This window comes from Macaca mulatta, chromosome 13 (genome assembly GCF_049350105.2).
Source record: "Macaca mulatta isolate MMU2019108-1 chromosome 13, T2T-MMU8v2.0, whole genome shotgun sequence".
Taxonomy (NCBI): domain Eukaryota; kingdom Metazoa; phylum Chordata; class Mammalia; order Primates; family Cercopithecidae; genus Macaca; species Macaca mulatta.
This window is the reverse complement of record NC_133418.1, coordinates 23,846,431-23,918,519: the sequence shown is the minus strand read 5'-3', so window position 1 is coordinate 23,918,519 and position 72,089 is coordinate 23,846,431. Positions and strand designations below refer to the sequence as shown.

General features: G+C 42.2%; 3 pseudogenes and 1 gene segment (V, D, J or C); all 4 read right to left on the bottom strand.

The window, feature by feature from the left end:
- Positions 1–27,606: 27,606 nt before the first annotated feature.
- On the bottom strand, positions 27,607–28,201 carry LOC701600 (immunoglobulin kappa variable 1-39-like). The segment is given in 2 exon segments: positions 27,607–27,968; positions 28,093–28,201. Coding segments are annotated over 2 exon segments (402 nt in total).
- Positions 28,202–31,279: 3,078 nt separating this feature from the next.
- Positions 31,280–33,497, bottom strand: LOC114669794 (general transcription factor IIF subunit 1-like; annotated as a pseudogene).
- Positions 33,498–45,741: 12,244 nt separating this feature from the next.
- LOC720949 (immunoglobulin kappa variable 1-39-like) lies at positions 45,742–46,404 on the bottom strand (annotated as a pseudogene).
- Positions 46,405–65,117: 18,713 nt separating this feature from the next.
- Positions 65,118–70,221, bottom strand: LOC144333644 (uncharacterized; annotated as a pseudogene).
- Positions 70,222–72,089: the final 1,868 nt, after the last annotated feature.

The window sequence follows — 72,089 nt, the reverse complement described above, 5'->3', positions numbered from 1 at the left end:
AATATACTTTATCCTTTTGATACAAATATTACTTTAATTATATCACCTCATGAAAGTAACTGACATGCCTATGAATAATTCATAAATATTTTTGGAACATTATTTTAAGTGAATATATGCAAATCACACATTTTTCTATACCATTACTGCTAGAATACGGAAATCAGATTTATTTTTAGGTAATGACCACATTGTGTAAAAATAATATGTTTACTTATTTCAAAACATTTTATTGTTTTTTATGATAATTTAATATCAAAATTGTCATTTATAAAAACTTACAGGTTAACAACTTGCTTGGCCTTCTGCTCAGCATGTCAGTGGTTGTGACATCTCCCAGACCCAACCAGTGGTCTCTGCTAAACCTCCTCCAGGGGCAGAATGAGTTTCAGAAGCTCTGCTTGGCTGTTGTGATTTGACTCGGACTGAGTGACATGACCTCAGGTCTCCTTGCACAGGGACTTGAATAAACCTTTGGTGATTAGAGACCTAAAGCCCTACTCACGACATTACTTTCCTGTGTGACTCCCAGTGTCACAGGCCCCACCCAGGAAGCCAGGCAGCAGTGCATTCAACTCTGTGGTTCTTCACAAGTAATATATTTGGCCCCTTTTTGGATCCACATCATCAACTGCCATGGTCACCACCAGCCACATCCCACCCACCATAATCAAGGGCAGTTTAATTGAACAGTAGCTGACCTTTTCTGTGTTCTCTTCATGCTCCCATTCCTGCAGTCTGCCCAATCTCAAATTCTGAACTTTGGAAAATAAAAAAGTTTACAGAAATACAGGATGCTGTATTTCCTCAGTGATCCATGGAAAATACTACATCCTTAGTATACTGCATCTTCCAGTGTATGCAGTTTTTTTTTTTACTTAAGGTTGTGTATGACAGCAAAAATTTGCAAACAAACTAGTCATCAATAAAGGAAATAAATTATACTATAAGTTTTAATAAGATCATATCACAGTTAAAAAAGATACACTGTTGTGTCATATATCATTATGTAACTGTTCCTACATGTATTGGATAGTTCTTAAAGCGTAATGTAGAGTCATACAAGCAAATTACACAACAATATTGTTATATTCTATAATATAAAAACACTTGCAGTATATTAACATATTTTAAATTATATCTATGAAATGGAAAACTATACACCAAAATGGATAAATGGAATAAAAGACTATACACCTATGTTATACTTACTTTTGGAGTGTGGGAAGAGAAAATGGCCTGGGGGGAAGATAGGATAATGATTAAAGTCTTTATTAGCAAGATCTGTAATATTATTTCTTTTCTCACAGTATCTACACTCAGCCTTTTTGAATTTTGTGGGGAATAACTATAGAAAGTTCCTACTTATTTCATTTAATAATTCATCAACTGAAGAGGCATTATTTTTTAAACAGACTTTGTGATTGTACCTACTTATGGGGTATAATTTGATATTTTGATGTATGATATTCAAAAACCTCTCTTCTAGCTATTTTGCAATACCTGAATGTTAACCATAGTCACCTACTGTTTAATAGAACACCAGAACTTATTCCTCCTACCCTGATTGTAACTTTGTAACTGTTGATGAACCTCCTCCTTTCTTCCTCTCCAAAATGTCTGGTAATCACTGTTTTATTCTCTACTTTTATAAGATTAACTATTTTTTTAAATTCCACATGGGTGAGATCATGTGGTATTTTTCTGCATCTGATTTATTTTACTTCACGTAACGTCCTATAGGCTCATCCACGTTACAAATGACAGGATTTTACTCATTTTTATGAAACAATAGTATTCAATTGTGTATATATGCCAAATGTTCTTTCTTCATTCATCCATTGTTACACACTTAGTTTGATTCCGTATCTTTTGAATAATGCTGCAAGAAACATGGGAGTGCGGGTATTTCTGACATATCGATTTCATTTCTGTTAGATATATCCCCAGTAGTGGGATTGCTGAATCAGATAGTAGTTTTATTTTTAATTTTTAAAAAAATTATTATACTTTAAGTTCTAGGGTACATGTGCACAACGTGCAGGTTTGTTATGTATGTATACATGTGCCATGTTGGTTTGCTGTACCCATTAACTCATCATTTACAGTAGGTATTTCTCCTAATGCTATCCTTTCCCCATCCCCCCACCCCATGACAGGCCCCAGTGTGTAAGGTTCCCCACCCTTTGTCCAAGTGTTCTCATTGTTCAATTCCCGCCTATGAATGAGTGAGAACATACAGTGTTTGGTTTTCTGTGCTTGCAATAGTTGGCTCAGAATGTTGGTTTCCAGCTTCATCCATGTCCCTATAAAGGACATGAACTCATCCTTTTTTATGGCTGCATAGTATTCCATGGGGTATATTTGCCACATTTTCTTAATCCATTCTATCATTGATGGACATTTGGATTGGTTCCAAGTCTTTGCTATTGTGAATAGTGCTGCAGTAAACATACATGTACATGTGTCTTTATAGCAGTGTGATTTGTAATCCTTTGGATATATATCCAGTAATGGGATCACTGGGTCAAATGGTATTTTTAGTTCTAGATCCTTGAGGAATTGCCACACTGTCTTCCACAATAGTTGAACTAGTTTACACTCCCACCAATAGTGTAAAAACATTCCTGTTTTTCCACATCCTCTCCAGCACCTGTTGTTTCCTGACTTTTTAATGATCACTATTCTAACTGGTGTGAGATGGTGTCTCATTGTGGTTTCGATTTGCATTTCTCTGATGACCAGTGATAATGAGCATTTTTTCATGTGTCTGATGGCTGCATAAATGTCTTCTTTTGAGAAGTGTCTGTTCGTATCATTCACCCACTTTTTGATGGAGTTGTTTGATTTTTTCTTGTAAATTTGTTTGAGTTCTTTGTAGATTCTGGATATCAGCCCTTTGTCAGATGGGTAGATTGCAAACATTTTCTCCCATTCTGTAGGTTGTCTGTTCACTCTGATGGTAGTTTATTTTGCTGTGAATAAGCTCTTTAGTTTAATTAGATCCCATTTGTCTATTTTGGCTTTTGTTGCCATTGCTTTTGGTGTTTTACTCATGAAGTGCTTGCCCATGCCTATGTCCTGAATGGTATTGCCTAGGTTTTCTTCTAGGATTTTTATGGTTTTAGGTCTAACATTTAAGTCTCTAATCCATCTTGAATTAATTTTTGTATAAGGTGTAAGGAAGGGATCCATTTTCAGCTTTCCACATATGGCTAGCCAGTTTTCCCAGCACCATTTATGAAACAGGGAATCCTTTCTCCATTTCTTATTTTTGTCAGGTTTGTCCAAGATCAGATGGTTGTAGATGTGTGGTGTTATTTCTGAGGCCTCTGTTCTATTCCATTGGTCTGTATCTCTGTTTTGATACCAGTACCATGCTGTTTTGGTTACTGTAGCCTTGTAGTATAGTTTGAAGTCAGGTAGCGTGATGCCTCCAGCTTTGTTCTTTTTGTTTGGGATTGATTTGGCAATGCAGGCCCCTTTTTGTCTGCATATGAATTTTAAAGTAGTTTTTTCCAGTTCTTTGAAGAAAGTCATTGTTAGCTTGACAGGGATGGTGTTGAATCTATAAATTACATTGAGCAGTGTGACCATTTTCATGATATTGATTCTTCTTATCCATGAGCATGGAACGTTGTTCCATTTGTTTGTGTCCTCTTTTATTTCATTGAGCAGTGGTTTGTAGTTCTCCTTGAAGAGGTCCTTTACATCCCTTGCAGGTTGGATTCCTAGGTATTTTATTCTCTTTGTAGCAATTGTGAATGGCAGTTCACTCATGATTTGGATCTCTGCTTGTCTGTTATTGGTGTATAGGAATGCTTGTGATTTTTGCACATTGATTTTGTATCCTGAGACTTTGCTGAATTTGCTTATCAGCTTAAGGAGAATTGGTGCTGAGATGATGTTTTCTAAATATACAATCATGTCATCTGCAAACAGGGACAATTTGGCTTCCTCTTTTCCTAATCGAATACCCTTTAGTTCTTTCTCCTGCCTAATTGCCTTGGCCAGCACTTCCACCACTATGTTGAATAGGAGTGGTGAGAGAGGGCATCCCTGTCTTGTGCTAGTTTTCAAGGGGAATACTTCCAGTTTTTGCCCATGCAGTATGATATTGACTGTGGGTCTGTCATAAAGAGCTCTTATTATTTTGTGATACGTTCCATCAATACCGAATTTATTGAGAGTTTTTAGCATGAAGGGCTGTTGAATTTTGTCAAAGGCCTTTTCTGCATCTGTTGAGATCATCATGTGGTTTTTGTCTTTGGTTCTGTTTATGTGATGGATTACATTTATTGATTTACCTATGTCGAAACAGCCTTGCATCCCAGAGATGAAGCTGACTTGATCATGGTGTATTCAGTTTGCCAGTATTTTATTGAAGATTTTTGCATTGATGTTCATCAAGGATATTGGTCTAATATTCTCTTTTTTTATTATGTCTCTACCAGGCTTTGGTATCAGAATGATGCTGGCCTCATAAAATGGGTTAGGGAGGATTCACTCTTTTTCTATTGGTTGGAATAGTTTCAGAAGGAATGGTACCAGCTCCTCTTTGTACCTCTGGTAGAATTCGACTGTAAATCCGTCTGGTCCTGGACTTTTTTTGGTTGATAGGCTATTAATTATTGCCTCAATTTCGGAACCTGATATTGGTCTAATCAGAGATTCAGCTTCTTCCTGGTTTAGTCTTGGGAGAGTGTACGTGGCCAGGAATTTATCCATTTCTTCTAAATTTTCTAGTTTATTTGCACAGAGGTATTTATAGTATTCTCTGATGGTAGTTTGTATTTCTGTGAGATCGGTGGTGATATCCCCTTTACCATTTTTTATTGAACCTATTTGATTCTTCTCTCTTTTCTTCTTTATTAGTCTTGCTAGCGGTCTATCAATTTTGTTGATTGTTTCGAAAAAACAACTCCTGGATTCATTGATTTTGGAAGGGTTTTTTGTGTTTCTATCTCCTTCAGTTCTGCTCTGATTTTAGTTATTTCTTGTCTTTAGTTATTGCTAGCTTTTGAATTTGTTTGCTCTTGCTTCTCTAGTTCTTCTAATTGTGATGCTAGGGTGTCAATTCTAGATCTTTGCTGCTTTCTCTTGTGGGCATTTAGTGCTATAAATTTCCCTCTACACACTGGTTTAAATGTGTCCCAGAGATCTGGCATGTTGTGTCTTTGTTCTCATTGGTTTCAAAAAACATATTTATTTCTGCCTTCATTTCATTATTTACCCAGTAGTCATTCAGGAGCAGGTTGTTCAGTTTCCACGTAGTTGAGTGGTTTTGAGTGAGTTTCTTAATCCTGAGTTCTAATTTCATCACATTGTGGTCTGAAAGACAGTTTGTTATAATTTCTATTCTTTTACATTTGCTAAGGAGTGCTTTATGTCAAACTATGTAGTCAATTTTTGAATACAAAAAATGTGGTATTTGTATTCAGTGATGTGGTGCTGAGAAGAATGTATATTCTGTTGATTTGGGGTCGAGAGTTCTGTAGATGTCTGTTAGTTCCACTTGGTGCAAAGCTGAGTTCATGTCCTGGATATCAATGTTAACCTTCTGTCTCATTGCTCTGTTTAATATTGACAGTGGGGTGTTGAAGTCTCCTATTATTATTATGTGGGAGTCTAAGTCTCTTTGTAGTTCTCTAAGCACTTGCTTTATTAATCTGGGTGTTCCTGTATTGGGTGCATATATATTTACGATAGCTAGCTCTTCTTGTGGAATTGATCCCTTTACCATTATGTAAATGGCCTTCTTTGTCTCTTGATCTTTGTTGATTTAAAGTCTGTTTTATCAGAGACTAGGATTACAATCCCTGCTTTTTTTTGCTTTCCACTTGCTTGGTAGATCTCCCTCCATCCCTTTATTTTGAGCCTGTGTGTGTCTCTGCACATCAGATACATCTCCTGAATACAGCAGACTGATGGGTCTTGAATCTTTATCCAATTTGCCAGTATGTGTCTTTTAATAGGGGCATTTAGCCCATTTACATTTAAGGTTAATATTGTTATGTGTGAATTTGATCCTGTCATTATGATGTTAGCTGGTTATTTTGCCTGTTAGTTAATGCAGTTTCTTCCTAGCATTGACGGTCTTTACAATTTGGCATGTTTTTACAGTGGCTAGTACCAGTTGTTCCTTTCCATGTTTAGTGCTTCCTTCGGGAGCTCTTGTAAGGCAGGCCTGGTGGTGACAAAGTCTCTCAGCTTTTCCTTGTCTGTAAAGGATTTTATTTCTACTTCATTTATGAAGGTTAGTTTGTCTGGATATGAAATTCTGGGTTGAAAATTCTTTTCTTTAAGAATGTTGCATATTGGCCCCCTCTCTTTTCTGACTTGTAGAGTTTCAAGTGAGAGATCTGCTGTTAGTCTGATGGACTTTGTGGGTAACCCGACCTTTCTCTCTGGCTGCCCTTAACATTTTTTCCTTCATTTCAACCTTGTTGAATCTGACAATTATGTGTCTTGGGGTTGCTCTTCTCAAGAAGTATCTTTGTGGTGTTCTCTGTGTTTCCTGAATTTGAATGTTGGCCTGCCTTACTAGGTTGGGGAAGTTTTCCTGGATAATATTCTGAAGAGTGCTTTCCAACTTGATTCCTTTCTCCCTGTCACTTTCAGGTACACCAATCAAATGTAGATTTGGTCTTTTCACATAGTCGCATATTTCTTGGAGACTTTATTCATTTCTTTTTACTCTTTTTTCTCTAAACTTCTCTTCTAGCTTCATTTCATTAATTTGATCTTTAATCACTGATACCCTTTCTTCCACTTGATTGAATCGGTTATTGAAGCTTGTGTATGCACCACATAGATCTCGTGCTATAGTTTTCAGCTCCATCAGGTCATTTAAGGTCTTCTCTACACTGTTTATTCTAGTTAGCCATTCATCTAATCTTTTTTCAAAGTTTTTAGATTCCTTGGAATGGGTTCGAACATCCCCCTTTAGCTCAGAGAAGTTTGACCTTCTGAAGCCTTCTTCTGCCAGCTCATCAAAGTCATTCTCCATCCAGCTTTGGTTAATTGCTGGTGAGGAGCTACAATCCTTTGGAGGAGAAGGGGCACTCTGCTTTTTAGAATTTTCAGCTTTTCTGCTCTGGTTTCTCCCCATCTTTGTGGCTTTATCTACCTTTGGTCTTTGATGATGGTGACCTACTGATGGGGTTTTGGTGTGGATGTCCTTTCCATTGATGTAGATGCCATTGCTTTCTGTTTGTTAGTTTTCCTCCTAACAGTCAGGTCCCTCAGCTGCAGGTCTATTGGAGTTTGCTGGAGATCCACTCCAGACACTGTTTGCCTGGGTATCACCAGCAGAGGCTGCAGAACAGAAAATATTGCAGAACAGGAAATATTCATTCTGGTCCTTCCCCTGGAAGCTTTGTCCCAGAGGGGCACCCAGCTATATGAGGTGTCAGTTGGCGTCTACTGGGAGGTGTCTCCTGGTTAGGCTACATGGGGGTCAGGGACCCACTTCACGAGGCAGTCTGTCTGTTCTCAGATCTCAAACATTGTGCTGGGAGAACCACTGCTCTCTTCAGAGCTCTCAGACAGGGATATTTAAGTCTGCAAAGGTTTCCATTGCCTTTTGTTCAGCTATGCCCTGTCCCCCATGGTGGAGTCTACAGAGGCAGGCAAGCCTTGTTGAGCTGCGGTGGGTTCCAACCAGCTTGAGTTTCCTGGCCATGTTGTTTACCTACTCAAGCCTCAGTAATGGTGGATGCCCCTCCCCCAGCCAGGCTGCTGCCTTGCAGCTTGATCTTGGACTGCTGCACTAGCAGTGAGCAAGGCTCCGTGGGCATGGGACCCACTGAACCAGGCGTGGGATATACTCTCCTGGTGGCCGTTTGCTAAGACCATTAGAAAAGCCCAGTATTTGGGCGGCAGTATCCTGATTTTCCAAGTACAGTCTGTCATGGCTTCCCTTGGCTAGGAAAGGGAAATCCCATGACCTCTTGCACTTCCTGGGTGAGGCAATGCCCCGCCCAGCTTCAGCTTGCCCTCTGTGGGCTGCACTCACTGTCCAACCAGTCCCAGTGAGATGAACCAGGTACCTCAGTTGGAATTGCAGAAATCACCCATCTTCTGCATTGATCACGCTGGGAGCTGTAGACAGGAGCTGTTGATATTCGGCCATCTTGGAATGCCTGCAGTTTATTTTTAATACCGACTTTCCAAATTTCAAGAACTCCCTTTTTCTATCAGCAAGATTTAATTGTAATCAAAGAGTTTTAGTATTAGTATCTTGTGCCTGCTATGAAATTATAAAATCTATTTGACACTCACAACCAAGATGTTGCTGATTGTCCTCAGCCAGCTCCCCGTGAGGAGAACTAGTGGAGAATCCTGTCTCTACTGTCTCATGGAGTGGAGAAGAATGGTAAATAGAAGAAGCAGGAATTTAAAAAGTGGGAAAATATCAATTTTACATATAACCAAATATTTTCTTTAAAATTTACCAAAAATTGTTAAACCCTAAGATGTATTCAACATGTTTTGCCAGAAATAATCAATTGTCTGGCTGTTTTGCTCAATAAATTTCAACAAATGTAGGCAAGGAAGGAGGATTCAGATGAGATTCCATTCTCCTTTTCCTTTTGTCCCAATTTGTTACTCACAGCGTCCTTGAACCTCCTCATTCTCCTGTTGCTTATGAGGGTGAAGGCTGTGTGAGGTGACAGGAACATAAACCAGGGCACTGACCTGACACAATATTTCACACCTATACACCCAGAAGGTTGGGAGGCCACATCAGGTGAGTGGCTTGAGTCCATGGGCTTGACAACAGGCTGGGCAACATGGTGAAGTACTGATGCTATGAAAAATATAAAAATTAACCATGCTTAGTGGCATTCACCTGTCGTCCCAGAGTCCTCAGAAGCAAACTCTGACCTGATTCCTCCAACAGCCTCCTCTTCTGCAGTCTCAGAGACCCTGCTGAGCTGCTCCCAAGACAAGCAGTGCATGTGAGCAGCTGGGACACCCCAGCAGAGAGGTTTCTGTTTGGGGATGTACCACTGTGGGAGGAAGCTGTGTACCTTGCATGCAATAATAAACCCCAATATCCTCAGCCTCCACCCTGCTGATTTCTAGTGTGAAATCAGTGCCTGACCCACTGCCACTGAACCTGTCTGGGACTCCAGAGGCCCGGTATGAAGCAAAATACATCGGGAACTGTGGAGACTGGCCCGGCTTCTGCAGGTACCAATACAAATAGGTGTATCCATTACTATGCAGGAGGCTCTGACTAGACCTGCAGGAGATGGAGGCCGGCTCTCCAGGGGTGACGGGCAGGGAGAGTGGAGTCTGTGTCATCACAATGTCCCCACTGGATCCTGAAATAATAACAGAGAAGTGCAAGGTTATATAGACCATTATGAGCAACTTTCATGATTTCCCTTAAGATTTTGATTTATGTTTACGTATTTTTAAAGTTTTGATTTATATCATAAAAAATAGACTTTCTAAAATGAATCCAGTATTTATTAGCCAGCAGGGAACCCTCCATTTTCAAAATCTTAACCAGAGCACTGATCATTGTTCCTGGGAGATGATTCATGCTTATTCCTGAGAGAAAAACATGAATTATCTTTGCTGGAGCATAGACCATGTGCCTGTACACATGGTTGAAATAAATATAGAAAGCTGTGGAGCCCACAGAACTCACCCTCCCACTCTGTTTTCCCACCTCATTTTAATCCTATCCTTACCAGGGAGCCAGAGCACTAACAGCCCCAGGAGCTGAGCAGGGAGCCTCATTGTGAGAAGGTGACCTGAGGAGTCCTGATCAGTCAAGGCAAGGTTAGAGCTGAGCTTTTATCTCAGACTCACAAGGGAAGGTCCTCCCTAGGGGACAGTATGCAAATCCCCTGGTGGGTGCAGTGGTGTGGAAAACGTTGATGGGGCAGGGGGAATGTCTCTTCTGTGAACAATGTGACATAAAATGTTTGTTGGAGCAAAACAAAGATAGTTCAAGTCAAGTTTGCATGTGGTCAAGGGAAGAAGGCTCTGACTGTGCTAGTTGGGACCTCGGGCAGGGACACATTGTACAGAGCATGCCACACTGAGAAAGCACAAGGACCCTGACAATGTGGAAATGTGTTTCCAGGCTGCATCTCTGGGAGGTGAATGCCATCCTGCATGACTCCCTCCAGTCAGTCTAGAGAAGAAAACAGCCCCATTCCCACAAGCACAGATGGGCAGAGGGCCTGCAAATGAAAAGTGCTCCTGAGCCAGTTCAAGTGTTGCCTAGTGTCTGCTGTTTCCAGTAAAACTGTTGAAGATCTTTCAATGCAAGTGTTAGAATCTCCCTTTCCCTGGGACCTGGTAAGTAGGTCCCAAAAGAGTGTTCTGTCTGAGGGCCTCAAAGGGCGAATGATGTGGGTCTTTACGTTTAGAACCAAGAGCCCAGCATAAGTAAGAGGAAAAGGTACAAGAATATTGTGCCTCAGGCAGTGAATGTAAAATTCGTGGTGACAAACTGTTCAATCTGGGGTAATCCCATCATAATCATCTCACATATACAAGATTAACCAGCAGGATCTCATAGGTAAGAATGTCCTCGGTTAATGATACAGACCAATAAGAAATCACATTGCATGATGTTTTCCCGAGTGGTGCTTAGGAAAACTCTCTTCACACAATCTCCCTGGTCATGTGGGATCAGGTCTTATCAGGGCTTCCAGGTTGTTGCCAACACTGAGTGACACCTGAATCACCCCCAGCCTAGATGTGGTGCAGTCACAGCCATGAGTCTGCAGTTCAGAAGGAAATTGTCTACATGAGAAGCACAAGGACTGCATCTACAGTCTGATGTCTCAGGGTAATCTGTACCTGAAACTGACATTTTCATGGTTTCATGTAAAGATGCGCACAGCTCAGGGATGTGAATCTGCCCCATAGCTGATCGTTACAAAGGGAAACAATCTCATGTTTATTCATTTGTTAGTGATGTACTTAATATTTAATTGAACAACTCCTGAACAATGGTGCCGACATCAAACACCATCACAAGGACAGTGACATTTCTGGAAAAAAAAAAAAATCCGGTAACAACTGAAAGACTAGCTTGTAGTGCTATGTAATCTTGAGTAATTTAGCAGAAATTTACATTTAATTGCCCAAGAATGCAAACAAATTTAGTTCTAGGTAAGATTCCAGAGGAAGGCTTGGTTTAAATATCTTCCGGGATATCTACCAAAATAACATCTTTTCCAAGACTGGAAAAAATAATTGAATAGCAATGATATTAATCTTTAAATATTGAACTCCATTGCAATAATGTGGGTTAAGGAGATCGAATTGTACTTAAGAGGTTGGATTAGAATAAAGGCTTATATTATACTATTTCAATTTTATTTACTCTTTTCTCATTAAATTGAATAACTTTCATGTACCTGACTTTTTCTTTTCTTATGTTATTAACCAAGTCTAATCTGCTTCTAAGTCTTTAAAAAGTCAGACTCCTAATTAATGAAAATAGTGGAAAAAAGAAACATCAGAGGCAGTAGAAAAAGAAAAAGAAAACACAAAACAAAATCAGCCAAACTAACATAGAGCGAGATGGTGCATCTCATTGCAAGTTCTAAATAATTATTCTGAAAGGGTGTTAAGTGAAGAATCAGTTCTATCCATTATCCAATATGGAAACTTGAATTGTAGGAAAGTGAGTAACAGCAAAAAAATTGTCATGATTTCTTTTACTAAAAGTCAATTATTGAAAAGGCTATTTTTGCAAAATATTCTTTAAGGTGTATGAATTTAAGACAGCCTTGCTATTTCCTATGAAACTTATGCCAAGACTTTGACAACAGCAGGAGAAGCTAGTCACTCCACAGTGGACAAAGATCAGAAGATGTCAAAACCACCTCCATTCGGATCTAGGTGTACAACAGGCCTCTGTGTCTCTAACATGAACCATGGTCACCCGAATGAGGGAGGACTTATACAGGTGGGGTTTATTGTGGCTGTGTCTCCTTTTCCTGGTGCAGTTAGTTTGGGGTCCATAGAATTGGGAGCAACTGCATTATTAATAGGACTTGGGAAGAGAGTCTTAGAAGTGGAATTGTTTGTGTTCATGACCCTGGAGTCAGTGTTTGGGGTGGACACTGTGATCTGATTTGTAGGGGATTGGAAGGACTTGCGGGCTGAGCAAGGAGAAGAGATGACCACAGGGGGCAGTCGCACACACGACTTTATTGAGTGAGGCTTTGACAGGTTTGCAGAGACAAGTTTCTCCCAGCAGGAATCTGTACAGAGAATAAGATGCCAGGGTTGCTTCTCAAAACAGATGGGTCACTGGACAAGGGGCTGTGTGTCTGGGGGACGCTGAACAGCAGCACGGTGGGGAGTTTCTGGTTTAAGGTTTGCATAACTGGGGTTTATCTTATTGCTAGCAGAAGTGGTTGAAATTTTCTCGACATGCAAAGTAAGTATATTCTAGAAGATTAAAAACATTCTTCCTTGGAGTGTTTTTAAAATAATTGCATTTAAAATTTGAGTTTGAAACAGGCCATTAAGAAGTAAACACAGTTTTGAAATAAACGACATAGGGGCCGGGACACATGGGTCACCTTTAACTCATTTATATATCACTGTTTCCAACTCTGTAGACTTTGTTCTACAGACGGTATTAGTCCAAAGTGTCCAAATCAACACTACCATGGATGAGGTTGAGAAACACAGAGGCCTGTTCCCCGCCTGGGCCACAATGAAGATTAAAGGGGAGAGTTTTTTTCACAATGAAGATTAAAGGGGAGAGATTTTTGATTAAAGGGGAGAGTTTCTCTTTGGTTGAGAATTAAGACAAGCTCACCCACGGAGTGTCCTTCTGTGAAGCTGCAGGTCCTGTTACTGGATTCCTGGCTGCAAGGAACCTGGGGTGGAAGCTGTCTGCATTCTCTCACTAACTGTAAATTGTCACTCACTGGAGCATCGATTCACAGGTAAATACTCTGGAACACAGAGAGCTCAGGGAATGAAGGCTCCGTGAATGTGTATCTTCTGCTTCTGAGAATCCCTCTCTCTGGCACTGGAAGAAACAGGGTTGTTCATATGTTGCACCTTCAGACTCTGTTGTAGACCTGTCTAAGCTGAACCTGTTTCCAAATGGTTGAAGTATTGTTTTTTACTTTTTCTTGGAAAAAAATGTCTAGAAATCCTGTAAAACTGTACTCACAGCTGTGGGATTAAGTGGTGCCCTTTTCCTCTGTGCTTGTTAATGTTTCTGCAGAGCCCACCTCACCTACAAACAAACTGCACAAAGTGAAGCAATGATTCTGTTTCCTTCCTGAGAATTCTGTGTCCAAGTCACTTCAATCTCTGTGTCTGTCTTCAAATTGGCTTCTCTTCTGCAGGCTTTGTTAAAATGTGTATCTCTATCTTATAAGGAAAATCTTGATGTCCTTATAGGATGGAGATAGACAGACATTTAACAAAGACTTTTTATTGACCACCTGAACCAGGGCCCATCTGGTCAATACATGATAATCTGCCCATTTCATAATCCTTAATTTACATGTTTGATTAAATTCTGATGAGAAAGCAAAATGGGATAAAAATTTCATCCTCAAGGAAACATTCATGTTTAATGCACAGAAACTGAAGACAAAGCCTGAGTCCTCCTTCCTCACCAGAGAGTTGGAAAAGCAGGAGGAAGAGGAGCAAAGCTGGGTCCTGACATCCCCGAGGGCCTCTTGAGGCTGCTTCTGCTCACAGAGTGGAGAAGGTGGATGAGTCAGCTTGTGCTGCCACATGAAAAACACGGGACTGGATGGCGTAAACCACAGCATTTAATTTCCACATTTCTGGTGCCCCCAGATGGATGTCCAGCAGGGTTTGTTTTCTGGTAAAAACCTTCATCCTGGTTTGCAGATACCACCTTCTCACCATGTCTTCCCACAGCCTTTCCATGGAGCGGAAGGTAGTTAGAGAGAGAGAAGAAAAAGGAGAGCTCTCTGGACCTTGTAAAAGCATGAATCCTGCTGGATCAGAGACCCCCCCATTATGACCTCAATTACATCTTTAGAGGTCCGAATTTCAACAGTCACATTGAAAATTAGGGTTTCAACATGAATCTGAGGGCTAAATTCAGTCCATAGCAGGTGGGACAAAGCCAAGGCCATGCTTCCAGTCTCAGGGCACGGGGCAGGTTCCCACAACTCAGCACATGGTGGTTGCTTCTAGGTGCCCAGGTCACAAGAAAGACCTGACTCTAACTCTAGGGCTCCCTGTTGATAATAGGACACCAGCACTCCTACTTTCCCAGTGTTCCTGAGACCATGGCGTTGTGTTTTGTTTATTGTGGAGTGTGTTTGCCATCTTCAGGCAGGTCTTTGACATAGCAACTTACAGGACATTTGATTCTGTGATTGTGAAAATTAATTATTGATTAATTAATCACAAATAACAAATTAAACAACACATTGAATCAGAAAAAAAAGAGGGTCAAATGAGGAGCGTAAAAGAAGACAGTGTCTTAAAAAGACATATTTCTTTCAAACAAGAACAGTTAGAGTCACAGATTATTTTAACAATGACTTTTTAGCAGCAATTATGAAATAGTAAGTGATAACTTCAAATAGGCTACCACATGTTTAAGTTTATAGTCAAAAGTATTTTCAAGAATCATACAAACACATTTTCAGATTAAAACAAACAACGAATGTGGGTTTATCAGCAGATCCAGATCCACTCAATGGAAAATGTCTCAAATGTGTGATTGAGTCAAAAGTACATTTGTCGCTGATGGAAAGCTCGAGGTTTAATTTGTTTCTGTTTTTGTTTTTGGTCCTTAGAAGAAAGCAGCTTTCTCTCCACTCAGTTCCACCTCATGCTGCTGAGGATGAACATGGGGGAAGTCACTGTGAGGAAGGAGGAAGGCTGTGTTCTGAGGGTGGTTGTGCCTCCTGCCCACCTGAGTGACCTTATAGAGAAGAGCCACCCACAACACCAAGGCCACCTGCCTGCCTCTGTACTGCCATGGCACAGATACAGAAATCTTGTCACATAAAGTCCACCATATTTTGAGGCTTCTTTGTAATAAATTTTATTATGCTCTGATTCTCCTTGTATCTCTCCCCTTTCAGATTTAGAATCATGTATTTTTCACCATTTTGACTTGAGAATATAGACCTTTGGGATATCAGCATTATGTAGGTTGTACATTTGTTGGCTTTTCCTAAAAAAAAATACCTAACCACCTTGAATGGGTTTTGATTTTATCTCCTGTCTCACAGAAAAGCAGAAACTCAAGGTGACTAGGTGTTGTCAATCACAGGAGTGCTAAAGGTGACAATGGCATTGCTTAGCTCCTGTTCTTGCTACTTATATTTTATTTTCTTTCACTGTATTCTATAATAACATTTAGGTTCAATGATGCATTAATTAGTATTTTTGAATAACATATTAAGTGTCTTATGTTTCTTAATTTGAGGGCTACAGTCTGATAAATATCTATATACATTTTGCCATGGAACTTTTAAACCTAACAGAAATGACACATTGGAATTCTAATTGCACTTCCTATGGAATCTATTGTCTTGAAATAAATCATCTCAAGTATTATTTAAGCCCTTAGCTTGCATCAGAATCTTGTTCTATTAATTCAGGCAGTCTTTAGTGTCTCTATACCATATCATCACATGTAGCAGACATCACTCATTACTCGGATTCATATAAATTTATTTGGCAGAACAATCAGATCATGAATGCAGATTAGTGGTAACACAAGTGAAATGCATGTTAGAAACGACTGGTTTGGGAATAGTTTTCTACATGATAACACTTGGTCGTATTGGGAAATTGTTATCTTCCCACTTTCCAAACATTATCTCTCCTTTACCACTCACACGAAACTGCCCTCTCTAGTATTATGGTGGAGAAAGCACTATTGCTTTTTTAACAGAAAGCATGTCTGTTAGGTTTAAAAGTTGCATGACAAAATGTGTGTAGATATTTATCAGACTGTAGCCCTCATATTAAAAAAGTATATAAATTTAGTGCACTATTGTCAATGGAATCTATTAAGAGTGTAACTTTTCTATACATGTACAACTAAAAGAGAAGATTCAGATTCATCTTCAGGAATAAAATAGTGTCATATAAAATAATGCATTTTTTCATATTTTAAATCATTTTCTTATGACCACATAGTACTAAATATTGATCAGGAGAACCAGCCCCCAATATTTCAATGTAGCTTCTTTTCTATTTTCCATCAGTGTCAGCTGTCTGAGAAATAAAGAGAAAGAGTACAAAGAGAGAAATTTTATAGTTGGGCCTCCAGAGGTGATATCACATATTGGTAGGACCATGAAGGCGACCTTGAGCCACAAAACCAGCAAATTTTTATTAAGGATTTTAAAAGGGGAGTGTGTGTACGAACAGGGAGTAGGTCACAAGGATCACATGCTTCAAAGGGCAATAAAGATCACAAGGCAAGACAAAATTAGAATTACCGATGAGGGTGTATGTCCTGCTCTGCACGTATTGTCTTGGTAAACATCTTAACAGGAAATAGGATTCGAGAGCAGAGAATCAGTCTGACTAGAATTTACCAGGCTGGAATTTCCCAATCCTAGTAAGCCTGAGGGTACTACAGGAAACCAGGGGGTATTTCAGGTGTTATCTCAACCACATAAGACAGACACTCCCAGAGCAGCCGTCTACAGACTGCCCCCCAGGAATGCATTCCTTCCCAGGGTTATTCCTTACTGGGAAAAGAATTCAGCAATATCTCTCCTACTTGCACATCCGTTTATAGGCTTTCTGCAAGAAGAAAAATATGGCTCTATTCTGCCCCACCCCACAGGCAGTCAGACTTTATGGTTATCTTCCCTTATTCCCTGAAAATAGCTGTTATTCTGTTCTTTTTTAAGGTGCACTGATTTCATATTGTTCAAACACACATGTTTTACAATCAATTTGTGCAATAGTGGTCCTGAGGTGACGTACATTCTCAGCTTATGAAGATAATGTGATTAAGAGATTAAAGACAGGCATAAGAAATTATTAAAGTATTAATTTTGGGAATTGATGAATGTCCATGAAATCTTCACAATTTATGTTCTTCTGCCATGGTTCCAACCAGTCCCTCTGTTTGGGGTCCTTGACTTCCCGCAACAATATTTCTTCTCTAAAATACTATGTCCATAAAATACTTTTAAAATTCTAAGATTTTGAGAAGAAAGTAAAAATCTCATGCAATTCTACATTTTTCCTGTGGTACATTATATAAACTTTATGTTTTCAATCTGAATTATTTCATTTATTTTCAAAGCCCACTTTTGGAATTGCAAGAACTCCATTTTCAATCAGCAAAAGGTAACTGAGGGATGCCAAACTATTTTGGTATTATCATCTTATATTTAACATGGATATTTAAAATCTGTAAGTGGAAAAAAATCAAATATTTTATCTAATTATTCTTAGCCATATTCCCCTGAGGACAGCTGATGTACAACACTTTCTCCATCATAATACTAGGGAGGGCAGGTTCCCGTGAGTGGTAAAGGAGAAGGAAAGTTTGAAAAGTGGGAAGACAGCAATTTCCCAACATGACCAAGTGTACTATATATAAAACTATTCCCAAACCAGTCATTTCTAACATGTGCTTCAATTGAGTTACCACTAACCTGCATCCATGATCTGATTGTTCTGCCAAGTATATGGGCTCAAAAAATGTGGGCAAGAGAGGGAGGGTGAAGAGAGCTTTCATTCACTCTTCCTTCATCAGAGCTGGTTGTTCCCAGAGCACGTGGCCACCAGTGACAGCTGATGGGGCCTTAACATATGGGACTGAGGTGCAGCTGAGGCTCTCATGGGCCAGAGTCTCAGCAACAAACTGCCCGGAATTCTCCAAGAACCTCCTCTTCTGCAGACCCAGAGACCCTACTGACCTGCTCCTGAGACAAGCAGTGCATGTGAGCAGCTGGGACACCCCAGGATGGAGATTTTTGTTCAGGGTTGTACCATTGTGGGAGGAAACTGCACAACTTGCATACATTAATAAACCCCAACATCCTCAGCCTCCATCCAGCTAATTTTCAGTGTGAAATCAGTGCCTGTCTCACTGCCACTGAACCTGTCGGGAACTCCAGAGACCTGGTTGGAAACCAAATAGATCAGGAGCTGTGGAGACTGGCCTGACTTCTGCAGGTACCAAAAAATAGGTTTTTCCATCACTGTATACAAGGCTCTGACTAGACCTTCAGGAGATGGAGGCTGGCTCTCCAGGGGTGACAAGCAGGGAGAGTAGAGTTTGGGTCATCATAATATCCCCACTGGACCCTGAAATAATATGAAATAAGTGCAAGGTGATATAGACACATCATGATCAGACTTCATGATTTCCCTTATGATTTTTATTTTCAGTTACGTATTTTTTTCCAGTTTTCATTTATATCATGAAAAGTAGACTTTCTAAAATGAATGCACTATTTACTAGTCAGTATGAAACTCTTTATTTTCAACATCTTAACCAGATCACTGGTCATTGTTCCTTGGAGGAGAATCCTGATTATTCACAAGGCAAGAATATGATTTCTCATTCCTGGAGCATAGACCATGTCCCTCTAACACATGGTTGAAATAAATGTGGGAAGCTGTGGAGCCCCCAGATCTCAGCTTCCTACCCCATTTTCCCACCTTATTTTAATCATATCCTTGCCAGGGATCCAGAGCATTAGCAGCCCCAGGACCTGAGCAGGAAACCTCATTGTGAGAAGGTGACCTGAGGAGTCCTGTCCAGGTAAGGCTAGAGCTGAGTTTTTATCTCAGACTCACAAGGGAAGGTACTCCCTAGGGGACAATATGCAAAATCCTTGGTGGGTGCAGTGAGGTGGAAAGAGCCAAGGGAAGGGTGAAAGGGCCTCTCTGGTGAGAAAAGTTCCTTAAATGCCTTCTGTGTTTGGAAGGAAACCAACAGAGATGAAATCTATGCTGCATGAGTAGGATAAATTCCCTGTCCCTTTTGTCTTCTCTCTTAGATTTCTTGTTTCTTAGCACTTCCCACGGCATTTTTCACTTCTGAGTAAGGTTGAGATTCCATAAGTAATTGATAATTCTTCTTTCTTTGTTCGTATGTATTTGAATCCAGAATTAAATTTTTCAATTTTTCTTCTTGAGGTAATACACATACCGAGTAAAGGGCTGAAATGTTAAATATGCAACTAAGTTTTATGTATGTTCTCCATTCTAATGACTCTCTAGAATATTTCAAATTCTCCATATTTGTCCCTCGTGCACCTTCCCAGGCAACAGCTGCTTCCCCATCTCAATCAAGGTAACTGGAATTCAGATATTTATCACAATTGGTTGGTTTTTCCTGTACTGGAGTTTCATATACATAGAAGGCAACACCTTTTTTGTCTTTTCCCTCCTTCTTGCTCTTTTCTTTGCTGTTTATGAAATCTTCATTTATTTCTGTGCATTCAACCTACTATCTGCTCTCATTTCCAATGATTCTGAAAAATTACCTCTTTAATATATAAAGAGCATATCTACAAGAATTCATTTCTCTTAATTTTGTTCATAAAGAAGTGTTTGTACTTTACCCTTATCTTTGAAGCATATTTTCACTGGATAATGAATCCTTGGTTGAGTCCCCTCCACCTAGCATTTAAATATGCAATCTCACTGTCTTCTTGCCTCTGTTGGTCCCACGAAGAGTTAACCAAGGTTTTATTACTGTTTCCCTGGTATAATCAACCAGTTTTTTTGTTTTTTGGGTTTTTTTTTTTTTTTTTTTGACACATTTGAGATTTTCGCTTTGTATGTGATTCAGCATTTTAACTATAATCTGTATAGTGATGCATGTCTTGATGTTTATCCTGGATAAGTTCAAATTTTTTTGATCTTATAGACTAATGTGCTTCATTACTCTTGACACATTTGCCAATAGTTCTCAGGTCTCTCAGGTGTGCCACCTCCCAGAGACGCTTTCTGTGTGGTTATTCTCTGCATTTCACTCTACTGTGTTGCTGTATGTTCTCTGCTTATGTTATGTCTTCGGCAATTTCCAGAACAGCCTCAGGCCAGGCTCTGGAGCGTGGGTGCACTCGTAGTCACAGCAGCTCTGGGCCTGGGCCTGGGCTGGTCCACATGGAAGTGGCTCAGGGTCTGAGTTGCCAATACAGGTCGAGGTCCTGCAGCTTGGATCTGGGATGATGCAGAGTTGGAGCTGGGAGGCAGCCCCATCCCAGGCAGCACAACAGTGGCTGCTTCTTGGGAGGATGTGGAGGGAAGTTATTGCAGCATCTTTCTCTCTGTGGTGATTTACATGCCCATGGCTGCAGGTTTTTTTAGGGCCAAAAACCACCAGTGTCCACTTTGGAGCAGGCTGCTGTGATCCTCATCTATGAACACTAAGGGAACTTCATCAGGAAAGTTGTGAAGTGGAGGCTGCCTGAGGGATACTGAGATCCTCAGCTGCAAAGGCTACAGGATCCTCCACAAAACAGGCCATGGGGACTGCAGTAGCCTTGCCTCCTGGCTGATAACAATTGCCTCCTGCTTCTTTGCTCCTAGATGTCTCAAAACTCTCAAGTTTGCCATCTCCCAGCAATTCTTTCTGTATGGTTATTCTGGGCTTTTTTGCCCACTGTGTTTCTGCACTTCTTTAATTGGACCCTTGAGCTCTCCAAGGGCTATTTTCCTTTTTGGAGAGTTGTCTAATTGTAGATTTTGCTTTTGTTTTTTTGTGTTTGTGTTTTTTTGGGGGTGGGCATGTGAAGGCTGGTATCTCCTATTCTGTCATCTTGCTAATATCACGCCCCCAGGACATCATTTTGAGGGTACCCTAACACTGTCATGGAATAATACTTGAGCATGTGGAGCTGAGAATAAGAGTATTTAGCATGTATGAGGAATGTGAATCGCTTTGGTCACAGGGTGCACTGATGCCTATTGTATCCGCCATGATACCTGTGAGAAGAGCTCCCGTCCTACAGTTCCTTCTAACAGCGTGATTTTGATGCTCCTCCCATTAAACCTACTGCCTTACACTTCATTTCCGTTGACTCTTGGTGGGGTTCAGACAGTGGTAGAAGTAACACTATTTGCCTTCTGAGGCTGTAAGAGGCTATTTAGTGTACATAACTTCTGTCTACTCCTTTTAGGAAAGTGTTGAGGAAACCAAGTCCTGGTATGAATAGGCAAAGAGCCCCAGCTGAGAACCCTATATCCAGTATCAATCACCTTTGTGATGACACCTCCCCACCTACCCTCTGACTGCATTCTTTGAAAAGCCTGGAAGAAAACTTGGTGAGCCCAGGCAACATCCAGAACCACAGAGATGGTAGAAAGATGATTGCAGTTTACATGTGTGATTACATTTCAGAATAGTTTGTATTGTTTCCATCAATAGTACCCAGAATATCAACTTATAGAAAGAATATGGAAGTAGAAAGTCAACTATTGATAGTCAAATGAATGTGGGTCCATTTTATATTTCTTACAGTTTTTTTGCAACTTGTCTCTGACATAATGGTAAAATAAAAAGTTACAAAGAGGATGTGCAAATTACAAAAGGTTACGGAGAAACAATCAAGGAGACACAATAAATGGAAAGTTACTTCATGTATATGTATTAGAAACCTCAATGTTATAAACATAAATCTCCCCAAATTAATTCAATACAGTGACAATCAAAATCACTGGGAATTTTTTTGAAATTTAAAAGATTTTTCTAATTAGATGGACAAGCAAAGAGGCAAAAAATAGTGATGGTAACCTTACACGAGGAAAACAAGATGGAAGGGTGAACACTTCTCACTATGAAATCCTACATTGAATAACCACATTGTGGTTGGGTGCAGTGATTCACACCTGTAGCTGCTGCAGTTTGGGAGGCTGAGGTGGGTGGGTAGCTGGAGCTCAGGAGTTTGAGATCAGCCTGGGAAACATGATGAAACCCCACTGCTACAAAATGCATTAAAAAATTAGCAGGGCATGGTCGTGCATGCCTTTGGTCTCAGCTACTTGAGAGGGTGAGGTAAAAGGATCTCTTGAGCCTGGGTAACAGAGGTTCCAGTGGGCTGAGATCTCAGCACTGTACTCCAGTTTGGGCAACAAAGAAAGACTTTGTCTCAAAAAGTCATGAATTTAAAAATTTAAAAATTGTTGTTTTAGTGAGACAGATAACCCAGTGCAATGAACTAGAGACTCTGAAACTAACTCTGCATATGTACAGTCACCCAATTCACAATGAACTAGAGACTCTGAAATCAACTCTGCATATGTACAGTCACCCAATTCACAATGAACTAGAGACTCTGAAACCAACTCTGCGTATGTGCAGTCACCCAATTCACAATGAACTGGAGACTCTGAAACCAACTCTGCGTATGTGCAGTCACCCAATTCACAATGAACTAGAGACTCTGAAACCAACTCTGCATATGTACAGTCACCCAATTCACAATGAACTGGAGACTCTGAAACCAACTCTGCGTATGTACAGTCACCCAATTCACAATGAACTGGAGACTCTGAAACCAACTCTGCGTATGTACAGTCACCCAATTCACAATGAACTGGAGACTCTGAAACCAACTCTGCGTATATACAGTCACTAAGTTCACAATGAAGGTCCTACAGCAATTTTCTCAAGGTGCTTGTACTGAAAAAAATATTAGATGGGGTAATTAATTAATTGTTCTAGTGAAGGATGAGGCAAGTAAACCAGTTCAATGAGTTAGTGAATCTGAAACCAATTCTGGATATATATAGTCACTCAATTTACAATGAAAGTCCTACAGCAATTGTCTCAAGGCACTTGTACTGAAAAAAAAATTACACTGGGTAATTAATTGACAACACAAATTTATTTTCTCACAGTTATGGACACTGAGAAATCCAGGGTCAAGGCACTGGCAATCTCGGTGTCTGGTGAGAGATACTTCTGCTCCCAAGATGGCACCTTGTGGCTGAATCATCACATAATGAAGGTGGGAGGGCCAAAGGGGTAACTCTATGTGAAGCCACTTTTATTAGACATTAATTTTATTCTTGAATTCAGAGCCCTCACAACCTAATCACCCAAAAGGTCCAACTTCTAATACTGTTGCCCTGAAAACGCACTTTGAATGGGAACTTTGGAGGGGACACAAAAAAATCAGATCATAGCAGTAATTTAGTAGAAAAAAATATAATAACTCAAATATATTGGATCAATTAGATATCCATATTAAATCAAAATAAATCTTAGCCTGTATATTTTACCTATACATGGATACAAATATTAATTCCTAATGAATCATAACCTGAAATGTAAAAGTCAAAAATATGAAGCTTTTTAAAAATAGCATGAAAAGGTATTTCATGAGTATACATGTAAAAACAGATTTCATAAAGAAGATACACAAATCTCTAGGCACAAAAAAAAAATTAATCAACTGGTTCTTCCTTGAAAACTCAAAAAGCCAGAATGGTTTCTTTCCTCCAAATGACTGCATCACCTCTCCACCAAGGGTTCAGAATTGGGCTGGACATGAGATTGCCGAAATGACAGAAATAGGAATAGTAATAAAGTTAATTGAGCTACAGGAGTATTTTGTAACCCAATTCAAGAAAGCTAACAATAATAAAAAATCATTTCAGGAACAGACAAAATAGCCAGTAGAGAGAAGCACATAACCAGCATGATAGATCTGAAAAACACACTACAGGAATTTCATAATGCAATCACAAGTATTAACAGCACAATAGACCAAATGGGGAAAAGAATCTCAGCACTTGAACACTGACTTTCTGAGATAAGACGGGCAGGCAGGAGGAGAGAAAATATAATGAAAAGGAATTAACGAAACCCCCAAGAGATATTGGATTATATAAAGAGAACCATTCTATGACTGATTGGTATACCTGAAACAGATGAGGCAAACGAAGCAAACTTGGAAAACGTATTTCTGGATATCATCTATGAGAATTTCCCCAACTTATCTAGAGAGGCCAAAATTCAAATTCAGGAAATTCGGAGAACCCCAGTAAGCTGTTCCACAAGAAGATCATTCCCAAGACACATCTTCAGATTCTCCAAGGTAGGAATGAAAGAAAAAATGTAAAGGCACCTGGAGAGAAAGGCCCGCTCACCTACACAGAAAACCCATCAGACCAACAGTGGATCTCTCAGCAGAAATCCTACAAACTGGAAGAGATTGTGGGTCAATATTCAACATTCTCAAAGAAAAAAAAAAGCATTTTGTATCTGGCCAAACTAAGCTTCATAAGTGTGGAGAAATAACGTCATTGTAAGGCAAGCAAATGCTGAGGGAATATGTTACCCCAAAAACTCTCTTACAAGACCTCCTGAAGGAAGTACTAAATACGGAAAGGAGAGACCATTACCAGCCACTATAAAAACACACAGAAGTACTCAGACAAGCGACACAATAAAGCAACCACATAAACAAGTCTGTGAAATAACCAGCTAACATCATGATGACAGGATCAAATCCACACATACTCACACTAGCCTTAGATGTAAATAGGCTAAATGCTCCAAAAAAAGACATGGAGTGAAAAGCTAGAAAAAGAACGAAGACTCTTTGGTATCCTGTTTTCAAGAGACTCATCTCACATGCAATGACATACATATGCTCAAAATAAAGAGATGGAGAAAAATTTACCAAGGAAATGGGAAACGGAAAAAAGCAGTTGTTTCAGTTTCTGACAAGACAGACTTTAAACAAAGATCAAAAAAGACAAAGAAGGGCAAAATCTTCAGGCTCCAGGCAGCTGATGGTGACAGTAAAGTCTGTCTCCAACCCATGACCACTGAACCCCTCTGGGATGCTAGTGGCCCTGCTGGATACACCATAGATGAGAAGCCAGAGAGCCTCCCCAGGTTTCTGCTGATACAAGGCTAAGGAGCTTCCAATGTTCTGACTGCACCCACAGACGAGAGTGTCTCTTTACCCTGAAGACAAAGACAAGGATTCAGACTGCATAAGTCCTCTGGAGGTACCTGAGATTGGAATAAAACAGGAAAGTTTTAAACTTTCCCATATAAACTACATCAAGCGCACCATCCTCATAATATAGCCACAGTCACTGATCTACATTGAATTATAATTACTGTTCTTGCTCAGCAGAGATGTCAGGTCAGAGGAACCAAGAAGGTTGAGAGAGTTTCAATGTAGAGCCATCTCCTTTTCCCCTCACCTGGGAGCTAGAGCACAGGAGGCAGAGAAGCTGAGCTGGGACTTCCATGAGGCTTTCTAGGTCCTAACTGAGCAGCTCTTCCCCTGAGGTCTGACCCAGGCATTTATATGGGCTCTGGACAGCAGCGTGGCTGGGAGGAACATTCAAAGAAGCACGGGAAGATAATGAGCTTCCAGCTGCAGAGACCACCTGCCTCCTCTTCTTTGCACTGAGAAGCCCCTGCCCAGCTGGTCAGGTCAGAAAAGTTATTGGCTCAGCATGGGGGTAGACCTTCTACCCTCTGGACACACAGTTAAATCCCTGTCCTCCTACCTCACCAATCACCTAGGCTAAGACAGATGGTGTTTAGCACAAATCTCTTGAAAGAAAAAATAAAAATCTGTGGTTTATTTTTCTCTTTCTTCCCGCAACATGCCCATTCATCTTCCTTGCTGCATGATTGTACCTGGCTGAAGTCATTGATCAGAAATTCATCTTCCGTACACGCTTTTCCTTTGCAGCTTAGACATCTTTTGTATGAACACTGAAAATGTTCCATTCTTTGGAAGGACTAGTAAAGGACATCACTTCTTTAGGCCAAGCACTGTGGGTTCATGAATGACCACAGCTGCAAAGATAAGCAGACTCCAGGCTCAGACTCATTACTGTGTGATTCCACTCCTTGCAGAGTGATGATGGTGCTGTCCTGCTGGCCAGGAAAAATGGGGATGGCATCTTCTCTTCTCTAGAGCACTCCATTCTGTACAACGCAGCCATTCACCCAGACTCAGACTCTTTTCCCTTTAACAGTTTTGAGAACCTCTCTTCACACCACTGATGGAAACAAGAATCTTATCTGGTGTTTTCTGGTTTTCCGCAGAATTGTGAACAAATAGTTGTGAGTGAGGTTCCCCTGAACAGGCTGAGAAGCTCTTTGAATCACATTCCAATTAAAATTATTAATAACAACTGTGAAAATCTGTTTTCTTTCTTCTCTATATGTCTAAGTAATGTATTCAGTTTTCTTTCTTTGCTAACAAAACTGAAATATCAATTGTCTGACTCCTGATATAATCTGATAAGTTTTGTCTTTTAAATGGAAAGTCAATAAATTTACTATTGTTACAACTTATGTAGTACATATTATACGTCATTACATATGTAGCATAATATAATCAATTAAATACAATAATGTTACGTTATTATTATATGTTTTCAGGAAATACAACCTAAAATATCACTTGAGACAAATTATATGAGTTCTGAGAACTGTAAGTTTCCTTATTTCCTAAAGACTGGGTATGAAAAAGGAATAAAAAAAGGAAAGGGGAACATTGTCCATTTAACAAGCAGTTTAATCCACTCTTTACAGTCCTCCCAGACTTCCAGATATGCAGACTCCTGGGAAGAGTGGCCCCCACTGAGCACCTACTGTTTGCCAGGTACTCCCATTACACTGGAATACAGCAATACAAATAATAGACAATGACCCCTGATCCCATGAAGCTTAAATTCCCCTAGAGCGAGTCAGCCTATCAAGTGTAAAATCATAAGGAAATATATCGTAAGTCAGAAGGTGCTTCTGACAAAAGCGTGCTTCTGACAAAAGCGTGGAGTAGGGTGGAGTCCTATGAACACATGGGGATCATTAAGATGGGAAGCACAGGGTTGGCTTTGGGAGCGAGAGAAGGAGCCCAAGGGTCTGGGGAAACGCATCACCCCTGAGGGAGCAGTGAGAGTAGAGCTCAAGGGCGGGGCAGTGTGAGGCTTGTTTAGGGCAGAACCAGGAAACCAGAGAGTTGAGAGCCTGGTGAGTCAGGTCAGAGCCATGAAAGGGTTTTTATGATTAACAGGGAGGATTCAGGGAAAATGGGGCCAAGTAGGCATTGGAAGGAACTGGCCTTTTACTCTGATCATTCTCTTTGGTTAGGTCTGTTTGGAATAGGACCTTGGCTGCTCAACTGTAAGCAGGTGCCTTAGAAAATCAGACAGGTTCTCCAGGCAGAGAGCATCAGCAGCCCCGGGCTTCCCAGATATGTCTGAGGACCACGTGATTGGCAATTATACCTTCTGAAGTGGTAGATACACTCTGGATTCATGGCAAGATCCAGAGAATCCCTCTTTTTGGCATTTGCATCTTTATTCCCATGCCCCCAATACTTTTAAAGACTGTGGTTTAGACTCTCATTCCTGTTTTTAGAAAAAAAATTCTACTTGGAATTCCAAGAGTGGTGTCTCCTTTACGATATTAATTCCAACTCACACCATAACTCAGACTTCGTAGGTGTAATCATCCCTGTTCTTAATGCAATCAGGAGAGGGTTTGCCATGTCTGTGCTTCTGGGGATGAGGAGAAGGAAAGATAGTTAAGGTATAGAGGAGACTTCATGGCACTTTCTACAGAAACTTCAATGTGTGGATGCAATTTGGGAAATGTTCTCAGCAGATGGAGGCACCAGGAGGAGTAGCTGGGGCAGTGCGGTCTCACACATCTGCTTCCCTGGGGGTTTTTGTTATGGCTTGTAACACTGTGGACGGAGTAGTATAATCCTGTAGACAGTAATAAGTTGCAACATCTTCAGGCTGCAGGCTGCTGATGGTGAGAGTGTAATCTGTCCCAGATCCACTGCCGCTGAACCGAGATGAGACCCCCGTCTGCAAACTGGATGCAGCATAGATCAGGAGTGTAGGGGCTTTCCCTGGTTTCTGCTGATACCAGCTTAACTCCTTGTTAATGCCTTGACTCGCCCGGCAAGTGACGGTGACTCTGTCTCCTACAGATGCAGACAGGGAGGATGGAGACTGGGTCATCTGGATGTCACATCTGGCACCTGAGTTTGGAAACATAAAAACAAACATCTACACAATCAGTCATGCTATATAAAGCCCTCCCCGAAAATCCAGCCAGTACTGAGCACACTGGCTGAGTAAATGCCTAGTGTTCTCCTTCCTTACCTCGGAGCCAGAGCAACAGGAGCCCCAGGAGCTGCACGGGGACCCTCATGTCCATGCTGTGTCCTGTCTGAGACTGACTCCTGCACAGGGTGTGACCAGGCTACAAAAAAGTCTTCAGGGCAGGGAGGGGGCTGTGCTCTGGGAACATGCAAATCAGCAGGGGATGGGGCTGGCTGGGCACAGCTGCAGGCCTGGCTCATCTCAGTAACTCAGCACAGGGGCAGTGTCCCCAGGGTCTCAGGCTGGACCAGGGCAACACAGATTTGCCTTTAATCTGTTTCTTTCTGGGGGTCAATTTGTAACAAAGAACATTTTTTGATAATTGTCAAAGTTTGAAGTACTGCTGAGTACTTGAGGGAGTAATGTATTCCATTGGCGTATGGGGATTATTTAGGAGAAAATTATTCTCTGTAGGAAACTCAAAGTAAAGTTTTGAGTGTGGTATCAGCAGGTCTTCAAAATACTCTGAAAGAGAGGGGGATACTTTGTGGTATAGTTACAACATTTCTGTGAATGTGTAATTGTTCCTTCTTAAAAAAAAGAAGAAAAAAATCAAGATAATGCTAAATATATTTGTAAATATTCTATAATAACCTTAAGCCATTCTTATTATCAGTATAAGGTCAAACAATTCACTGCCGGTGCACAAAGATGGTGCTGTAAGTCCTCAATGTGTGTATCATTTACAGTTCCACATTTATGCAAACCTATAGGCCTCAATAATGCCCAGAAAATATGTGAGTTGCATCTTATTTTTGCTTTGGGGATCTCTATATTATACCTCCTTTTCTGTCATTGAGTATTTTCCCCAGGGTTTATCAGCAGAAAGGGCTGACTAATGGTGCTGGATCTGATTACTTCAAAAAAAAAAAAAAAGTTCCGGCCGGGCACAGTGGCTCACGCCTGTAATCCCAGCACTTTGGAAGGCTGAGGCGGGCGGATCACAAGGTCAGGAGATCGAGACCATCCTTACCTTGTGATGAGGAGACACAGTGAAACCCCGTCTCTACTAAAAATATAAAAAAATTAGCCGGACGTGGTGGCAGGCGTCTGAAGTCCTAGCTACTCGGGAGGCTGAGGCAGGAGAATGGTGTGAACCTGGGAGGAGGAGCTTGCAGTGAGCCGAGATCGTGCCACTGCACTCCAGCCTGGGTGACACAGCAAGACTCCGTCTCAAAAAAAAAAAAAAAAAAGAAGAAGAAAAAACGTTGTTTCTTCCTCCAATTATATGAGCATGGATATAGATAAACTTGAAATTATCTAAGGATCAATTGTCTCCAAAGTAAGAAGATCAATATTATATTTACTAAGTAACAGTCTGAGTGGCACTGCTCACCAGCATGTTCCTGGGGACTCCGGAGCAGCTCCTCTGGAGCCTGAATTTCGTACAGTGAACCCTCTCTCCTAGTAAGGGCAGCTGCTGCTCAGTGCATGTCCCTGCCTTGCACTATCAATGCCACTTTTCTCTTTCACTGTTTAGCAGTAAGTGGGGACATTCTGATCAAGATGCCAGCCTCCTGTCTGATATCCAGGACAGAGAGTCTCCATCTCCTATCAAGCAAATGCCCATGTATATGGAGAAATCACTTGGATTTAGATAAAACTGGACACAGATTTGGACCCATTATATCTCACATCATCTCAGCCTGGTTCAGCAGCAGAGGAAGTGGATCCACCTACATCAGCATCAGTGGGCTGCAGCCTGGGGTTCTGGGGAGTATTACTGATTCATGAGTAGAAGTGGCCAAATGACTCTGGTGTAGCATCTGCACACACCCTCCTGCTGCCCATTTAGGGGCCTGAATTTTAAGGAAACTTGCTTGTGTAGGGTGAAATGTGAAAGTTTGATTTTGCCCTCTAAAGGTTTGCTTAAAATGAATGGACAAAAGACAAGTAATAGGAGAAAAAGGCAAACAATTTATTTAATATGCAGAAGAAAATATCACAGGAGAGAGATACGCAGATAACTCAGTGAGGTCCAGGTGTTTATACATCCTTTATAGGGGAGAGGGACGTGGAGACTGTAGGCAACCTAGGGAGAGTAAGTGGCGTAACATAAAATAAATGGGTCCTTAAAAGAATAGATAATTGACTGGATGAAGTCAATTTCCAATCTCTTTTGAATTTAACTCCTAGTGCATGTTAATATTCCCTGATAGATCAACATTCCCAGGGAAGGTTTTCATGACAATTGGCTTCCTTCTAGAGTAACTGAGGTAGGAAAATAGTCTTTGTCCAATTGATGTTTTCTAAATGCTTTCAGTTTGAAATAGGCACCACACAAATGCAGCATATCTTGAGATGTTGTCTCCCAGATTCCTTCTCTTGCAACTGACCTGCCAGGAAACACCATTCCAGAGGGATGCAGCTCCAGGTAGAAAATACAGGTACTTTTTTCTGGATGGATGCATCAGTGCATGTCTGCATTCAGGCCTTTTGCTTTCACTGTGCTTCTGCTGGTTCCCCATTCCCATCTCTGTCCCTCACTGCTGTCTCTGAGAAAAGCAGCTCTGCCTGCATGCATGGCAGACCACAGGGCTTAGAATGAGCCTTCCCTCGGTCAGTGCTATGGTTTCACTGTGTCCCCTTGAATCTACCTGCTGTTACCTTAATCCCAAAAGCAACAGAATTGAGAGACAGGGCCTAATGGGAAGTGTTTAATCACGAGGGCTCTGCCCTTATGAATAGATATATGCCACTATAAGCAGTGCTTATGTTATGGAAATAAACTGGATTTAGATCTCTCAGTGTAGTATAACCAATTATCTACACTGAGTTTGCAGCAGGAAAAAGGAAGGCATTTATTTGCGGGCATCAAGCAAAGAGGACTGGCAGCTAACGCCTCCATCCTGACCTGCCTGATGGCTTACAGATAAGGGTTTTTTTAAAAGGAGAAATAAACTTCAGGAAATCAGAAGTTACAGGCAAAGTTAGAAATCATTACATGGAGGTTACACTTTGTTTTTGGCCTAAGAGGGCAGGATATCATGAAGCAGTGGGATATCTTACAAGACATCAATAGATCCAAACATTTTCTGATGTGCAATTGGTTTAGAAAAGAAGCTTTGTTTAAAAATTTGGAGTCAGCTTGAAAGAATATTCGCCCTGGCCCATGGATGTGGCTTTTTTTTTTCTGAGACTGAGTCTCACTCTGTCGCCTAGGCTGGAGTGCACTGGCGTCGTCTCGGCTCACAGCAACCTCCACCTCCCAGGTTCAAGTGATTCTCGTGCCTCAGCCTACAGAATAGCTGGGACCACAGGCGCCTGCCACCATGCCTGGATACTTTTTTGTGTGTGTGCCAGGATCTCATTCTGTCACCCAGGCTGGAGTGCAGTGGCACCATCGTAGTTCACTGCAACCTTGAACTGGGCTAAACCTCCCAAGTAGCTGGGACTGCAGGCACTCATCATCATGCCCAACCAAAACTGAAGACTTAATGGACTATGAGGTGGATAAGTCACTGCTGAAGAGAGAAGGGAAGCAGAAGGGAGAACCGTAGAAGTTACCCAGTGAGCAACACAGGTCAGTGTGAGGGAGGCTGAGCTGGGAGAAAGAGGACAATAAGAAGGAGGCCTAACAGGCATCTGAAGAGTCCAGAAGGAAGGGCGCGAGGAGGAGATGGCTTAAACTTTTCCAGAATTGCTAACTACGGGGCCCTGGGAGTCGGGGAGCATGATGGTGAAGGGGCAGTGAGAGCCTGAAGTTCTGGAGGGCAGAGCCCGTGTACTGGACAGAGCCTCACTCCAGGATGGCGAAGGGGCAGTGAGAGCTCGAGTTCTGGAGGGCAGAGCCGTGTGTTGGACAGAGCTTCACTCCTTGAGGGAGAAGTGCATTTTGTCACTGATCATCTTGCGCTCTGGGTTGAGGCACCTGAGGATCTGGGCCAGTAGGTTCACTGTCTGCTCGCTGATCAGCCCTGTCTTCTTGGTCTGGAACTTTTTCAGCAGGTCTTTAGTGGTCATGGGCTTCCCTGGCAAGTAGCAGCGCACAGCATCCTCAGTCACCTGCACGTCGCCGCTGCTGGGTGTTGACTTGCCGGATGGCGGCTAGGGGGTCGACTTCCCGGATAGGCTCTGGGGCACCGCGTCCAGCCCCAACCGCTTGGCTGCAGGCATCTCGCTCACCCGCTTCCCTTGCTCGAGTTGCTGGCAGTCGCCCACAGCTCACCCGCTTCCCTTGCTCGAGTTTGCTGGTAGTCGCCCGCAGGGTGGAGGAGGTGCTGCCGCCCTCTGCGCTGGGCATGCCTGGGCGGCTGTTGCCCCTCCAGCTCCCTCCCGACGGCTTTGGTGGATGGCGTCTTCTTCTTTGCCATGAAGAGGGCCGAGGAGGGCTAGCTGTCAATGTCGCTCTCCTCTGAGCTGTCCGACTCCTAGCTGCTGTCTTTCCTGCGCTTCTTCTCCTGAGGGGTGGGCGCCTTCTTCCTCTTCCTCCTACTCCTTGTCCTCCTCGGGCGACTTCTCCTCCTCACTCTCCTCACTACTGTTGCTCTGCTCATCAACACCCTTGGGCCCCTCCTCCTGCTGGGGCTCCTTGGCCTTGCTCCCAGGCTCATCCTGGGAGCTGCTGGAGCCATCCGACATGTAGTTCACCTCCTGGCCCTCGAGGTCCCCATCACAGCTGTCCTCGAAGGCCTCATCGTCTGAGCCCTTCTTCTTCTTTTTCCTGCCGCCCTCGGCCAGAGGCTCCTTGTTCTTGGCCTTGGGGGCTCTGCCTCCTCCTCACCACTGGCGTGGCTGGTATCGGATGACATCTCCAGGTCGTGGATGCGCAGCTCGCTTGCCTTCCTGCGACCGCGTTTCTCCTTCTCCTCCTCGTTCTCGTCCTCGTCCTGGTCCTGATCCTTGAGCCGCCGCTGCTGCATGATGCTGAAGTGGTTCCGCACCTTGTTCCTCCTCTCCCACTCCTCCTCGGGCTCCTCGGCAGTGAGCGTGCGGTGCCTACCGGGCCAGCAGCATGAAATTCTACCAGTTGTGCACGAGGAAGGCCTCCAAGGCCCCGTCAGGGCACTGGGTGAAGATGTAGTAAGACGTGTTCTCTGTCACCCTCCCTTCTTGATGCCTTTGAACTTCCTGCCCGATTTGCCGTTGACCGGGAGCAGCCAGGGCCGGTCCCCGGGCCAGAACTCCTTGAGGACGATGCGGTACTTCTTCCTCCGAGCCTCCTCCCGAAGCTTGCGGTTGAACTTGCTGCCCGTGCCGATTCAGACATCTCCTCCTCCTGGTAGATTTTCTTGTTGCTCAAGTCCCGCTTCAGCCGAGCCTGATTCCACGTAGCAAAGCTGACTGTATTGGCTGCATTAAAAGCCATGATGTTACATTTTTTTGGTTGTATTCTTGGGAACTCGACCGACGTATTTAGTGACGTTCTGGCTGCTAGGGCTAGGGCCGCCATGGGCAATGGTCAGTGGTTCCCATCTGCTCTGACCCGGGTTCCTTTCGTCTCCTCTGGCTTGCGGGTCCCGCGATTCCGGGGAAGCCGCCGCTCGGTGTCGGATCTCTGTCCCTGAGCGAGGACCCCAACCCTAGGCGCCTCTGGCGCTGGGAAAAGGTAACCCGGATGTGGCTTTCTTAAGGCTCTTCAGGTAGAAATTTAGGACAAAGAACCAGGGTCAGAGTTCAGTGCCCAGTTCCCACTTCTTTGAGATCTATGTGCGGGTAGATCCATTTGGTGGAGGTGTTCTATGTTTCTGAAAAACAAGTCGGAGACATATGCTAAGATATATTCTTTAGTTTGTATAGGGAAAGCAAACATCCCATGATTTTGTCTTCTTTGGCTATTTTTTTTTTGGGGGGGGGGTTATGACTGCCTCCTTGTTTCTCATGTTACTTTTTTATTTCTCAAGGCCAGCTAGGTGCCTGGAATTTCCTTCAAAGGGACCCAAAATTGTCCTTTACTTCCATGCTTGGGAAAGATTCAGTTGCCCCTAAGAAGGGATCCCTGGTCTGTCTCACTTGAGGAAGTGGGCTCTCTCTCTCTCCTTCTTTCTCTCTCTTTCTCTTTTGCTCTTCTGCCATTCATTCCAGGCCATGGCCTTCCTTCCCTTTGAAGGACACAGTGCTCAAAATTCCGTCTTGAAAGCACAGATATTGGATGCAAAACTGCCAGTTCCTTGATTTTCAACTTCTCCAGAAAGGTGAGAAAAATGGTTCCTCTTCTTTATTAAGTTACAGTCTCAGGCATTCTTTTATAATAGTACAAAACAGATTAAGACAGAAAGCCCTCAGTGGGTAATGACAAGAGGAGATGTATACACACCCCAACTCCCTCCCCTCTCAGATGAAATAGCCCAGGGATATTTTCCCCATATTTCTACATGGAGTTCATCTTCAGTGATCCTAAGAGTTAGGTGGCTTGTTGAGGTGACTTTTATTATCCATCTCTGGTCTCTGCCTCACTTTCTGCCTTCCCTCCCAATGTAAATATGCTGCCTGCACAGAAATCCTTCCTGCTGGTGGACACAACCCAAGACACTGAACAAATTCCAGTTCATGAGAGGGCTGTATCTCTTGTGTGAATCCTTATTACTTCTCCCTTTTTGATGAGGAAAAAGAACAGGAAGTACTTAATTCCCTTTTACCAATCTATCTTAGATTTAATTTATACAAAGAAAACTTAGGCAATACCATTCAGGACGTAGGCATGGGCAAAGACTTCATGACTAAAACACCAAAAGCAATTGCAACAAAAGCCAACAATGACAAATGGAATCTAATTAAACTAAAGAGCTTCTGCTCAGCAAAAGAAGCTATCATCAGAGTGAATAGGCAACCTAGAGAATGGGAGAACACTTTTTCAATCTATCCAACTGACAAAGGCCTAATATCCAGAATCTACAATGAACTTAAACAAATTTACAAGAAAAAAAAAAACAACCCCATCAAAAAGTTGGCAAAAGATATAAACAGACACTTCTCAAAAGAAGACATTTATGTGGCCAACAAACATACAAAAGAAAGCTCATCATCACTGGCCATTAGATAAATGCAAATGAAAATCACAGTGAGATACCATGTCACACCACTTAGAATGGCAATCATTAAAAAGTCTGGAAACAACAGATGCTGGTGAGCATGTGGAGAAACAGGAATGCTTTTACACTGTTGGAGGGAGTGTAAATTAGTTCAGCCATTGTGGAAGACAGTGTGTCAATTCCTCAAGGATCTACAATCAGAAATACCATTTGACCCAGCAACCCCATTATGGGTATATACCCAAAGGACTATAAATCATTCTACTCTAAAGACATATGCACACTTATCTTTATTAAAGAACTATGTACAATAGCAAAGACTTTGAACCAACCCAAATGCCCATCAGTGATAGACTGGATAAAGAAAATGTGGCATTTATGCACCATGGAATACTATGCAGCCATAAAAAAGAATGAGTTACTGTCCTTTGCAGGGACATGGATGAAACTGGAAACCACCATCCTCAGCAAACTAACACAGGCATAGAAAACCAAACACTGCATGTTCTCACTTATAAGTGCGAGCTGAACAATGAGAACACATGGACACATGGAGAGGAACATCACACAATGGGGCCTATGGGGGGACAGGGGACAAGGAGAGGGAGAGCTTTAGGAGGAACACCTGATGCATGCAGGGCTTAAAACCTAGTTGACAGGTTGATAGGTGCAGCAAATCACCAAGGCACATGTATACCTAAGGAACAAACCTGCATATTCAGAATATATATCCCATAACTCAAAGTAAACAAACAGACAAAATGTAGTAATTCCTTCCTTGTGACTCACAAAATAAAGCTAAAAATTGATACATACCATGAAGACCACAGTAGAGGCAATGGAGTAAATTTCCGCCACTCTTAAAAGCCACAGGTCAGTGGATCCCCAAGTCCCAAATTATTTCTAGCTTTCTTGCCTCATATATCTGTCCTGTGAGTTTTCATTCAGATTTAGGATTAGACAGTTGTGGAGATGATAAGAGTTAGTTTAGGGACAAATATGCCCCCCCACCCCAAAGATATTCATGTCCTAATATCTGAAATCTAGGAATGTTACTTTATATGTCAAGGAACTTGGCAGATGTGATTAAGTTAAGAAATTTGAGGTCAGGAGAGTATCCTGGATTATCTGGGTCAGACCAATGCAATCACAAGGGTTCTTATAATAGGGAATGCAAGAGGGGCACAGTCAGAAAGGAGGTAGAACAATGGAGAGGGGTGCTGGGGGGAGAAAGGATGGGGTCATGAAGCCAGAAATGTGAGGGTATCTTGTACACAGAAGCATAGTATCTGATTCTCTACCTTGGAACCTCCAGAAAGAATACAGCCCTACTCACTCTGTGATTTTAGTTCAGCGAGACTTCTGACCTCCAGAAATATACAATAATACATTTGTGTTGTGTGAAGCCATTGAGGTCATATTTATTTGTTCCAACAATAATAGGATACTAGTGCAAGAGGAAGAGATGTCTGTTTTCTTCTGCGTGCTTGGTTGCTCTCTGTTCTCCCAAGAAAAGTGAATCTTGTAATCATTTACCATCAATTTTCACAAGAGACAGAATACATCCCATTGTGGGCTGGAAGGGAGGGGGTGGCATAGCACCAGAATGCTCCTAAGAATTCTCCTAAAATGTCTTGGGTCAAATCTCTTGAATGGCTCTTGAACAAGCTGGGTATTTAAGAGCCTAGTGGTCAGCTCTCACGGCACGTGAGGGGAGAAGGGTTTTTTATATATGCATATATATTAGGAGGGCAAATTAAACTTGCAGAACACATTCTGAGAGAGACAGACTGAACCAGAGAGATTTAAAAAGAAATAGAAGATGTAGAAAGTGTCAGAGAAAAGAAAGAAGTGTTCTTGCTCACAAGTCCAAAATAAAATCATTCACAGTTGGTAAAGTCATTGACAGACTTGTGTTTTTTAGAGGAAACTGCAGATAAGGCTAGTTTATGATTAAGGTCAGCATGGTGTGAGGCAGAGGCAACATGGAGCTGTGGAGTCCACACTGTCCCTACAGTGTCTTCACCCTTTTTACAGCCTGTGGGCTCAACCATGGGATGAAAATGGCTGCATGAAAGGAATATAATAAGGGCAGGCAGATTTGGGTGACATACCAGCCACGCACATGCTGATCATGTGACTCTGGGCACACCACCCAGGAGGTCTGGTAATTGGTCTCCTTCCCTGTGAACTAGAGAACTATGTATATCTTGGGGTGCCCTGAGGATTTAACCAGATGATGTACCTTGAAGTATATGTGTGTGAATGTGTAGAGATAAATATACATATATATATATATATGCATATAGAGATATGTATATGTATTTATTTATCAGATAAGTATGTTTGTGTATGTATATATATTAATCTGATAAATATATATAAGTTTAAATACATGTATACATGTATGAAGTTTATACATATATATGCATGAAGCTTAGAGCCACTGCAGTCCTGTAGAGACCATGAGGCATTGAGCCAAGGCAGAAAATCCAATGTGGTAAAGGTGACAAAGCAGAAATGTGGACAGAATCAGGGTCTTTCTTCTTTCACCAAGCTGCTGTTCCAACCCTAAGTACTTCTTCCAAATTCAGAATATATATATATATGTGTATATATATATATATATATATATATGTATCTCCAGTCCCCTTTTTATGCATGCTTGAATATCTTAGAATAGAGTATGTAAGATATTAGCTAAATATCATTTTCAAATCAAATTTTTAAATATTTATTCTACAACTACTAAGTGTTTCACTAAAGGCAATGAAGTTTCCTATACATTATTTTTACCATAAAAATTTCTACCCACCTTTTTATGTGTGGCATTAGAAAGATAATCAAAATGACAGTTGACTACAACACTTTTAGTCTGGCTTGTCCTTGAGCCCCATTTGTGTTACTCTTTGGCTCCAAAGGCTGTGGCCACCAGTCTGAATTCTATGTCCTTTCTTCCCACATGCACAGTGTTTCCCAAGATACACACTCTGGCCTCCTCCATGCTGAGAATCCAGACCCAACCTCCAGCTACTCTGTTTTGAATCCAGCACTCACTGCCTGAAGCTTTCTTTGTAATCCCTTCAAATGCCACCTCTGATAGAAAAGTGACTGGAGCAATCAGAATCTTCATTTCAAAAACCCCGGAAAAAGAAGAGAATCCTGTAAACCTTATGGTGGTGTTGAGGAGATGCATACAATCTCCAGATTTTATGTCTTCTCCAAGTGTTCTTGTCTCTTTCTTGACCACAATTCTAATTTCATGACCTTAATGGAGGGAGGAATTAAGGACAACAAGGGGATATTCATGCTTAAGATATAAAAAGAGAAATAAAGACAAGAAGAGAGCAGAATGTATAAACTCTGTAACGTTGTTGTGCTTTCCCTAGCCATGGACACAGAAGCGCCAAGATGTCAGGGGAGGACATCACTTATTCTGGTTCCTGCTTTTCCTGCCTCTGACATCCACAAACACCCACACACATAATAATGCATTTCTTATTCTAAAGAGCAGGTTCATGACCCAGTAAAGCTCTTTCTCTTAAGTGTCATTTATAGATAAGTTAGGATAATTTTAGAAACAAGTGAAAGAAAGAAAAGCAATGGTTTAAACAATGAGATCATTTCAGAGAGTTGGAGCACTGAGGGTTCGTGCAGCAGCCTGCTGACGCCAGACAGCCTCCGGAATCTTTCTAGATTTCTGCTTTGTTACTTTAGCCACATTGGCATTTCTGTCTGGGGTCAACGCCTTGTGGTCTCAAGAGGGCTGCAGAGGCTCTAAACTTCATGTCCTCTGGTAACTGTCCCGGGAGGAAATGCAGGGCAAAGCTCTTCAACTTCCCTCTTTTATAAGGAATCACCATTTTCTCCAGAAGCCCTGCCCATGCTTCACATGCCTGATATCTCACTGCCGAGCTGATCACATGTGCACCTGAAGGCTCCCATCCCGGGCTGGGAGAGGTTCAGTGTCCTTGTCACACAAAACAGGACAGAGCAAGTGCCCCATGCACTAAAAAAGGAGGGAGTGGCTGCTCTGTAGGTGTCAAAAGCTTTGCCACATTTTAAATTGCACTGTGCCTCTAAGAAAAGTTGTATGAGGAGAAGGCAATCTATGGGCATCTTCAACTGGCAATATTAGAAGAATCCAGGTCCTGCTGATGAAAATAAAGTCAAATTTCAAATTTTCACATGACCTCATCAGCATCAGCAATTGTGAAAATGTAGCCTATGCATTTAACTCAGGGACGGACTCTCAGTTACCAGAATAAATGAGGAAAGGAGACATTTATAATAAGATCTTCAAACCAGGACTAAGGTCAGGCTTGCACTGCCTGAGAGCTGCTGGGCTTTGGCTCTGGGCTGTGGAGGAAGCAGTTGCCCTCCAGAGCAATGGGACTAAGGACCTAGGAGGAACCAAAGGCCCGGCCCATGGTGCTGTCTCAAAGGAGCTTCAGGGAAGGAAACTGTTCACACACTCATAGGTGCTGCGCCACGCAGAGTCTACTGCCGGGGTGAAAGTCTCAGAGACCAGGGCCTTAGGGCTGGGCCTGGGCTCCTGGGTCCGGCTGCTCTTAGCTCTGTCCTCACTGGTCCTCAATGATCAGGACTGTGCTGGAGCCAAAGAGGTCAGTAAATGATCCCAGAGTCCCAGATTCTGTTATAGTTAGAAGGAAAAATTAGCATATGCAAAATAAATAAACATAGAGTTATGTGAATATGCATATGCATATTTGTAACAAACTTGACATATTAATTATATGTAATATTTTAGATGTGTAGTGTATTGATATTTTTGTATATACTATGCATCTAAATTAGGAATAAATATAATATTCAAATTTACATATAAACAGGTATCACTTTAATTGTTGGTATAAGGTACTTTGATCAATTGAGCATGAACAATGAAAACCAACAATGATGTGCCACCCCATGGCCCCTTTCCCACCACAGAGCCCAAGGGTTATAAAGCTGAGGATCCTCCCCAATGTCCCTGCTGGGCCAAGCTCTGATGGCCCAAGCCTGAGAATGCTGAGAGACCCATGGGGGTTCTGAAGTGCTCAGAGGTGCAGGTGCTGGAGAGAGGGGTAGTGGATCTGGACTCCTAGGTGCAGGGACGTTTTATGTTAAGGATCAGTATGGGCACTTCCTCTCCTGGGGCCTCCCATCAGACAGAGCAGCACAGGTGACTCAGTGACTGTGTTCACAGGAAAAAAACACTCCACAGTTCATTGGCAGCCTGCCCTCTGGCTGGAGCGATGTGAGATCTCTGCCCAGCTATTGTGGCTCACAGGACTGCCAGGACTCTATTTAGAATGAACTGCCATTTAAAAAGCTCAGCTGCTGATGGACAGAGACACGTCTGTCCGGGTCCAGGACCCCTGACCCAGGCCTTGTGTACAGGGGCAGCACGAGCCAGCAGGGGCTCAAAGAAGGAGCCGTGTTCAGCTGGTGGCAGACTAGGACACTGCTCATACTCTAGCCAGACATGCAGGTGACAGTGACCCTCCCTCCTGGGACACAGAGAGGGGAGTTGGAGACAGGGTCCATACAATGTCCCCACTGACATCTAAATGGAGACCCAATGTGAACATCACAAAGTATTAACTGCAACAAGTCATTCTTGCAGTTTGAAGTAATTCTAATTAGAAACCAAAGCAGGCTAATTATCTGTTTGTGAAGGAAACATTTGTGTTTAATGCAACCAAACTGAGGATGAAGCCTGAGTCCTTTCTCCTCACCAGAGAGTCAGATAGCAGCTAGAAGAGGAGCAAAGCTGGGCCCCCACATCCACCAGGAGCCTCCTGATGCTGATTCTGCTCAGGTGGAGTGGGGATGGTAGATTACTCGGCTCCCCTTGCCACTCCAAGGTACTCTAGCCCAGATGGCTTAAACAATAGAAATTTATTTTAACATCTTTTGGTGGCTGGAAGTCCAAGATCAAGGTCCAGCAGGGTTCACTTTCTATTGAGAACCTTCTTCTTGGTTCATAGAAAATGATGGAGAGATGGGGATAAGGGTGGGAGCAAGAGAAAAAGAGAGAGACGGGGAAGAAGAGAGCTCTCTGGATTTTATTCTGATAAGAACACTAATTCTGTCGGATGGGGTTTCAAGCTTATGAACTCCTTTTAACCCATCTAGCTCAATTATTTCCTGCAGCTACACTGGTGGTCAGGGTCTGGCTTCCAGTCTCAGAGCACAGAGCACAGATCAGATTCTCCCCACAACTCAGCACCCCGTCAGTCCTTCCACGTTCTCCAGGTCACACATGAGACCCTGTTTTAGCCTTAGGGCTCCCTGTTGACAGTGACACACCATCACCCTTCCATTCCCAGTATTTCTTTGTTCATGGCGCTCTCTGTTTCTCATCGTGGGATTTGTTTGCCCTCGAGGGGCAGATGTTTCACATGGAAACATATATGATTTTTTATTTTGTAATAGTGAAAGCTAATTCATTAATTTACATAAATAATATTTTAAACTGAATTCATGGAATATTTTTAAAACAAAAGGCCAACTGAAGAGCTAAGAGTCTGAAGAGATAAAAAGACAGATTCCTTTCAGAGGAGACGTGTTAGTCACAAATAAAAGTCTGTTTTACAGATGACTTTTGGGCAGTAAATCTCAACAGAAAATAACGACTTCAAATAGGCTGCCAAAATATTCCAAGTTATTTCCAAATAATGTGTAAACACATTTTCAAATTAAAACAAACAAAATGTGAGTTTATCGTGAGATTCACACAGGAAAACATTTCACAAATGTGTGCCTTATGCAAAAGAACATTTATCCCTGATGCAAAGCTCAAGTTTTCTTTGATCTTTAGAAGAGAACAGCTTTTTCTCCACTCTGTTCCACTCTTGCTGCTGAGAATGGGCATCGAGGCAGTGACTGTCAGGAAGGAGGAAGGCTGTGTGCTGAGGGTGGTCATGTCTTCTGCCCACCTGAGTGACCTTATGGAACACAGCCACCCACACCACCAAGGCCACCTGCCTGTTTCTCACTGCCAAGGCACAGACACAGAAACCTTATCTTTATTCCATCTTATTTTGAGGCTTCTTTGTAATTGGCAATTTGATTGTCTTCTGATTCAGCTTGGTATCCACTTTCAGTTTTGGGAATCATTTATTTTTCACCACTTTAAGAGTATAGCCCCTTGGGATATCACCATCATGTAGATTTTGAGCTTGTTCATTTTTTAGGTGTGTCCAACCACGTTGAGTGGGTTTAGAACTTATCCCCTGTCTCACATCAAAGTAGATTCTATAGTGACTAGATGCTATCACATGAAGGCTAACGATGATAATGGTCGCTCAGCTCCTGCTCTTGCTACTCACACTGTGTTGTCTCCCATTGCATTCTGTAATATTCCATATCTTTAAGCTCTGTGTTGCATTTATTAGTACTTCTAAGGAGCATATTAAGTGTCGTGTTTTTTAATTGAAGGCCAATTACCCTTCAAAGAGCCCTTAAAAGAGGTCCTTCAAGGAGGCCTGAAAACTGGAGGTCTAATGATGATAGTCACAGTCTGAGTGTGAATGCCCAAGAACACTGATGTTTGAGGACAGAAGATGAATATCACATTTTTAAAAAATACTGAATGTACATTTCCTCCACCTTTTCCTTCCATTTGTACCCCAAAGGAATTAAATGATTTCTGCCCACATTGCTGAGGCCAGTCTCCTTTATTCACTCTACTGATTCAAATGCTAATCTCTTCTGGAAACACCCTCACAGACTCACCCAGAAATAATGTGTTACCAGCTATCAGGGCAGTCTTTAGCCCAGCTATGTTGATGCATAAAATTAATTATTACTGGCTGGGTATGGTGGCTCACACCTGTAACCTCAGTAGTTTGGGAGGCCTAGGTGGGCAGATTGCTTGAGCTCAGGAGTTCAAGACAAGCCTGGGCAACATGGACAAAGCTCGTCTCTAAAAATAAAAATAAATAACCATTATTGTTCCAATCTCTTCACATTCTTACCAACACTTGACATATTCCAGTTTATTATTATGATTGCCATCCCAGTGTTATGTGAGGAGATATCTCATTGTGGTTTGCCATTTTTCCAATGACTAAGGATGTTGAGTCTCTTTTCATGTGCTTATTGACTCTGTATATATCTTCTTTGATAAACGTCTGTACAGATCTTTTTCCCCCTATTAGTAGTTGAGAAGTGTTTTTCAATGTTTATTATTGAATTATAAGAGTTATTTACATATTCTGGGTGGTGGTTCCTCACAGATATATGATATATGGGTTGTCTTTTCACTTTCTTCTCAGTGTCCATTAGGGCATAAAAGTTATTACATTTGATAAAGTGAAATTCATCATTTTTTCCTTTAATTGCTTGTTTTTTTGGTGTAATATGTAAGAAACTATTGCCTCATTCAAAGTCACAAAGATTGACACCTCAGTTGTCTTAAAAGAGCATTATTATTTTACCTTTCACACTTAGGTCTTTGTAGCATTTTGAGTTGGTTTGTGTATATGATGTAAAGAAGTCCAATTTTGCTTATTCTTTATGTACAGATATTCAGTTGCTTATATATGTATGTAAAGGACCTTATTTAGACATGACTATATACATATGGAACTATGTGCACCCAACTATTTATCAAATAAATATATATAGCACCTATATTCATGTTTTTATATATGTGTGGATTTCCATAAATAAGGCAAATTTTACTATTTTTATTGAAATATTATTTTTTAAATTTCTTTTTAAAACTCTCCTTGGTAGCTTTATAAATAGATTACTAAATATTTATACTAATGCCACTGATTATAACAAAATACATCTTGTATGTGTAAATATATAAATATTACGTTTGTCAGTTTTTTACACAATGATGATTGGTAACCAACTATTTAAAAGTCAGTGCCTTACAATACAAGTTGTATTGTGTTTGTGGATGTTCATTTTAATATTAACTTGGCTCTTCAAGGCAGGGCTCAGCTGGGTGGTTCTGCTTCAGGGAACCAAGCTTGTCTCTAGGCTATGAATTGTATTCATCTAAGGTCAAGGCTAAAGGGCAGTAACTAACCAGGTGCCACATTCTAATGCAAGTTTTGCAGGAGTGAGCAACCTCCTAGAACCAAGTTGAACTGGTGAATGAAGTCTAAAACTTCTAAACACAGAAACACACAATTTTAAGTTACCCTTTCACCTTGGCAATTATCAAAGTCCCTACAAACTGTTGCTCCATTTAAACATCAAAGTATTTTATTATTCCATGGACAGATAATTATGTTTCTCCACCATTACAATCTTCCAAATGTTTTCAAATTTCATGTTGCATTGATTAGAAAATAAAGCTGAGAATGTTTGCAATATGTGGTTTTCCATTGAAATTTTTTTAAATAGCCTCATTAGGACAATAATATGTCTCTTTTCTTTGGTGGCAGGAATAAAGTTTTGCTCTTATCACCCAGGCTGAAGTGCAATGGCATGATCTTGGCTCACTGCAACCTCCACCTCCCTGGTTATAACTATTCTCCTGCGTCAGTCTCCTGAGTAGCTGGAATTACAGGCACCTGACACCACAACATGTCTGAAATAAAAATCACATAGTACATAGCTTCTTAAGACTTTTATAGATCACCTGTTACCAACTACCATGGCTAAGTGAAGATTCTCAGTCAGTGAACTGAAGGTCGTTCTGCTATTTAGCACGTGTGTCATGCTCTCAGTGAGCTCATGATGCTGCTGGATTCTGCATAAATTTTGAGTAGCAAAGAGATTTTGTAATTAGGAAAAAAATCCTACATCCATGTTTAGTTTTCTGTTGTTTTAGTTTTTATCAAGAAACGTTTTTCATTGGTTTGTAAAATGATTGTTGTATGTGTCATACAATTTCCTGATTTTTAAGCTGTGTCTATGACTTAATAAAGTTGTCTTCCTATGATAGAGCCCCGCTCATAACATGTGAGAGCACATTCAAATGTATTCTGGGGCCATTCGTAACTGGCAAAGTTTTTCACTATTTTGTGAAAATACTGACCATGTTGGGCTTTCAGCTGTCAGTTCCTCATCATGACCATCACTTCTGAAAACACGTTCTTAGGAACCACTTTTCCCTCTATATTTTTCTGTAGAGTTGTTCAGTGAGTGGTCCTTCCATGAGATTTGGAAGTCAGAAGAGAATGACTCCATGCTCATTGACACCTGCAGACAGAGAAGTGGACTTAGTCAAGAACTAGAGAATCACCTAGAGAGATACTGCAGGAGGCTAAGAGCATCAGCACCCACACTCTGGGCTTCTCAGACAGATACAAGGACCACGTGGTAAGTCAGCCCACACCTGCAGGGCAGGGTGCACCCTGGTTTCCAGAGGAGCCCCAGAGAATCCTATCTCTAGTATCTGCTTCCCTAACTAACATTGAACAGGCTTTGAAAAGCTGTAGTTTAGACACTAATTCCATAACTTAAAAGAATTCCTGCTTGTAACAGCTAGAGCGGCTTCTCTTTTGCTATAATAACTCTGAATGTCCCATAACACAGACTTCTTAGGTGGTCAAATCTCTTTATTAAATCAGGACTGACATTGCAAGTCTGTGCTGCTGGGGATGAGGAGGAAAGAGAGTGGGTTCAAAGGAGTCACCTCAACACAATCTACCAAAATTTCCCAATGATCTTCAAAACCTGGCTGCATCTGAAAAACAACTCAACAGATGGAGGCACCAGGAGGAGCATCTTGGGCAGCCCAGCCTTACTCATCTGCTTCCATGGGGGTTGATGTTATGAGTTGTCACACTGGGAGAGGAAAACTACTCCCCTGTTGACAGTAATACATTGTAAAATCTTCAGGCTGCAGGTCGTTGATAGTGAGAGTGAAATCTGTCCCAGATCCACTGTCACTGAACTGAGATGGGAGCCCCGTCTGCAAACTGGATGCAACATAGATCAGAAACTTACTTATCTGCTTTCCCCGGTTTCTGCCGATACCTATTTAAATAGTTGCCAATGCCCTGAATCACCTGCCAAGTAATGGTGACTCTGTCTCCTACAGATGCAGACAGAGAAGATGGAGACTGGGTCATCTGCATGTCACATCTGGCATCTGAGATTGGAAACACAAAAACAAATATTTACACTTTTAACCATATTATATGAGCACTTCCCTGAAGAACCAGGTAGTACTGAGCACAGTGGCTGAGCAAATTCCTAGTGTTCTCCTTCCTTACCTGGGAGCCAGAGCAGCAGGAGCCCCAGGAGCTGAATGGGGACACTCATGTCCATGCTGTGTCCTGACTGGGACTGACTCCTACACGGGGTGTGACCAGTCTATTAAGAAGTCTTCAGGGCAGAGGGCTGTGCTCTGGGAATATGCAAATCAGCAGGGGATGGGGCAGGCTGAGCACAGCTGCAGGGCTGGTTCATCTCAGTAACTCAGCATGGGAACAATGTCCTTAGGGTCCCAGGTCAGACCAGGGCAGCGTAGAATTGCCTGGAGGGAATGTATTTCTCTCTAGATCCACTGTTGTGACAAGAGATATTTTGGGGAAAGAAGTCAAAATTTCATACAAACATGAGGACTACATGGAGTAATATATTTTAGAGTTGTATTGGGGGTATACAGGAGAGTATGACCATTTGCAGGGAATGTCTAATAAAGTCTTAGAGGATGCATCTGTCAGATTTTCACATTACTTAAATGAACGTTGCGTGAGTAACAATCCCATTCGCTACACTAACAACACCTCTGTGATTGTCACATGGTTCCCATTGTTTCATGTGGGGAAAATGGTCTTTATCAGAAGCATATTTAATACACTCCAAAGAATTTGTAGTGACTTTAAACATTCGTTATTACCAGTATATTTTCAAGCAATTCCCTGCAGAGGCACAATAATGATGCTGTGATTCCTCAGTGCCTGTGCCACTCACAGATCTTCCATTATCCAGAGCTATGAGTCTCTTTAATACCCAGGGTCTCAATGGGCAGCAGCTTCATCTTGGTTTGCAGCTGCCCTTATTCTACCCAATTTTCTGCCCTTCTTGGGTATTATTTCCCACAGGTCATCAGTATGAAGGGTTGACTAGTAATGCTAGATCTGTTTACTTAAAAAAAAACCTCATTTCTTCCTCCAACTGTTGAAGCCTTAATCAGGATAAACTTGAAACTCTGAGCCAATCTAGACCCTCACGATCAATTGCCTCCAAAGGAAGAAGACCAAGGTAATGCATCTTGCCTAATGCTCTGATCTGCCTTTCCCATCAGAATGTTCATGAGTGTTCAGGTACAGCTCTCAAAAAACCTGGCTTCCTGGAAAGCAAGTGAGGGAGAGGCCCTGGGGAAAGGCCAGGTCAGTGAACACCTCCTCTTCTGTGAGAGTAGCAGCTACTCAGTGCATGTCCCTGCCCTGCACCATCAAAGCCACTTTCCTCTTTGACTCTTTAGCAGTGAGTGGGGACATCATCCTGACTCAGACGTCTGCCTCCTTGCCCCACTTTCAGGAAAGAGAGTCTCCATCTCTGGCCAAGCCACAGCCCATTTACATGGAGAAATACTTTGAATCTGGATAAAACTTAGAGAGAGATTTGAACCCCTATACCTCACATATCTGCCTCTGCCTAGGGGCATCTCTGCCTGGTTGTGTAGCAAGGAAAGTGGAATCAACTACACTGACATGAGAAGACTAGAGCCTGGGGAATCCAGGGAGCATTACTCTTGCATGACTAAGAGTGACCTGACTACATTGGTATAGTCTCTGCACAAATCACCTGCTGCTTTCCAGGGGCCTGAATTTCAAGGGAAGTTACTGGCAAACTGCTTGCTAAGATTTAGGTTCAGTGAGAAGCAGTTCTGGATAGAAATACACATTTTTTGTGTGTATGTGAGTGAGTGTAGCAGTCTCTTTTGCTACCGTTTCCCTTTCCCTTTTGCGGTACATCTGCTGACTCCCCATGGGCATATCTGTTCCTCACTGCTCTATCTGAAGCTGGAGAAGGAGAAGACAGCCTTGACAGAACACATGGCCTATCATAGCACCTAGAATGAGCATCCTCCTGGAAAGCCCCAAATAAGTGAGAACAGGGGAGGTGTATACATACCCCAGCTCCCTCCCTTCTCAGGTGGAATAATAGCAAGATATTTTCCCATGTTTCCACATGGGCTTGAGCTCCAGTCATCCTCAGCGTTAGCTCCTTGCTGAGGAGACTTTCAGAGTCCCTATTCTCTTTCTTGTCTCACTGCTTTGTTTCCTCCCAGTGTTTCTGGTGCATTATAAATATGCTGCCTTCATGGGCATTATTGTCCCTGAACAATCCAACCTAAGACAGTGGACAAACCCTCTTTCTTGGACAGTATGGTCTGAATTCTTGCCAATTATTTTTTTTTTCATGCATAAGGATATTCAGAAAATTTAGGACACACCAGAATTATCTGGGAAAGACAGCATCATCAGAAAGGTCTTTATAAGAGAGAGGAGGGGGGTCACAGTCAGAGAGGAACTAGGACAATGGGGAGGGATGCTTCAGTGATGAAGGAAGGGGCCATGCAGCCTGGAACATGGGGTTATCTTTGAAGATGAAAAGCTGAGAATCAGATTCTCTCCCCTGAAGCTTCCAGAAGGAATATAGCACTACTGATACCTTGATTTTAAATCAGTGAGACTTCTCACCTCCAGAACTGTGTAAGATAATAAATTTGTGTTGTATGAAGCAAGTAAGATCCTAGTAACTTGTGACAGCAGGAGTAGGAAACTAACACAAGGAGTAGGAATGTCTTTTACCTCCTTAAGGACATGGTCACCCTCTGTTCTTCCAAATAGTTCTATCTTGTCATTTTTTATTATCAATTTTAACAAGAGAGAGAACATTCCACTGCAAAGATGGCTAGCACCAAAATCCTTCCCATGTGTAAATGCTCTGGGATAAATCATTTGATTAACTCTCTTACTCTCTGGATATGTGATTAATTCTTGTATCCTCTGGATATGAGAAAAATAGGGGAATATTTGTTCATTTGTTTTCATATTGGGGAAGAAATCAGATTTACAAGACACAATTTGAGAGGGAAGGACTGGGTCAGAGAGATGAGGATGGTAGAAAAGATGCAAAGTGTTCAGGGCAATGCAAGATGTGCCCCTACTCTCTAATCTGAAAGGAAGACATTTAATATTTATAAAGACTTTGAGGAAGTTTTGCTTTGTAGCAAAACTCCAGAAGGGCCTGAGTTTATAACTGGGGTAATCATGGCAAGGTGCAGAGATAGCAGGGAGCTTTTGTTGAGAATTTCACACCACCCTTCTGACTTTGTCTCTTATCTGAATTTAACGGCTTTCAATCCTCTATGAAGCAAATGTGGCTATGTGGGAGCAACATATTTAAGGTTATGCAGACCTGGGTTCCAAGCTCAGCCCTGACAATTGCTGACTATGTATCTTTGGGCAAACCACCTCTGTGCTCTGATGACAGTTAACTCATCTGTGAAATGTATCACCAAGGGTACCAAGGGCTGTCCTGAGGGTTTCTCTAGTTGATGCAACAGGATATGTACCTATACATATACATGTATGAAAAGACTACTTAGGGCCCCTTTGATGCATCGTTGTGTGTCTTAGAATGAGGAGTCTATATAAGATACGATTAGTCAGATGTCATTTTCAACTAAGAATTGTCAATATTTATTCCATAACTAACAGATGCCCCTGCACACACTGCGAGGTTTCCTGTGCAATATTTCCATGATAAAAATATTCTTCTAACCGGTTATGCATACCATTAGAGGATTGAAGGTGGAGATTGCAAATCATCATAGTACCATTAGGCTGGATTTATCCTAAGACCCATGTGTGTTAGTATTCTTGGGCTGCTATAACAAATTACCAGAACTTTGGTGGCTTAAAACAACAGAAATATATTCTATTATAGTTCTGGAGGCCAGAAGTCCAGCATTTGTTTCAGGGACCAAGAACAGGTTGTCATCAGACCAAGCTTCTAAGGGGACTCCATAAGGGGAGTCTATTTTTCTCTTCTTCCAGCTTTTGTTTGCTTCAGCTTTCATTGGCTTGAGTCCACATCACTTCAATCTCTGTCGCTGTCTTCAAACTGCCTTCTCTCCTGCAGCTTTTTAAAAAATGTCTGTTTATCTCTAAGAACAATCATGATGTCCTCATAAGGTAGAGATAGACAGACATTTAACAAAGACAGGCCTCTTTAGGCCCCACCTGTTCAATAGAGGATAATCTGTCCATTTTATAATTCTTAATTTATAAGTGCAAAGGCTCTTTTCCTATATAAGGTACATGTTTAGGCTCCATGTAATAGAACCTGATTATTTGAGCAACATACTCAGCACTAAACCATTATAGAACATATTCTCAGCGTTGGTACTATACACACATCACCACCCTTCTCTCTCTTGCTTCCTCTCTCTGTCTCTCTTCCTTGTGATTATAAATCTCCTCATTGCCCTAAGTGTATCCAGCACTACCTATGTCAGGACAGAGTGGCACACATAGGAGGGCCTTGATGTGGTCTTGCTTAGAGACCTGCTCTATCCCTCATTATCATTCAGAAAGAAGGACACAGTCACAGCCAAAGACAGACCTCAGCCATCTGGGGAGAAGCTGTCTTACAGAGGACAGTCACAGGCTATCATTCTCTGGACCTCTCCTTGTCTTCAAATACTTGTGGTTCTCAGCCCACGTGAGGGTCTGTGTGGCCCCTGACTCGAGTAGAATCCCACAGGATCCTTATCAGAATATCTGATTCACAGAAGGCACTGAGTGTAAGGTAGGAGATCGTCAGGACTTGTATTCTGAGCACTGATCACGACATTGGTCATGACAATGCTGATCAGTACAGGATCTGGACAAAATAGGATGCACTACAGAAACTGGCCCAAACCAGCTAGAACCAACATGGTGACAAAAATGACCTCTGGAGCACAGCGTGAGCTGGTCTTCCCCCAGGGACTCCCGTGAGACAGAGTGGCAGCCATGGCTCAGTGGTGGGTGGTCATAGTATGAAACCCCTCTATGGTCTTTTCACAGCCCCCCTCTGACTGCAGTGATGTGGGATTTCTCTGTCCAACGTTCATGGCTCAAGCAGCTTCTGTGGCTCTGTTCACAATGGGAGGTCATCAAGGTAGTTAGGCTGCTGATGGCCAGAGTGACATCTGTCCAGAATCATCCCCCTTGACCCAGGCAGGCCTCGTGTCCAGGGGGCAGTGGGAGCCGGTAAGAGATCAGTGTCAGCCCTTATTTCACACAGAGCTAGGCTAGGACACTGTTATTTCCCAGACTGGCCCTGCTGGTGAGAGTGACCCTGTCTCCTGGAACACAGGGAGGAGCCTGGAGATGAGCACCACGCAATATCCCAACTGTCATTTAGTGAGGAATAAATATGAACATTCACAAATATTAATTCCTCTTGAATGTCTTATAGAATATATCTGCAAGTAATCATTTCTCTTCATTTTGTTTGTAAAGAAGTGTTTTTACTTTACATTTATTTTTGAAGCGTATTTTCACTGGATAATGAATCCTTGGTTGAGTCCCCTCCACCCAGCATTTAAATATATAATCTCACTGCCTTCTTGCCTCTGTTGGTCCCATGAACAGTTAACCAAGTGTTTTTTTACTGTTTCCTTGGTATAAGGAACCAGTTTTTCTTGATACATTTGAGATTTTCACTTTGCGTGATTCCACATTTTAACTACAATCTCTATAGCGATGCTTGCCTTGATGTATATCATGGATAAGTTTCAATTCTTTTGATCTTATACGCTAATGTGTTTCATTACTCTTGACACATATGCCAGTAGTTCTCACATCTCTCAGGTGTGCCACCTCCGAGAGATGCTTTCTGTGTGATTATTCTCTGTATTTCACTCTACTGTGTTGCTGTACATTCTCTACTTATGTTATGTCTTAGGTAATTTCCAGAGCAGCCTCAGGGCCAGGCTCTGGAGCGTGGGTGCTCTTGTAGTCACAGCAGCTCTGGGCCTGGGCCTGGACGGTCCACATGGAAGTGGCTCAGGGTCTGAGTTGCCAATACAGGATAAGGTCCTGGTGCCTGGGTCTGGGATGATGCAGAGTTGGGGCTGGGAGGCAGCCCCATCCCAGGCAGCACAACAGTGGCTGCTTCTTGGGAGGTTGTAGAGGGAGGGTATCACAGCATCTTCCTCTCTGTGGTGTTGTACATGCTCCTGGCTGCAGGTATTTTTTAGTGCCATAAACCACCAGAGAACTATTTGGAGCAGGCTGCTGTGATCCTTATCAATGAGCACTAAGGGGCCTTCATCAGGAAAGCTGTAGAGTGGAGCTGCCTTGGGAGATCCTGAGGTCCTCAGCTGCAAAGGCTGCAGGGTCCTCCACAAAGCAGGTCATGGGAACTGCAGTGGTCCTGCCTCCTGGCTGATAACAATTGCCTCCTGCTTCTTTGCCTCTAGCTATCTCAAAACTCTCAGATGTTTCATCTCACAGCCATCCTTTCTGTATGGTTACTCTGGGCTTTTCTCCCATTGTGTTACTGCACTTTAATTGGATTCTGGAGCACTCCAAGGGCTGTTTTCTTTCTTGGATAGCTGTCTAATTGATGGTCTTGCTATTTTGTGTGTGTTTATGTTTTTTTCCTTTTTTGGGTGGGGGAGGGGGTGGGCAGATGAAGGCTGGTATCAAAGTGAAGCCAATTTTCTTAGGCATTATTAATCTTATTAATCTTATTCATGAGAGCAGAGCCCTCATGAGCTAATCACCAAATAATCCAGTGTCTAATACTGTTGCCTTGAAAATTCAGTTTCAACAGGAAATTTGGAGGGGACACAATCAGACCATAGCAGTGATTTAGTAGAAAAAAAAAATATGATAACTGAATTATATTGGATCAATTGGATATCCATATTACATCAAAATGAATCTTATCCTGCACATTTTACCTCTACATTGATATGAATATTAATTGTAAATCATAACCTGAAATGTAAAGTCAAAAGTATAAAGCTTTTAAACAATACCATAAAAAGATATTTCATGACTATACATGTGAAAAAAGATTTTGTGTAGAAGATACACAAAGCACTAAGTGCAAAAAAATTAATCAATTAGCTCTCCACTGAAAACTCAAAAAGCCAGAATGATTTCTTTCCACCAAATGACTGCATCACCTCTCCATCAAGGGTTCACATCTGGGCTGAACCTGAGATGGCTAAAATAACAGAAGTACAATTTATAATAGGAATAGGAATAAAGTTCATTGAGTTGCAGGAGTATGTTGTAACCCAATTCAAGAAAGTTAAAAATAATGGAAAAAAAAAAAAACATTTCAGGAGGTGACAGACAAAATAGCCAGTACGGTGAAGCATATGACCAGCATGTTAGATCTGAAAAACACACTACAGGAATTTCACAGTAAAATCATGAGTATTAATAGCACAACATACCATGTGGAGAAAAGAATCTCAGAGCTTGAACACTGACTGAGATAAGGTGGGCAGTCAGGAATAGAGAAAAAAATAATGAAAAGGAATAAACAAAACCTCCAAGAGATACTGGATTATGTAAAGAGAACCATTCTGCCACTGATTGGTATACCTGAAAGAGATGGGGCAAATGGAACAAACCTGGAAAATATATTTCAGGATATCATCTATGAAAAAATCCCCCACCTATCTAGAGAGGCCAACATTCAAATTCAGGAAATTTGGAGAACACAAGTATGATACTCCACAAGAAGGTCATTTCCAGGACACATAATCATCAGATTCTCCAAGGTGAGAATGAAAGCAAAAATTTTAAAGGCAGCTGGAGATAAAGGCCAGTTCACCTACAAACAAAAGCCCATTAGACTAACAGTGGATCTCTCAACAGAAATCGTACAAACTGAAAGAGACTGTTGGTCAATATTCAACATTCTAGAAGAAAAGAAACTCCAACCCAGAATGTTATGTTTGGCCAAACTAAGCTTTATAAGTGAGGAGAAATAAGATCCTTTTAAGACAAGCAAATGCTGAGGGAATACATCACCACTAAACCTGCCTTACAAGAGCTCCTGAAGGAAGCACTAAGTATGGAAAGGAAAGACCATTACCAGCCACTGAAGAAACACACTGAAGTACTCGGACAAGTGATGCAATAAAACAACCACATAAACAAGTCTGTGAAATAACCAGCTAATATGATGACAGGATCAAATCCACACATATTCACGCTAACCTTAGATGTAAATGGGCTAAGTGCTTCAATTAAAAAACATGGAGTGGAAAGCTGGAAAAAGAACTAAGACTCATTGGTATGCTGTTTTCAAGAGTCCCATCTCACATGCAATGACACACATAATGCTCAAAATAAAGGAATGAAGAAAAATCTACCAAGGAAATGGAAAACAGAAAAAAGCAGGGGTTCCAGTTTCTGACAAAACAGACTTTAAACAAACAGAGATCAAAAAGACAAAGAAGTGAAAAATCTTCAGGCTTCAGGCAGCTGATGGTGGCAGTAAGGTCTGTCTCTGACCCATGACCACTAAACCCCTCTAGTATGCTGGTGGCCCTGCTGGATCCACCATAGATGAGAAGCCAGGGAGCCTTCCCAGGTTTCTGCTGATACAAGGCTAAGGAGCTTCCAATGTTCTGACTGCACATACAGAGGAGAGAGTCTCTTTGCCCTGAAGACAAAGACAAGGAGTCAGGAGGCTGCATCAATATAACTCCTCCGGAGGTACATGAGATTGGAATAAAACAGGAAAGTCACCCATATAAACTGGATCAAGCCCACAATCTTCACAGTATAGCCACAGTCACTAATCTACATCGAATTATAATTACTGTTCTTGCTTAGGGGGGATGCCAGGTCAGAGGAACCAAGAAGGTTGAGAGAGTTTCAGTGCAGAGTCATCTCCTCTTCCCCTCACCCAGGAGCTAGAGCACAGGAGGCAGAGAAGCTGAGCTGGGGCTTCCGTGAGTCTCTCTGGCCCTAACTGAGCAGCTCTTGCCCTGCATTCTGACGCAGGCACTGATGTGGGCTCTGGACAGCAACGTGGCTGGGAGGAACATGCAAAGAAGCATGGGAAGTGCTGTGCTTCTGCAGAGACCACCTGCCTCCTCCTCTTTTCATTGAGAAGCGCCTGCCCAAGTGGTCAGGTCAGAAAGGCTATTGACTCAGCATGGGGATAGACCTTCTCCCCTCTGTACACTCAATTTAATCCCTGTCCTCTTACCTCACCAATCACCTAGGCTCAGACAGGTGGTGTTTAGTACAAACCTCTTGAAAGAAAAAATAAAAATCTATGGTTTATTTTTCTCTTTCTTCCCCTAACATGCCCAGGCATCTTCCTTGCGTACCTGGCTGAAGTCATTGATCAGAAATTCATCTGCGATACACACTCTTCCTTTGCAGCTTAGCCATCTTTTCTATGAGCCCTGAACATATTCCATTCTTTGGAAGAACTAGTAAAGGACAACATTTTGTTAGGCCAAGCACTGTGGGTTCATGAATGACCACAGCTGCAAAGACAAGCAGACTCAGGCTCAGAATCATCTTTGTGTGATTCCACTCCCTGCAGACAGACGATGGTGCTGTCCAGCTGGCCAGGAAAAATTGGGGGTGGCATCTTCTCTTCTCTAGAGCACTCCATTCTGCACAACACAGCCATTCACCCAGATTCAGACTCTTTTCCCTTTAACAGTTTTGAAAACCTCTCTTCACACCACTGATGGAAACAAGAATCTTATCTGGTGTTTTCTTGTGTTCCTCAGAACTGTGAACATGTAGTGGTGAGCGAGGTTGCCCTGAACAGGCTGAGAAGCTCTTTAAATTACATTCCATTTAAAATTATTAATAACAACTGTGAAAATTTTTTCTTTCTTGTCTAAATATCTAAGTAATGTACTCAGTTTTCTTTCTTAGCTAACAAAACTGAAATATCAGTTATTTTACTCCTGATATAATCTGATATGTTTTGTCTTTTAAATGGAAAGTCAATAATTTCACTGCAGTTATGAATGGCGTAGTATGTATATCATTATATATGTAATACAATCAATTGAGTACAATAATGTTATATTGCTATTATATGTTTTCAGAAAATAGAACCTAAAATATCACTTGAGAAAAGGATATAAGTTCTGAGAATTATAATTTTCCTTATTTCCTAAAGACTAGGTATGAAAAAGGAATAAAAAATGGAAAAGGGAACATTGTTCATATAACAAGCAGTGTAATCCACTCTTTACAATCCTCCCTGACTTCTAGATATGCAGACTCCTAAGAAGAGTGTCCCCCACTGAGCACCTATTGTTTACCAGGCACTCCCATTATACTGGGATACAGCAATGCAAATAATAGACAATGGCCCCTGACCTCATGAAGCTTAAATTCTACTAGAAGGAGTCAACCTATCAAGTGTAAAATCATAAAGAAATAAATTATATCATAAGGCAGAATGTGAAAAATGCCTCCAACAAAAGCATGGAGTAGGCTGTCCTATGAACACATTCAGAGAGATCATTAAGATGGGACGTTCTAGGTCATCTTTGGGAGTCGGGGAGGGAGCTCAAGAGGTGTCTGGAGAAAAGCATTGCCGCTGAGAGACCAGTGAGAGTAGAGCTCCAAGAGTGGAACCATGTGAGGCTTGTTTAGGGCAGAACCAGGAAACCAGAGAGTTGAGTCCGGAGTCCAGTGAGTCAGAGGACAGAGCCATGAAAGGGGTTGCATAAGTAACAGGGAGGGTCCAGGGAAGGTGGGGCCAGATAGGCATTGGAAGGAATTGGCCTTTTACTCTGTGTGATGTGGAAACTTTTGTGCGATTTTGACCCTGTAGAAGCACGATTCATCTATTTAAAAGATCACTCTGGCTACTGACTTGGGAGTAGACTGCAGGTGGGTGAGGGAATAAGCTGGGTGATCTGAGGAGAGCCTGGCTGTGGTCTAAGATGTAGATGATGGAAGTTTCACTAGCGTGGGGGTGAAGGTCAGGGAAAGGTGAGATTTGGGATACATTTGAGGTCTGAGATTATTGGCTCCAACTCTGTTGGTTACAAGGTGTTTGGTGGAATGTGTTGAGCATACAATTCCTCTAAGTTCTCTTGTTCGTTTTTTTTGTTTTTTGTTTTTTGTTTTCATTGAGAATTTTTTCTCCACCTCCTGGCGTTCAGGAAGAAGACCTCTCATTTCCTCTTAGGCTTCCTGTGAGTAACCAAGATTTTGCTCTAGTTAACATTTCCTTTCCCTGCTTGTTCGCATCTCCTGAAAGAAGATGCCCACGTGTTCTCCACTACCAGGAGTCTCAACCTACTATCCAAAGGCCTCAGTCTAGTGTTTTCTCTCTTGCCTTCATACTATATTCTTGTTTCCTTGTCATTATCTAGGAGTCACATAAAGTAACATTTTTTTTTCTGTAAGTCTTAGCTACTGAAAATGCCATTTTAATCACACTATTTACCTTCATATGTATTAATGAACGTATCGAAGGTGTTAAGAGACAAAATTGTGTGCTCAAATTGTTGCACGGGGACCACTGCACTCTCTCGCAATAGTTCTGGGACCTCTCACAGAGTGTTCCATCCAGCTAGCCTTGCAGAATCCCTATCTTGTCACACTCCTCACTGACTTCTGTGAGTCAGGTTTTCTGAGTAGAATCCTGGCTTACAATTTGGATGACCTTGGATGCATTTCATGACCTCTCCCTACCTCAGTATTTTCAGCTGATGATGAGAATAAAAACATACTTGTCATAAAAATAGTTAGTTCAGTTAATGACACATAAAAACCATTCAGCTGACTGCAGCTGCATGAGAAAGCCCAGGCCAAGCAGCAGAAAAACCTCCCAACCCACCCATAGAATCACAACAAATAATAAATTGTTGTTTCACTCCTTGAAGTTTTGGGGTGCTCTGATATGCTGCAAGAAAATGGAAAAATTAATATATCAAGCCAGGTAAAGCACCTGTCTAGGAAACACCTTAGCTTCACACCCCTTTGCCTCTCCCTCTTTGTAGATGGGGCATAAACGTGAAGTACTAACTCTTCAATGTTCCCCTGCATCAACAGGCCAGAAATCACAGACTCTGAGGACAAAGACAACTACAATATGGACCCTTCACACTCTCAGATTATGGCTCCTGCAGGAAGCAAGTGTCTTTGCATCAGGGAAAAATCTTCCATCCAGAAAGGGTATTTTTGCTTGGGGACTTGTCACTGTAAGAAGCCAACGGAAGGGCTGCTGGCAGGAAAACACTCCAACATCTTCAGCTTTCACTCCATGGACAGAAAGGGAGAAGCAAAAGCCAGAAACTTCCCTGGAAACTAGAAGTGGTTCCAGCAGCCTGGGAAGAGGCCCCAAAGAGCAGTAGCCTGGGAGCCTCCTGGGATCTCTGTTGGTCCTAGGTCATGCAGGTGCCTACATCTGTGCTGCTTCTTCAGGTGATAGAGACAAAGTCACCTCCAGACGCTGCCAGGGTCTCTGCAAGTGGAGTCAGGATAGTCTGCCCCCTGCAATGACACCTCATTCAGGCAGCACAGTGCATTACTTCTCTCAAAGGATTTCCAAAAACCTGTCCTGTTCCTTAGAAGACCCTGCCATGCTTAAACATGACAGAAATTAGTACTCCTGGGCCCTCACATCTTTGCATTTGATCAGAATCAAGATAGAATTGGCTGGGAGGGGTTCTCAGGACCAGGGCACCTGTGAAAGGGGATATAAGCATGGTAGAGCCCCACCCTGAGGGACTAATGGTCAGGTCCATTCTTCACAGCCTGATCAGAACCCCAGTGAGCTCGGAAGAGAGGTGGGCATTGGGTGTGAGCAGGGACAGACGCTCCATGGTCCTCAGGGAGGCTGGGAACAGGTTCAGGGCTATATGCACCTCTGCCTCCTGGTTAGCCCTGGACTCTGTGCTTCAGTTTCCTAATGAGAGTTAAGGCAAATCACTTATATATGTTACACTATAATTTCCAAAGCACATTTGAGCTCATTATCCCTGTGTCCAGGGCTAAAGCCCCTGCATGGTCTGCAGTGGGAAATGCACTCACCCTGAAAGCCCATCACCAGGAGGCAGAGGAGCAGGGCCAGGAAGTGCATCTTGGAGTGTCCAGGGAACCTGCTGCTTCTAGACCTGAGGGCAAGGGGAGTGTGGTTGGCAGGTCGTTCCTGTCATGGCTCTGTACAAGCGGAGTGCAAATCCCAAGATTTAAATAAGCACAGGTTTCCTTGGAGTCTATTTGCATGCCTGATGACCTTAACCAGAATCCCTCTCCAGGAGTCTCCCAGGGCAGGCAGGCTCACTCCACCTGTAGCTGCCAGGAAGTGGTGGGGGTGACGTACATGCCTCGGGTCCCATGGTGGCTAAGGCTGGACTGAGCAGGGCCAGTGATGCTGCCCCATTCCCAGGGCTCCACTCCAGTGGCTGGGACAGAGGTCACCCCAGAGCCAGCCAGATGTCTGCAGAGAGGCCTCTGGACACTATTTTTATGCCACTAAATGGTTGGCAATTTGTTACAGCAGCCCTAGAAAAATAACAAAAAGTGCTCACGGAAAATCCAGACTAAAGGTGCAATGGCCATTTCTGATCTTCTTGATTAACTTTCAAAGCTATACATAAAAAGATTGGTGGGGAATTTTATGGTAGAAAAACTTGGCAAATGTGATGAAGGATCTCGAGATGTGAATACTATCTTCGAGTATATTTTGGACTCCGCATAATCGTTATTGTCCTCATAAGAGGAAGGAAGGAGGGTCAGAGGAGATGTGACTATGAAGAAGCTGAGTGATGTGAGGGAAAGGCCCTGGCCAACGAAAGACAGCAGCTTCTAAAAGATGGAAAAGGCAAGAAAACAAGCTCTTCCCCATGGTGTCCACAGGAAAGCTTGATTTTAGCACAAAGAGACCTATGTGAGATTTCTCTCTTCCAGAATTGTAAAAGAATAATCCTATGTTGTTTGAAGCCAGTAATGACGTAGTGATTTGTTACAGCTGCTGTAGGAAACTCACACAAGGTGAAAGAATGGCATTCGCCTCTCTGAGAAGATGTTTCTCTCTGATCTCTCAGCCTTTTCCAATTTGTTAGCCTTTAGTTTCAATTTGGATAAGAGGCAGAGCTCAGTTTACTGTAAGGAGAGGTAGCACCAGAACTCCATTTGGGGAGAAAATCTCCTGGGTAAACCCCTAGACTGAGTTTTGTACATTGCAGGTGTCTGAGAGCCTAGGGGTCAGATCTCATTACTCCTGAGGAGGGTGGGGTTTCATAGTAGGAGGACAAATTAGATTTGCAGGGCACAATCTAATTAGGAAGAAAGAGGGAAGGTTGGAGTCAGACATGGAAACTAATAAAAGAGAGGAGGAAGAGGTCAGGGCAAGGAATGATGTGACCCTGTCCCCAAGTCTGAAATAAAGCTGCTCAGAGAAACAAATCTTGGAGAAAGTTGCATTTTGTAGAAGAAACTGCACAAGGGGCTCATTTTAAGTTCCTTTTGCCCTATAAAGCTAATTTTATGTTTCCAGAGGGTAGAAGGTGAACATCTTTTCATGGGCGGAAAGTACTTTACTCAGACTACCAAACCCCGTAATTGTCTGCCAACTGTCCTTCCCTAAAGAAGAATCCAAAGTCACACAGCTGAGAGAAGGGAGAACAGGGAGCAGCCAGCAGCTTTATAAAGTGAGAGAGCTGGAGGGAACAAGTCAGGGCCCTCTGGTCTGGGGGTTTCCTGGGCTGGAGGATTCTTTTCCTGCTGCTGCTCTAATATGGACCTCACAGTGTGGGGCTTTGTTAGGGTCTCTTGTGATTTTGTGACCCAGAAGAAAGGAATTGCTACTTAATCAGAATCTATGAGACACTGGTTAAAAAAAATAATGTTGTTGACATTTTCTAAATTTCTCTACCCATTATAAGAGGAGACATACCAACAATTTGACAACAGACACCTCCTCTAATGAGGATTTGCCTATAGTCTTAGGTTGGGTTTCTAATGACAAGATTCCCATGTGAGCACCATAATTACAAGCTGCAGGAAACCCTGAGACTGAAGGCAGAAAGTGAGGCAGGGAAGAGATGCTGGATGGTGAAAGGCCCATCTGCCAGCAGCTACTCATGAGGACCACAAGAGCTGCAGCCCACATGGAAACATAAGAGAATGCCTCTGGGCTATTCCACCTGAGAGGTGAGGGAGTTGGGGTATTTATACACCTCACCTGTTCTCACTGATGGAGGGCTGTTCTAGGTGATGCTCATTTCAGGCCCTGAGATCTGCCACATATGTAGGCAGAGCTGCTTCCCAGCTTCAGAGACAGCAGTGAGGCACAGAAATGGCCATGAGGGGTCAGCAGAAGTATAGTGAATGAAAAAGGCTGTGGGAAAAGTCAAAGAGGGCAATGTCCATGAAGCAAAGGTGTGGTTGTTAAATCTGGATCCCTGCATGTGCTAGTTCCCTCTGGAATAAGATGCTTGCTTTTCAATTGTAAGCAAATGCTAGAGAATTCAGGCAGGCCCTCCAAGCAGAGCACCAGCAGCTCTGAACCTGGACTTGCCAGACATGTCTGCAGACCACATGATTGGCAATTACACCTTCTGTGGAAGATGCACCCTGGATTCTTGAGGAGATCCAAAGGATCTTTCTTCTCTAGTATTTGCATCTTTGACTACCAAACCCCCAAGCCTTTTAAAAGCTGTCATTTACACTCTCATTCCCTATATTTGGAAAAATAATCCGACTTGGAACTTCAAGAGTGGCTTATTCTTTGAGATATTAATTCCAACTGACATCATAACTCAGACTGCTCAGGTGTAATAATCTCTTCTTAATGAAATCAGGAGAGACATTGCCATGTCTGCGCTACTGGGGATGAGGAGAAGGAAAGACAGTTAAGGTATACAGGAGGCTTCATAGACCCTTCTACCAAAACTTTCCAATGACCCTCAAAGTTTGACTGCAATTTGAGAATTGCTTTCAGCAGATGAGAGCACCAGGAGGAGCAGCAGGGGCAGCCCAGCCTCATACATCTGCTTCCCTGTGTGGTTTATGTTATGACTTGCAACACAGTGGGAGGGTCACTGTAATGCTGTTGACAGTAATAAGTGGCAAAATCATCAGGCTGCAGGCTGCTGATGGTGAGAGTGAAATCTGTCCCAGATCCACTGCCACTGAACCGAGATAGGACCCCATCTGCAACTTGGTTGCAGCATGAATTAGGAGCACAGGGGCTTTCCCTGGTTTCTGGTGATACTAGACTAATTTTTTACTAATGCTGTGAGTCGCCTGGCAAGTGATAGTGACTGTGTCTCCTACAGATGCAGACAGGGAGGATGGAGACTGGGTCATCTGGATATCACATCTGGCACCTGAGGTTGGAAACATAAAAACAAATATTCTTACTATTAATCATGTTATCAGAGGACTTCCCTGAAGTTCCAGACACTACTGAGCACACTGGTTGAGTTCCTAAACACTAGGAACAAATTCCTGGTGTTCTCCTTCCTTACCTGGGATCCAGAGCAGCAGGAGCACCAGGAGCTGAGTGGGGACCCTCATGTCCATGCCGTGTCCTGACTGGGACTGATTCCTGCACAGGGTGTGACCAGCCTATTAAGAAGTCTTCAGCAGGAGAATGGCGTGAACCCGGGAGGCGGAGCTTGCAGTGAGCGGAGATCACGCCACTGCACTCCAGCCTGGGCAACAGAGCGAGACTCCGTCTCAAAAAAAAAAAAAAAAAAAAAAAGAAGTCTTCAGAACAGAGGATTGTGCTCTGGGAACATGCAAATCAGCAGGGGAAGGGGCAGGCTAGGCACAGCTGCCCGGCTGGCTCATCTCAGTAACTCAGCATGGGAACAATGTCTTTAGGGTCCCAGGTCAAACCAGGGCAGCACAGATACGTCTGTAAATAACGTGTTTCTTCCTGGGGACCACTTGGTAACAGAGCACATTTTTTGATACTTCTCAAAATTTGAAATACTGCTGAGTACCTGATGAAATAATATATTCCATTGGTGTATTGGGATTATTTAGGAAAATATTCTTCTTTGTAGGAAACTGATAGTAAAGTTTTAGAGGGTGTGATCATCAGGTATCCAACATGCTCTGAAAGGGAAGGGGATACATTGTGGTATACTTACAACATTTCTGTGAGTGTGAAATTGTTTCTTCCCTTTAAAAAAAAAAGAAAATATATCAAGATAATACTAAATATATTTCCGTTTTCAAATACTTTCAGTATTTTGGAATGACTTTAATTCATTATTATTATTATCACTATATGTTCAAGCAATTCCCTGCAGATGCACAAAGTTGATACCCTAAGTTCTCAACGTGTGTATTGCTCACAGATCTACCATTATCCAAACCTATGGACCTCTTTAATGCCAGAGATTTTATGGAATGCATCTTATTTTTGGTTTCAGGACCTCCGTTTCCTATTCCCTTTTCTGTCATTGGTTATTTCTTCCCAGGATTCATCAGCATGAAGGGCTGACTAGTGATGCTAGATCTGATTACTTTAAAAATAAAAAAGTTACTTGTGTCTTCCTCCAATTATAGAAGCATGGATTAGGATACACTTGAAATTATCCAGGGATCATTGTCTCCAAAAAAAAAAAAAAAAAAAAAAAAGACTAATACCATATTCCCTGAGTAATGTTCTGAGCTGCACTGCCCACCAGCGTGTTCCTGGGGACTCAGAAGGAGCTCCTCGGGAGCCTGGATTCCTGGGGATCAGGTGAGGGGGAGACCTTGGGAAACACCAGAACAGTGAGTCCTCCCTCCTAGTGAGAGCAGCTGCTGCTCAGGGCATGTCCCTGCCTTGCACTATCAATGCCACCTTCCTCTGTTACTCTTTAGCAGTGAGGGAATGTCATCCTAACCCAGGTGCCTGCCTCCTGTCTCACATCTAGGACAGAGAGTCTACACATCCTTTCCAGCAAATACCCATGTATATGGAGAAATCACTTGGATTTGGATAAAACTGAACACAGACTTGCACCCATTATATCTCACATCTTTAACAGGGGCCAAGGCATCTTAACCTGGTGCAGTCGCAGAGGAAGTGGATTGAACTGCATCAGCATCAGTGGGCTTCAGCCTGGGGTTCTAGGGAGTATTACTGATGCCTGACTAGCAGTGGTCAAATCACTGTGGCAGAGCCCCTGCACACACCCTTCTCCTGCTTATTCAGGGACCTGAACTTGGCAGGATGTACGTGTTTTGAGGGAAAAGGGGAAACTTCCTGCATTTGTGTATGTGTGTGTGTGTGTGTGTGTGTGTATGTGTGTATATATATGTGTATGTATATACATATATGTGTGTGTGTGTATATATATATACACGTGTATATATGTGTATATACATATATGTGTGTATGTGTGTGTGTGTGTGTGTGTATACATATAAATCTCCTGTTAGTTCTGTCCCTCTAGAGATCCCTGGCTAATACAGGAAGTTTATTAAGTATTAACTCATACAATCACAAGGTCTCACAATAGGCCATCCACAGGCTGAGGAGCAAGGAGAGCCAGCCAAAGTTCCAAAACTGGAGAACTTGGAGTCCATGTTCGAGGGCAGGAAGCATCCAGCATGGGAGAAAGAGGTAGGTTGGGAATCTAGGTCCATCTCTCTTCTCACATTTTTCTGCCTGCTTATAGTCTACCATGTTGCCAGCTGATTGGATTGTGCCCACACAGATTAAGGGTGGGTCTGCCTTTCCCAGCTCACTGACTCAAATGTTAATCTCCTTTGGCAACACTCTCACCGACACACCCAGGATGAATACTTCACATCCTTCAGTCCAGTCAAGTAGACACTCAGTATTAACCATCACAAGTCCACGCCTTGTCAACTTGAACCCATACACATCTCCTGAGATCATACATAATCTTAAAATAAAGATGATAATAGGGACATAATTACCCCTAGCATAATACAACTATCCTTCCTACAACCAGAAATGTACGAATCCCCAACCCAAATACTATTACGTAAAGTGAATAGTACTTAAATGCTGATATGAAGTCAATAACTTTTATGTCACCTGATAAAGAAAAAGGAAACAAAATGAAGATATTTTCTTAGTACAAGTGTATACATGCACAAACTTGTTTTTAACAAAAGAGGAAGGAAATACTCATGACGGTTTCAGTCCTCATTTCTGCAGCTGGTCACATGGTCATACCTGGTATTGATGACTACCTTCTTCCACTATTCATTCTATATTCCTTTTGCCTTCAGCAAGCACCTCAGCAGGTTGTAACCCCAGAAGGATCTGGACCATTTATGGTCTTACCTGGTTTGGGGTGTAATAGTTTCCTATTGACCTTAATCAGAATGCATGATAATCCCAAGAGATGCCCTAATGGATCTCCTATATTCCATGCATACTCTTCCTCACTTCCATTGTGGAGTAGTGGACTGATTTCATCTTGATAGTCTGGGTCAATCACCACAGCCAACACTGTAACTCCATTCTTAGCCTGTTGACTTAAAGGTAGGAGGAGCCCAAAGTGTCCAGCTGGCCATCTTAACTTCCCATTTAATCGAATTGTTATTGTGTCTCCTGGCAGCATCATTCCTCCCTCTGGAACTGAGACATCTAGTAAAGCAGGATGTAATGTCGTGGGAACAGAAAGCAAAAATTTTGCTAGTGGATCACTGGGGTGAGTGAGTGGTTCCACTTTCACTTCCACCCCTTGATTCCTGGACCTGTAAATCCTGGCTATGGGAGAAACAGCACCGTACATTGGGCACTGATTCAGAGCCTACAAGGTCTTCTGGAGTACTTTGCCCCAGCTCTGCACAGTATTGTAACTTAGTTGGCCTTGTAACTGTGACTTCAAAAGGCAATTCCACCATTCTATCAATCCAACTGCTTCAGGATGATGGGGAACATAGTAAGAGCAGTGAATTCCATGAGCATGAGCCCACTGCTGCACTTCTTTCCCAGTAAAGTGAGTGCTTGGTCAGAGGCAATACTATGTGGAATAATGTGATGATGGATAAGGCATTCCATGAGTCTATGAATGGTAGTCTTGGCAGAAGCATTGCGTACAGTTAGGCAAATCCATATCCAGAGTAAGTGCCTATTCCAGTGAGGACAAACCTCTGCCCTTTCCATGATGGAAGAGGTCCATTATGATCAACCTGCCACCAGGTTGCTGGCTGCTCACCCGGGGGAATGGTGCTATACAAAAGGCTCAGTGTTTGTCTTTGCTGCTGTTGGCAAATTGGGCATTCAGCAATGTCCATAGACAGGTTAGCCTTGGTGAGTAGAAATCCACATTGCTGAATCCATGCATAGCTTCCATCCTGCCACCATGGCCATTACGTTCATGGGCTCATTGGGCGATGACAGGGGTGTCTGAGGAAAGAGGTTGAGTGGTATCCACAGAACGGATCATCTTATCCACTTGATTATCAAAATCCTCCTCTGCTGAGGTCACCCGTTGGTGAACACTCACATGGGATACAAATATCTTCACAGTTTTTGACCACTCAGAGAAGTCTATCTACATACCTCTTTCCTAAATATCTTTGTCACCAATCCTCCAGTCATGCTTCTTCCAAGTCCCTCACCATCCAGCCAAACCATTGTCTACAGCCAGTGAATCACTATATAAAAACACATCTGGTCATCTCTCTTTCTATGCAAAGTGTACATCCAGGTGCACTGCTCAGTGTTCTGGCCACTGGGAAGATTTCCCTTCACCGCTGTCCTTCAGGGATGTCCCTGGAAAAGGGCTGTAGCGCTGCAGCTGTCACTTTTAGTGGTGCCTGAATATCGTACAGAACCATCTATGAACCAGGCCCTAGTCTTCTCATCTTCCCTCAACTGATCATAGGGAGCTCCTCATGAAGCCATCAGTGCAGGCTGTGGGAGAGAAGGCAGAGTGGCAGGAGTAGAGACCATGAGCTAGAGCCACTTCCTCGTGTAACTTACTTGTGCCCTCAGGACTTACTCGAGCCCAGTCACATATATACCACTTCCATTTGATGATGGAATACTGCTGTGCATGGCCCACTTTATGGCTAGATGGGTCAGAAAGCACCCACTTCATGATGGGCAGTTCAGGTTGCATGGTGACTTGTTGACCCATAGTCAAATGATCAGTTTCCATCAAAGCCCAGTAACAGGTCAAGAGCTGTCTCTTAAAAGGAGAGTAGTTATCTGCAAAAGATAACAGAGCCTTGCGCCAAAATCCTAGAGGCCCGCACTGTGATTCACATATGGGGGTCTGCCAAAGGCTCAAAATAGCCTCCCTATCTGCCACAGACACCTGAAGCACAACTGGATCTGGTGGGTCATATGTCCCAAGTGGCGGAACGGCTTGCACAGCAGCCTGGACCTGTTACAGAGCCTTCTCTTTTTCTGAACCCCAGTGAATATGGGCAACCTTTTGCATCACTTGATAAATGGGCAGGAGTAACACTCAAATGAGGAATGTGTTGCCTCCAAAATCTAAATAGGTCCACTAGGTGTTGAGCCTCTTTCTTGGTTGTAGGAGGGGCCAAATGTGGCAGCTTGTTCTCGACAGACCCCACACCACTGGACTCCTAGAAATTTTACTGAGGTAGAAGATCCCTAAATTTTAGTCAGATTTATTTCCCATCCTCTGTCACACAAATGTCTCACCAGTAAGTCCAGTGTGTTTGCTATTTCTTGCTCAGTGGATCAAACCAGCATAATGTCATTAATGTAATGGACCAGTGTGATACTTCACGGAAGAAATAAGTGATCAAGTTCTCTTCAAATAACATTATGACACAAAGCCGGAGAGTTGATATGCCCCCGAGGTAGGTCAGTAAAGGCATATTGCTGGTCTTGCCTGCTGAAGGCAACTTGCTTCTGGTGGGCCTCATGGATAGGAATGGATAAAAACTTATTTGCCAAGTCAGTGGCTGCATACCAGGTACCAGATGTGTTAATTTGCTCAAGCAATGAAACCACATTTGGTACAGCAGCTGCAATTGGAGTTACCACTTATTTAAGCTTACAATAATCCACAGTCATTCTCCATGATCCCTGTGTCTTCTGCACAGTCCAAATGGGAGAAGTGAATGGGGATATGGTGGGAATCCCCACCCTTGAATCTTTCAAGTCCTTGATATTGGCACTAATCTCCACAGTCCCTCAAGGGATGTAATACTGTTTTTGATTTACTATCTTTCTAGGTAGAGGCAGCTCTAATGGCTGTACCATTTATAATACCATAATAGCCTTTCCTACCATAATAGCACTCACTGTACCAGTTAGGAAGTCAACGTGAGGGTTCCGCCAGCTGCTAAGTGTGTCATATCAATTATGCATTCTGGCACTGGGGAAATGACCACAGGATGAGTCAGAGACCCACTGCATCCACTATATTGGACCTCAGCTAAAACTCCATTAATTACCCGACTTCCATAAGCTCCTACTTTAGCTGGAGGACTGCAATGACGTTGTGGGTAGAATCAACGTCAGCTCAGAGCCAGTGTCCAGTAGTCCCCGAAATATCTTATCATTTCCCTTTCCCCAATGCAGTTACCCTGGTGAAAGGCCAGAGGTCTATTTGGGGGAAGGATGGGAGAAAGATTAACTTCACAAATGGTCAGTAATGTAGTGGGGTCCTTCCTCAAGGGGACCTGGCCTCCCCTTCATTCAAGGTGTTCTGGGTCTGTAAACTGGCTCAAGTCTAGAAATTAATGGAGGGCCATGAATCTCTGTTTTTATAATTCCAATTAGTCTTTTGTCTGTTTGACCTAGAAGTTTTCTCCTTATATAAATTAAGTAGGAATGCATTAGATTTCCTATCAATTTCACTTCTAGGAACACCATGATTAATTAGCCAATGCCAGAGCTCTACCTGAGTCAGACTATTCTGATTGCTGCTTTATCTCTTCTGTCCACTACAATAGCTATGCCCACCGTGCCTTTGAGGGTTGAGTGCCACCACTTGGCCCCTGCCACTTCAGGGTCCAATTATTCCCAATTGTATTTAAATTTTGTAATTGAGTGACTGCAATTCTCAGTGTTAGATCTGACATACAGAGAAGAGTCTTTACAGGGCTCTTCAAAGATGCAGGTGCTTTCCTTGCAAATCAAATAGATTTGCAAAGCGTTTGTCAAGGGTACTAAGTATAGAGTCACTAAACTCCTTGCCTCTCATCAATGATGATTCAGGAGTGTCAAATGCGTTTGTTTTCTATAACTCTCTAAACAGTTCATGTCAAGGACTATCATTGTTCTCCATACTATTAAAAGTACAATCACTAGCATTTTGGGGTTTAATCATATTAAGCAGCCAACTCTAGAAACCCCACAACCAACGAAACTCCAGAAACCCCAAAACTAACGAAAGAACTGCATTCTTAATATTCTGTTCGTGTAGAACCACTCCCGGTACCAAAATCTGTATTAGTAAGGATTCTTTAGAGGGACAGAATAATAAGATATATATAGCTATATATATATATGACATATGTATGTAAGTTAATGTGTAATATAATCAATACATAATAAATTCATATTATATATGTGAGTTTACATATAATTCATAATATATATGGATTTATATATAATTCATATATATTAGTTTATATACAACTCATATTTATGAGTTTATTACTTATTAACTTACGGGATCACAAGGCCCCACAATAGGCTGTCTGCAGGCTTGAGGAGCAAGGAGAGCCAGTTTGAGTGTCAAAATTGAAGAACTTGTAGTCCAATGTTCGAGGGCAAGAAGCATCCAGCACAGGAGAAAGATGTAGAAAGGCTAGGCCAGCCTCACTTTTTCACCTTTTTCTGCCTGCTTTATGTTCATTGGCAGCTGATTAGATGATGCCCACCAGATTATTCGGGGGGTCTGCCTTCCCCAGCCTACTGACTCAAATAATAATCTCCTTTGGCAACACCCTGAGAGACACAGAAAGGAACAATACTTGCATCCTTCAATCTAATCAAGTTGACACTGTATCAACTATCACAGGATTACAGGCCTGAGCCATCATACACAGCCTTATTGTATATTTCATACAAATTCCTGATTTTCCCATTTTATCTATGACTTAATATAAAGTTCTCTTGCTATGACCCCAAACATGCTGGTAATAGTTGAAAGCACATTCAAACATATTCTGGGTTAAATCATAACTGGCAAAATTTTAGGCCTTGTGGAGAGTCACCTTACTTGCCTGTCAGCTGTCAATTCCTCATCATTACTGTCACTCCTAGGAGCACGTTTTCCAAAACCCATTTTCTCTCTATGGTTTCTTTAGAGTTGTTCAACAAGAGGCCCTCCCATGAGACTGGAAAGTCAGAGTGGTGGATTCATATACACTGATACCTGAAGTAAAACACATGGAGTTACCGATCCCACAGAAATGCAAACTATCATCAGAAAATATTATAAACACTTCTATGCAAATAAACTGAAAAATCTAGAAGAAACAGATACATTCCTGGACACATACACCCTCCCAAGACTAAACCAGGAACAAGTTGAATCTCTGAATAGACCTATTACTGGTTCTGAAATTGAGGCAATTATTAATTGCATACCAACTAAAAAAAAGTCCAGGACCAGATGGATTCACAGCCAAATTCTACCAGAGGTACAAAGAGCAGCTTGTACTATTCCTTCTGAAACTATTCCGGTCAACAGAAAAAGAAGGAATCCTCCCTAACTCACTTCATGAGGCCAGTATCATCCTGAAACCAAAGCCTGGCAGAGACATAATAAAAAAGAGAATTTTAGGCCAATATCCATAATGAACATCAATGCAAAAGTCCTCAGTAAAGTACTGACAAATCAAATCCAGTACCACATCAAAAAGCTTATCCACCACGATCAAGTGGACTTCATCCCTGGGATGCAAAGCTGGTTCAATATACACAAATCTATAAATGTAATAAATCACATAAACAGAACCAATGACAAAAACCACATGATTATCTCAATAGATGCAGAAAAGGCCTCCGACAAAATTCAACAGCCTTTCATGCTAAAACTCTCAATAAACTAGGTATCATTAGAATGTATTTCAACATGATAAGAGCTATTTATGACAAACCCACAGCCAGTATCATACTGAATGTGCAAAAACTGGAAGCATTCCCTTTGAAAATTGGCACAATACAAGGATGTCCTCTCTCACCACTCCTATTCAACATAGTATTGGAAGTTCTGGCCAGGGCAATCAGGCAAGAGAAAGCAATAAAGCAAATTCAAATAGGAAAACAAGGAGTCAAATTGTCTCTGTTTGCAGATGACATGATTGTATATTTAGAAAATCTCATCATCTCAGCTCCAAATCTCCTTAAGCACTTCAGCAAAGTCTCAGGATACAAAACCAGTGTGCAAACATCACAAGCATTCCTATACACAAATAACAGACAAACAGAGAGCCAAATCATAAGTGAACTCTCATTCACAATCGCTACTAAGAGAATAAAATACCTAGGAATACAACTTAAAAAGGATACGAAAAACCTCTTCAAGGAGAACTACAAACCACTGCTCAAGGAAATATGAGAGGACACAAACAAATGGAAAAACATTCCATGTTCATGGATAGGAAGAATCAATATCGTGAAAATGGCCTTACTGCCCAAAGTAATTTACAGATTCAATGCTATCCCCATTAAGCAACAACTGAGTTTCTTCAGAGAATTGGAAAAAAATACTTTAAACTTCATATGGAACCAAAAAAGAGCCCATATAGCCAAGACAATCCTGTGCAAAAAGAACAAAGCTGGAGGCATCATGTTACCTGACTTCAAACTATACTACAAGTCTACAGTAACCAAAACAGCATGGTACTGGTACCAAAACAGATATGTAGACCAATGGAACAGAATGGAGGCCTCAGAAATAACACCACACACCTACCACCATCTGATCTTTGACAAACCTGACACACACAAGCAATGGGGAAAAAATTCCCTATTTAATAAATGGTGTCGGGAAAACTGGCTAGCTATATACAGAAAACTGAAACTAGACCCCTTCCTTACACCTTATACAAAAATCAACTCAAGATGGATCAAAGACTTAAAGTAAGACCTAGCATCATAAAAACCCTAGAAGAAAACCTAGGCAATACCATTCAGGACATAGGCATG